The sequence below is a fragment of the Trachypithecus francoisi genome, unplaced genomic scaffold (assembly GCF_009764315.1).
Source record: "Trachypithecus francoisi isolate TF-2019V2 unplaced genomic scaffold, Tfra_2.0 Lachesis_group3, whole genome shotgun sequence".
NCBI lineage: Eukaryota > Metazoa > Chordata > Mammalia > Primates > Cercopithecidae > Trachypithecus > Trachypithecus francoisi.
In genome coordinates, this window is record NW_022681468.1 from 50,426,205 (window position 1) to 50,498,293 (window position 72,089).

The 72,089-nt window shown below is 42.5% G+C and overlaps 1 protein-coding gene and 2 pseudogenes across 2 annotated transcripts; 2 read left to right on the plus strand and 1 right to left on the minus strand.

Moving 5' to 3' along the window:
• Positions 1-5,685: 5,685 nt before the first annotated feature.
• Positions 5,686-57,653, plus strand: GCH1 (GTP cyclohydrolase 1). Of its 2 annotated transcripts, none has more exons than XM_033187978.1 (6): positions 5,686-6,406; positions 36,731-36,840; positions 43,924-43,979; positions 52,908-52,939; positions 54,183-54,267; positions 56,157-57,653. In XM_033187978.1, the coding sequence occupies exons 1-6, from the start codon at positions 6,064-6,066 to the stop codon at positions 56,230-56,232; spliced, it is 702 nt and encodes a 233-aa protein (XP_033043869.1). In that variant the 5' UTR covers positions 5,686-6,063; the 3' UTR covers positions 56,233-57,653. The 2 variants fall into 2 exon arrangements, with proteins under 2 accessions (XP_033043869.1, XP_033043868.1); XM_033187977.1 differs by having other exon boundaries at positions 55,886-56,185.
• Positions 22,411-34,868, plus strand: LOC117069527 (annotated as a pseudogene).
• On the minus strand, positions 44,352-44,466 carry LOC117071913 (annotated as a pseudogene).
• Positions 57,654-72,089: the final 14,436 nt, after the last annotated feature.

A 72,089-nucleotide genomic window follows, 5' to 3' on the forward strand; every position in this document is an offset into this window, starting at 1 on the left:
CCTGCCTCAGCCTCCCAAGTAGCTGAGATTACAGGTGCCCACCACCACGCTGGCTAATTTTTGTATTTTTAATAGAGACAGGGTTTCACCATGTTTGTCAGGCTGGTCTCAAACTCCTGACCTCAGGTGATCTTTCTGCCTCAGCCTCCCAAAGTGCTGGGATTACAGGCATGAGCCACTGCACCCAGCCTGAATTTATACTTTTATTGAGTGAGTCTCTGGCATCAAACATTTGTGAGGAATTTTCTTCTGTTCCATGAGCTTTGCTTTCTTCTTAGTTGCATTCTTTGCCTTTATGTCTCCTGCATGCCATATGATGTTCCCCCTTGGTTTTCTTTTGTTTTGTTTGGCTGGTGTATGTTTGCATGGTTGCCATGCTGCTTCTCTGCCCCCTGCCCATGCTTGGGTGGCTGTTTCCTGACACTGTGTATCTCTAATATTGTTGAGACATCTTCAGATTTTCCATGATAACAGAAGCCCATTTGTTTTCCTTACTCTGCTGCCGTCTGGGGCTTGAGGAGCTGTGTTGCATCACTTCTTCTGAGGTAATCTGGAGGTAGGGACAGAGTTCAGCTGCGCTGAGGTGCACTCTCTATTAGCATCTCTCTTAGCATGTGCCTGTTCTTCTGAGATGCTATTGCAGATTCTCTACCAGGGACACATGTCTGTTAGGGTATCCTTTATGGGTACCATTAGGCTTTGGATGGCTTATTTTACTCAATATGAGGCTCTTGAGCCTTCTCTTTTTTTTTTTTTTTTTTTTGAGACAGAGTCTCGCTCTGTCACCCAGGCTGGAGTACAGTGGCTTGATCTCAGCTCACTGGAACCTCCGCCTCCTGGATTCAAATGATTCTTCTGCCTCAGCCTCCTTAGTAGCTGGGACTACAGGCATGCGTCACCACACCCAGCTGATCTTTGTGTGTGTATATATATATATATATATATATTTTTTTTTTTTTTTTAATAGAGAAGGGGTTTTACCATATTGGCCAGGCTGGTCTTGAACTCCTGACCTCATGATCCACCCATCTTGGCCTCCTAAAGTGCTGGGATTACAGGCGTGAGCCACCGCACCCAGGCGAGTCTTCTCTTTTATCTCAGAGAATCAGCTTAGTGTTCATATTCTTCCATTTTGTCTCCAAAAGTTGTTCCATTCCTCCTCAGGCAGAAGGTAAGAACCCCTTTCAGTTTGCTTCTGCCTATATCTGGTGAATTTAGTGAGACATCTCAGGATTCTCCCACAGTCCTGCTTCTGGGAGGCTGGGATGGGATAAGTATACTTTTTTTTTTCTTGAGATAGAGCCTCAAGCTGTCGCCCAGGCTGGAGTGCAGTGACATGATCTTGGCTCCCTGCAACCTCCGCTTCCCAGGTTCAAGCAATTCTCCTGCCTCAGCCTCCTAAGTAGCTGGGACTACAGGTGCCTACCATCATGCCTGGCTAATTTTTGTATGTTTTGGTAGAGATGGGTTTCACCACGTTGGCCAGGCTAGTCTCAAACTACTGACCTCAAATGATTTGCCTGCCTTGGCCTGCCAAAGTGCTGGGATTACGGGCTTGAGCCACCGCGCCCGGCCACCTTGTCTTTGTACCTTTCTACCTGGATCCAAAATCTCCTCCAGAGTTTGGATTTCAAGTATAGAGCCTCCATCAAGTTCACTTAAATTTGCTTTTTTCCAATCACTGTTGCCAAATACCCAATATTAGTTTGTCTGTTACCCTTGGTGTTTGGAAAAGTTGAAACTGGTTTTCTTCTGCTGTGACACCACAACAACAATCAACAACATTTGGTCACAGAAGACTCTGTGACCAAATGGGTGGAGGTTTTCTCCCACACACCAAGCAGGGGACACCAGCTAGGTGTCTTCCCTCTTATTCAATTCAATTCTGATGCTGCCTACCTGGAGATAGCTGTAGATCCCACAAGTTGAAGGTTCAGTCCCTAACACTGGCCCCTCCTTTCCACCACTCACAAGTCTGGGCCTCGGGAACTTTTGACTGACTGGCTTCAAGTTGGGGTTTCCAAAACTCCGTCTTTGGGTTCAATTAATCTGCTAGAGTGACTCAAAGAACTCAGGAAACACTGATGTGGACCAGTTTATTATGAAGAATATTACAAAAGATACAGATGAAAAGATGCATAGGGTGAGGTATGGGGTAAGAGGTACGGAGTTTCCATGCCCTCCCTGGGCACACCACCCTCCAGGAACCTTCACATATTCTGCTGTCCAAAAGCTCCCTGAGCCCTGTCATCTGGGCCTTTTATGTTCATTGTGTAGGCATGATTGAAGCATGGACAGCTATGTCAAGGTGTGATTGACTTCTCTGTGCAGCTGTCCTTCCTCCAGGGGATGAGGCAGGACCCTGTTTGCAATGAGGGTTAATGATCCATAATCAGAAAGGCAGGGGATGATTAGAGTCCTGCCTTTGATGAGTGGAAGGAGAGCAGAAGGTAAGTGAGAGAGAGAGAAAGAGAGAGAGAGAGAGAGACTGATTTTATTTTCTGAGGCCTAAAGTGCCCCAACATTATAACAAAAGACTGTGAGTTATGAACCAGGTACCATGGCTGAAAACCTACATATACATGTATCATCATATCACACTTGGCAAGCAACTCTTTGTACATTTCTGTAGCCCATTTCTGTAGCCCTGCAGTGTTCATTCTCTGACTTGGTGTGTCTCCCTCATCTGCCTCTTTGTTCTGCTGCTGTCCTAGAAATTAGAGAATTAAAAAAAAATTCCTTGGCTTTTTGGTAGAAAGAAACTCCCAGACTGGGTCCAAGCTGAAAATGAATCCCTTACTGGGTGAAAAACATGGATGCGGTTACAGTTCCTGGGTGTAAATGCTCATAGTATTACTGTTGAACCATTTTATGCTAATACATTCTCTGGACATACTTCCCTTTTGGTTTATTCCTCTTTTTTCTCCTGTTGCTACTTATAACCATCCTTGTCAACTATCTACATTTTACTATTAAATTATTCATATAATGTTGGTGATTTCAAAGTTTTCTTGTATTATTTTTGGTCATTTGGTCAAAAGGCACTGCCTCCATTTTACAAGTTAGCACGTATCCAGAGGCTCTGTTCTGCAACAAAAGTGCAGGTGACTCAGTGGCAATACGTCTAAGAAAATGTTAATTTTTAGGGTAAACATTTTATTAGAAACTGTCTTGGGGAATACAATATTAGTTAATGTTTACACATGTTTTTAAAGGAAGGCAAAAGATTGCCACTAAAAATAAATTCTTACTGAAAGCATCTCTATCTACTCTCTCCATTTTTAAAGTACCTCACATGTTATCTTTGTTTTCATTTGTTAAATGCAAGGTCATCCTTTGACTGTTGTCTTCAACTATGCTTGAAATAGTTTGAGACCCAGCAGATAATTCTGACCAGGTGGTATCAGCAGACAGTGGGCAGCACAGTTAGAGGAAAAAAATGTTGCAGGGCTCCATTCCCAAAAAAAAAAACCTACAATAAAAAATTTTAAAATTTCAATAAAGAGGAAAATGACAAAGAGGTTTTCCAAAGGATATTCACATTCTCTATTTAAAAATCCCACTGGGCCGGGTATGGTGGCTCAGGCCTTATGATCCCAGCATTTTGGGAGGCGAGGGTGGGTGGATCTCTTGAGCCCTGGAGTTCAAGACCAGCTTTGGCACCATGGTGAAATGCTATCTCTACCAAAAATACAAAAATTAGCCAGTCTCATAACCTGCTGTTAAATACATATATTAAAATTTAAAAATAAATAAATAAATAAAAAACCCCACTGATATGAACATTTCTTCCATTTTAGAGTAAAGGTGCCTACAAGGTTAGGCAATGTCCATATTTCTTTCCTGAATGTTTCCAACGGGCCTGCGCCTGGAGTAGACATATCATAAATACTAATTTCTTATTATAATGACCAAGCTACATTGTTAATATAGGATAATTCCACAGGCTTCCCTTTTGGTTTGTCTGATCCTAAGCCTATTAATACCTGCTTATATGTCAGAAAATCTACATTAGGCCAGGCGGACACCTGTAATCCCAGCACTTTGGGAGGCCAAGGCAGGCGGATCACCTGAGGTCAGGAGTTCGAGACCAGCCTGGCCAACATGGCAAAACCCCACCTCTCCTACTCAGGAGGCTGAGGCAGAAGAATCGCTTGAACCCAGGAGGCAGAGGTTGCAGTGAGCCGAGATCGTGCCACTACACTCCAGCCTGGGTAACAAGAGTGAAACTCTGTCTCAGAAAAGAAAAAAAAAAAGAGGAAAAAAAGAAACAGAAAATCAACATTAGACTCTGAAATAGGCCAGGCGTGGTGGCTCACGCCTGTAATCCCAGCATTTTGGGAGGCTGAGGCAGGTGGATTTCCTGAGATCAGGAGTTCCAGACCAGCCTGACCAACATGGCGAAACCCTGTCTCTACAAAAAATACAAAAAAATTAGCCGGGCATGGTGGCAGGCGCCTGTAATCCCAGTAATTTGGGAAGCTGAGGCAGAAGAAAAGCTTGAACCCGGGAGGCAGAGGTTGCGGTGAGCCGAGATCGCGCCATTGCACTTCAGCCTGAGCAGCAAGGGCAAAACTCCATCTCAAAAAAAGTAAAAAACAAAACAAAAAACTCTGAAACAAAATATTAATGGCCGGTGAGGTGGCTCACGCCTGTAATCCTAGCACTTTGGGAGGCCGAGGCGGTTGGATCACCAGAGGTCAGGAGTTCAAGACCAACCTGACCAACATGGTGAAACCCCATCTCTACTAAAAATACAATAATCAGCCTGGTGTGGTGGCATGTGCCTGTAATACCAGCTACTTGGGAGGCTGAGGCAGGAGAATCATCTGAACCCAGAAGGTGGAGGCTGAAGTGAGCCTAATATATATATATATTATTTTGATACATGTTTTAAAGCTCACCTTTGGCATTATGAGATAATCCCTCAAGTGAGGAAAAAGGCCCATTTTTTAATCTCAAAGAAAACAGTTACAGCAGATGTCACTGGTTAAGAGTTCAGGTGGTGAATAGCATTTCACAATTTGTACTAACATCTAGGGAAAGCTTTGCATGGAACTGTAAAACAACTGAGCACTAAATTTGCACAACTGCGTTTCTAGAAAATGCAATGGGTTTTATAGAAATGAAGTCTTGCTATGTTTTCCAGGATGAACTCAACTCCTGGCCTCAAGCGATCCTCCAGCCTCGGTCTCCCGAAGCGCTGGGTTTACAGGCGTGAGCCACCACCCGAAATGGATTTGAAGTGAAAGTCCTATCTTCGTTTGCAAATCAATTTTTCCAGGATCAAAGTTCTAGCAACCATAAATACTATCCTTCTAGACATAGGGACCCACATAAGGGCCACTTGATGTGACACTGGTCCCGACAGCGGTGCCACCTGGCCCCTAGGTGGCAGGTGCGTTTTTAACTAAACCCAAGAGTCTAAAGTCACATTATTCTCTTGCCTTGAAAGCTTAAGAGCTGGTTCCTAATCGGTGGCTAAACTCGGTCTCTCCAGGCAAGGCCACCTGTTTGCTGATCTTTCACTGGGCGAGGGGACCGGAGCCCTTCAATGCAGCGCCCTCTTGGCCTGAAGAGGGGGCCACTGGGAGCCCAGACAGTCTCTCCCACCGAGGTCCCAGCTGCTGGGCGCCTGCCTCTTTTCGGATTCGGCTCATTCCGCAATAAGCGGAGGGGTCCCGCCGGTTCCTAGGGGCCGGCGCCCTTTTCCTGCCCTCCCTGAGCTTCCGAACCCCTGTGGGCCTCTCCAGAGCCGCGACCCAGGCTGGGGACCCCGGGGGCGGGCGGCCGAGGGGCGGGGCGAGAGCCATGACGCGAGGCGGCGCCGGCCAATGGGAGCGCCTCGCGGCGCCGGCCGAGCCGCCGGGCCATAAAAAGGAGGCGCGGCCGGGCTTTCCAGCCTGTGGCTGTCCCCGGCTCGGAGTGTGACCTAAACAGGTCGCGTACCTTCCTCAGGTGACTCCGGCCACAGCCCATTGTCCGCGGCCACCGGCAGAGTTTAGTCGCAGACCTCGAAGCGCCCCGGGGTACTTCCCGAACGGCAGCGGCTGCGGCGGGTCCATGGAGAAGGGCCCTGTGCGGGTCCCGGCGGAGAAGCCGCGGGGCGCCAGGTGCAGCAATGGGTTCTCCGAGCGGGATCCGCCGCGGCCCGGGCCCAGCAGGCCGGCGGAGAAGTCCCCGCGGCCCGAGGCCAAGAGCGCGCAGCCCGCGGACGGCTGGAAGGGCGAGCGACCCCGCAGCGAGGAGGATAACGAGCTGAACCTCCCCAACCTGGCAGCCGCCTACTCGTCCATCCTGAGCTCACTAGGCGAGAACCCCCAGCGGCAAGGGCTGCTCAAGACGCCCTGGAGGGCGGCCTCGGCCATGCAATTCTTCACCAAGGGCTACCAGGAGACCATCTCAGGTCAGTGCGCCCGCGGGCTGCTCTGGCGTGCGGGCGGCGGGGGCGGTGCTTACAGGAAACGCACGCCGGCTCCAGGAAGTTTCCGGAGTTGCCTCACTCTTGGCGCAGGGAGCCGGGCGCTGTCACCTCCGAACCCGCCCTAGCCCGCCGCCCTGCTGAGGCCCTGCGTGGGGCACAGTCGGGGCGCCCTGGGTGGCAGCGACCTCTCAGCCCCAGGATTCGCTGCAGCCGCCTTTCAGGGGCCCTTCCCGCTTCCAGCGCGCAGCCCTCCTAGAGCGCCCCGGGTGGGCGTGGACGAGAGCCTGGAGCCCTCTAGCCTGAGCGCCCAGCGCGGGATTCTCGGGGCACCTGCGGTTCCAAACTTGCCCACAATAAGGATCACCTGGGCACTTGCTGGGGCGACGGCTTCCTGGGTAGTTCCTTATTGAGAGCCCATTGTCGGGTGTATATCTGGATTGAAGCCTTGGCGCGATCCTTCCCCGCAGCCTCGGGGACCTCCACTCTCACTGATTTGCCAGGGGATCGGAGTCTTAGAGTTGTACTTTTCTTTTGTCCACCTCAAGTTTACTCCAGTTTAGGACATTTACAAAATTCGGCACAATTTTGGGCACGGGCTTCCCCGGAGTTTGAGGTGTGAGATTGATTGGGTGAGTTTGCTGCTGAAATCTGTTTCCTCCCCCCACCCCCAACCCGGCATTTTGCAGTGAAGCTACTCCCGGGTTCGGAGGGCTCCCTGGGTTCCAGGACTCAGTCTCATCCCCGCACCCTCCCACCCTAAAATAAAGCCGGATTGACCCGGTGCTGTTAGCATCTGAGGCGTGTCGGCTTTTCACCCAGAGGGTGGGGATGCAATCAGTGTGGGTAGGATGCAAGGTGGGGTGATGGAGAGTGGAAAATGGGGACTTTGCTGCCTGTTGGCTGGAGAAGCAGTGTTGGTCTATATTTAAAACAAATAAAGCTTCTGGCTTCTACAGCTGGGACCAAAGACATTATTTTCCAGTCTACACCTTCCGTGTATCTTGGTGACATTTAGTTCTTTGGCCTAAGAAGCATTCTGTCGTTCACTGTTTTCTGAAATAAAAACAGTGCGCTGGAAAGGCAATTTCCCTGCCCCAGTTGTTTCTCTGAAGGAGTGTGGAGCGATTCCACCCAATAGACCCTGGGAAAAAGAAAGTTATTTTTTGCCCAGTCTTCCACACTCCGAAGGAAGGGTGGGAAATCAGAAGGCGAAAGAGGCGGGGCCCCAAAAGGAAATGATGCTGCACTCTAAAACCGGGAATGACTTCCAGTTCTGTGTCCAAGTTCACTTTTTTTACCCCTCGATTGCAAAAGTTTGGAATCTCAGAAGCAATTTCAAAATACAAAGACTGACGAATAAACTTTCAGTTTTCTGTGGGTTCAGCTCTTTGGAGGTCTAGGGCTTTAAATGTGTGTGTGTGTGTGTGTGTGTGTGTGTGTGTGTGATATTCCACAATGTAATGAAATGTCTTAAGGCCTTGCTCATTTTACCCCTTGCAGACGCAGAAAGTGGTTTACTCCACAGCATCGGCCAGGCTTTGGGAACCCTCCCCTAAGAGAATTCATAGGACAGTGTTCTGTAATCTAGCATGGATCTAATTACCCAAAGAGAGAGGGATTTCTGACCCTGAGATAGGTCACAGAATTACCTAAAGTGACTCACAGATTTACTTGAGAAATGGTTAGCAGAAATATCTCCTGAGTGAAGATTCATCTAAAGAGGATTAATGACTGCAAAGAACACATCATTCCACATTAGAAAACTGTTCTGGTTGGCCCAGCTCGGTGCTCACGCCTGTAATCCCAGCACTTTGGGAAGCCGAGGTGGGCGAATCACCTGAGGTCAGGAGTTCAAGACCAGCCAGGCCAACATGGTGAAACCCAGTCTCTACTAAAAATACAAAAAAATTAGCTGGGCGTGGTAGCGGGCGCCTGTAATCCCAGCTACTTGGGAGGCTGAGGCAGGAGAATCACTTGAACCTAGGAGGAGGAGGTTGCAGTGAGCCGAGATTGCACCACTGCATTCCAGCCTGGGCGACAGAGGGAGACTCTGTCTCAAAAAAAAAAAAAACCAAAAAAAAAAAAAACCCCGTTCTGGTCAAGTGTTAGTGTTTAAAAAGTCCATGGGCCTGGCGCAGTGGCTCACACCTGTAATCCCAGCACTTTGGGAGGCCAAGGTGGGCAGATCACCTGAGGTCAGGAGTTCGAGACCAGCCTGGCCAACATGGGAAAACCCAGTCTCTACTAAAAATACAAAAATTAGTCGGGCATGGTGGCAGGTCCCTGTAATCCCAGCTACTCAGGAATTTGAGGCAGGAGAATCATTTGAACCCGGGAGGCAGAGGTTGCAGTGGGCCAAGATCGCACCATTGCACTCCAGCCTGAGCAACACGAGCAAAACTCCATTTCTTTTTTTTTTTTTTTTTTTTTTTTGAGACGGAGTCTTGCTCTGCCACCCAGGCTGGAGTGCAGTGGCCGGATCTCGGCTCACTGCAAGCTCCGCCTCCCGGGTTTTCGCCATTCTCCTGCCTCAGCCTCCCGAGTACCTGGGACTACAGGCGTCCGCCTCGTCGCCCGGCTAGTTTTTTGTATTTTAAAGTAGAGACGGGGTTTCACCGTATTAGCCAGGATGGTCTCCATCTCCTGACCTCGTGATCCGCCCGTCTCGGCCTCCCAAAGTGCTGGGATTACAGGCTTGAGCCACCGCGCCCGGCTCAAAACTCCATTTCAAAAAAAAAAAAAAAAGTCCATGGATGTAGAGACAGAAAGCAGATTAGTAGTTGTGAGGGACTGGCGAGAAGAGGGAGATGGGTAGTGACTGTTTAATGAGTATGGAGCTTCCTTTTGGAGTCATGAAAATGTTCTGGAACTAGAGAGTGGTGATAGTTGCACAACATTGTGAATGCCACTAGATTGTAACTTCAAGATGGCTAAAAATGACCAATTTTATGTATATTTTACCACAATATAAAGACAGGTTTTGTGGCGTGCCTGCAGTCCCAGCTACTAGGGAGGCTGAGGCAGGAGGATAGTTGTTGCTCAGGAGAACAGCCTGGGCAACATGGGGAGACCCTGTCTCAGAAAAAAAAAGTCCATGGAGAGGACCATTTAAGATTATTATTATTTTTTTTGTTTTCATGTTTTTGAGACAGGGTTTGGCTCTGCTGCCCAGGCTGGAGTGCAGTGGCGCAATCTCGGCTCCCTGCAGCCTCAGCCTGCTGGACTCAAGTGATCCTCCCACCTTAGCCTCCTGAGTAGCTGGGACTACGGGCTTGTGCCACCATGCCTGGCTAATTTTTGTATTTTTGGTAGAGGTGGTTTTTTGCCATGTTGCCCAGGCTGGTCTCGAACTCCTGAGCTCAAGGGATCTCTGCCTGCCTTGACCTCCCAGTGTTAGGATTGCAGGTATGAGCCACCATGCCCGGCCCATTTAAGATTATTATAAGCCATTAATTGAATATAATCATGCATTACATCATGATGTTTCATTCAATGTGGTTTATAAGATTACAATGGAACTGAAAAATTTCCATTGTCTAGTGATGTCTTGATGATCCTCACCTGTGTAGGCCTAGACTAATGTGTTTATTTGTCTTAGTTTTTTCCTCTCCTCTCCCCCATGTCTTGGTTTTTAACAAAATTTAAAAATTAAGAAAATTGGGCCAGATGTGGTGGCTCACACCTGTGATCCCAGGGCTTTGGGAGACTGAGGTGGGCGGATTACTTGAGGTCAGGAGTTAGAGACCAGCCTGGTCAACATGTTGAAACCCCATCTCTACTAAATATATAAAAATTAGCTGGACATGGTGTCGTATACCTATAGTCACAGCTATTTAAGGCTGGAGAATCACTTGAACCCAGAAGGTGGAGGTTGCAGTGAGCTGAGATTGCACCACTGCACTGAAGCCTCAGTAAAAAGAAAAAAAATTAAGAAAATTAAAAATAGAAAAAGGTATATAATAAGGATATAAAATATTTTTCATAGCTGTGCAATGTGTTTTTGTTTTAAGCTGTTATTACAAAAGAGTCAAAGTTTTAAATACATTAAGCTGAAATTATTGAAGACAGAAGGTATGTTTAGTGTTGCCCAAGTGTACAGTGTTTATAAAGTTTACAGTAGTGTACAGTAATGTCCTAGGCCTTCACATTCACTTACCATGCATTCCTGACTCACCCAGAGCAACTTCCAGTTTTGCAAGCTCCTTTCATGGTAAGTGCCCTACACAGACATACCATCTTAAGTCTTTTCTACTATGTTTTTATTGTACCTTTTCTATGTTTAGTTGTCTTTCTAAAATTATTATTATTTGTATTTTAAAAATAGAGGCAGAGTCTAACTGTTTTGCCCAGACTGGTCTCGAATTCCTGGGCTCAAGTGATCCTCCCCTCTGCTCTCCTCATCTCCCAAAGTGCTGGGATTACAGGCGTGAGCTATCCCATCTGGCCTAGATCTCTTTAAATACACAAATATCATTGTGTTACAGTTGTCTGCAGCATTCATTACAGTAACATGCTGTACAGGTTTGTAGCCTAGGAATAATAGGCTATATACCATGTAGCCTAGGTGTGTAGTAGGCGATCCCATCTACGTTTGTGTAAGCACTCTCTTCCTTCAGTGTTTGTGATATGAAACTGCATTTTTCAAGTGTTTCTCAGAATGTATCCCCATTTATTAAGCAATGCATGACCATACTTTTTAATGGGTTAAAAGTTTTACGTGGATGGTCTTGGTTCATCTTCCAATTTTCAAGTAAACATTTATCTTATCCCTATGACAAGGCAACTGAGGCAGAGAGGTTGGCACAAGCAGTAGAGCTGGTATTTGAATCCAGAGAGTCTGATGCAGAACTCGTAGCCACTTGCTTATAGTGCTACACAAAGAACTGAATCAGTGTACCTTTTCTATGTATTTCAAACTGTGAATTGGGTCAACAGCATTAAAAAAAAAAAGTGGAGTAGCCAGGCGCGGTGACTCACGCCTGTAATCCCAGCACTTTGGGAGGCCGCGGTGGGAGGCCGAAATCGGGAGTTCGAGACCAGCCTGACCAACATGGAGAAACCCTGTCTCTACTAAAAATACAAAAATTAGTTGGGCGTGGTGGTGCATGCCTGTAATCCCCGCTACTTGGGAGCTGAGGCAGGAGAATCGCTTGAACCCAAGAGGCAGAAATTGCAGTGAGCCAAGATTGCGCCATTGCACTCCAACCTGGGCAATGAGCAAAACTCATTCTCAAAAATAAATAAATAAATACAAATTTTAAAAAAGTGGAGTAGAGGTTGGGCGCAGTGGCTCAAGCCTATAATCCCAGCACTTTGGGAGGCTGAGGCAGGCATCACAAGATCAAGAGATCGAGACCATCCTGGCCAACATGGTGAAACCCCATCTCTACTAAAAATACAAACATTAGCTGGGTGTGGTGGTGCGTGCCTGTAGTCCCAGCTACTTGGGAGGCTGAGGCAGGAGAATCACTTGAACCCGGGAGCCGAGATTGTGCCACTGCACTCTAGCCTGGGTGACAGAGCAAGACTCCATCTCAACAAGAAGAACAACAACAACAATAAAAAGAAAGTAGAATGGATAAGATCAGTCTATCACATATAGTAAGGATAAATGTTTTGATAAACTTCTATGTAGGTTTTATAGGTATAATATTGTGTGTGTGCACTGACTCCAGATGTAAAATGCATTTCTTACTATAGGTTGTAGTCAAAAGTTTGAAAGCCTGTATCTAGGGGATCTAAGGATTTAATATTTCTATTTTTTAAAGAGATATATAATTAAAGAGAAGACAGAGTAGTGAGAACAAGGATGATGCTGAAGTTAAAGAAATGAATCTGAAATGTGATGGTCTGGGTCTTGGACCAACCTGGATGGCAGAGAGAAGGAATGATACTGGTGGGAGATAGGAGTGAGTGGGAACCCACATCTTTAGGTGCATAAACAATTCTACACAATCCCTTTTATTTCTTTAGAGAGTGTGAGTCAAGTGGCCACCATATATTGTTTTTGGATAGGAACATACTTCTCTGAAGGTTACTTTTCTGTGCTTGTAAACAAGATACAGGACTTTTAATCTTTTTATGTATCTGTATTCTGTATTTTAACTCCTGGTTAGTAATGTTAACTTAAGTGTTGTAAAATTTAGAATAAGTTGGCATTTCACATTCTTCAAAATCCTGTTTTCCCCCCAGTTCCTCTTGTGTGGATTGATCCAAACTCCTGGCGTTCTGGGGAATTTGTTCAGTTTTCCCTACATTGCAGCATCTCTCCATGACTGCCTCCTTTTGTACCTTTTCCCTACTTTCCAGTGTGTACCTTACCATGGGAACATCTGTGGTCATCTGTGACAGGGTTATACAGATTTCCTAGTACTGTTCACTACTGGACTGTAGCTCATGGGCTAGGAAGGAGGGCTGGAGGAGATGCTATCGTCTCTCCCAGGAGCTGGCTGTCCTTTGAATCTACATCACAAGCTGATCCTTGGACCAGCTCAGACCAGCTCATCTTGATCTATTTCTGTCCCATTTCAGTTTAGCTATATCCTAGTTCTCTTAAATATTCAAGGTTTTATCTTGGTGAGTTCTCTTTTGTATATAAGGTACCTTTCCTGAGTTTCCACTATTCTTTTATTCAGAACCTACACTTAGTTAAATTGGAGAGTCTGCTATTCTCTGAGGGCCTCGATCTTCATGCCCCTGTAACTGACCCTTCCAGGTATACATGGGGACAGCCTTTCAGACAGCATTATCTACCAAGGATTAAATGGGTATAAATTGTTCCATCAGTTGTTTTTTATGAGTTTATGGGAATATGCAAGAGTCTTGACTCTCACATTTCTAGTTTAAAGTAGGTTTTATCTTGTCTGCCAAGACAGTTTTCATAAATCATGTTAACAGTTCAAAATTTTGGGAAGCATGCATATAATCCAGCGTGAGAGATGGCATTGGAGCTGGCTGACTGCTTCCCTGTGAGGGCTGAGGAAGCACAGACACTGACAGTGAGTCATATCCCCACCTCAGCCATTTTCACTGGAAGATTATGTCTGTTCACTAAAGATAATGGGAGGCAATTAGATACTTTGTTTATACAAAAATGCATCTTAGACACTTCATACTGAAATGTAGCAGTCACAAAAGGTTTTTCTTTTTGAATCACAAACCTCTCTGATTTATTAAATTAGACTGCTGTGGTGAACTAAGAATTTTAACAACTTCTAAGATGTGAAGGGAAACAATAACGTAAATTATTTACTATTCTCCCCTGTATCATGGGTGAAAGGTGAGTTTATGTCCCAAGTTTTAAAGTATGCTATAAAAATGTTCATCTGATTAAGAGGTACTATTTTAGATGTGTAGCTCATTCAAATTTTGATCCATTAATAATTTTTGTGTTTGGTTTGTTAATGAACATTTATATAGGACTTAGTTGTGTTCATTGCCAGAAAGAGCACTGTGAATAAAGAAGAAAAAAATAACAAGGCACTTGACATATTATATAATTGGAATTTTGGACATGTCTAAGTGGAATAAAACAGGAAGTTACTGAGAAAGGGGGAGAAAAGCCAACCCTAATAGTTTCTTTTAAAATTGGTTATCTATAAACAATTTTTCTGACACAGGAGGAAAAATCAATATACATAACTTCACTATGGCAAGCAAAGCCATCAGGTTGATACTTGCACTAGATTTCCAGGGCTGCTATCACACGGTACCACAAACTAGGTGGTTTAAATGACAGAAATAAACAGTCTCATGGTTCTAGAGACTAAAGTTCCAAAATCAAGGGGTCAGCAGAACCATACTCATTCCAGAACCTGTAGTGGGGGAGGCTGTCCTTGCCTTTTCCCAGCTTCTGGTGGTGGCTGTCAGTTGATGGTGTTCCTTAGTTTGAGCTGCGTCACTCCAATTGCTGCCTCTGTCAGTGTCCACATTTTTGTTTTGTCTTATAAGGATGTCAGTCATATGAGGGAGGGTCCGCTTTACTCCAGTATGCGTGTGTTAGTTTAGCTAATTACATCTGCAACAACCCTGTTTCCAAATAAAGTCACATGCTAAGATACCTGGGGTTTAGGACTTCAACATATCTTTTTTGGTGGATGGCACAATTCAACTTGTATTAGTACTAAACACTATTATTTAAAAAATTACTAGGAATTTTACTATAATTTCATTGAACATCAAGTACCAGACACTTCACTGAATGCTGGGAATGCAGGATAAGCAAAACCAGGTATAGTTCCTGCCTTCATGGAACTTACAGTGTAGCAGATAGAATCACAAATAGATAGAAATGTGATTCTATCTGCTACACTGTAAGTTGAAATAGAAATGTGTTGTGAGATTGAGAAATGTGATGATAAACAAAAACACAGCTCAGTAAGAGCACTTGGCATACGAACTTGACCAATGCTGGGAGATGGGAGCACGAATGGGTGAAGCGATGCTTGAGCCGACTGATGTCTGAGTAACAAATACTGCTGATTGCTTACTTTGTGCTAAACAGTGAGTTTTTACACGTATTACCTCATTTGATCTTCACAGTAGCACGATGGGGTAGGCAATATTATTCCCATTTTATACGTAAGGAAATTGGGGGACAGAGAGAACTTTCCCAAGACTGTGTCTTGAAAGTAGCGGAGCTGAGAGGATGATATAGAATGAGAATCATTGTAATCTCTGACAGTCGATTTAATTTTGATATAATATTTTACTAATTTATTTGAATCCTTTCTCCCTTCTTCCCTACCTATCCCTGCTTTTGTATTTTCTCTGCTGTTTGCTTTGTCCACCTCTAGAAACCCTTCTATGCCTGGGCATTCCGCACCTGACTCATTTGCCAGTGATTTCTATGTGGGGACTAATTTCAGTCTAGTATTTGGTTGAGTAGACGGCAGTGTTAAAACTCACCAGGAGAGGGCAACTGTCTAATCATTGGATCCCAGATTATGAATCCTGGATTATGTGAACAATTCTCAGTTCCAGGTTATGCAAAAATTAGCTAGAGTCTATAGTAATTAGATTGGGAGATAATTTGTGTTGGGTTATGCAAAGAGTATCTGAACCAAGTTAAATCTGTTACACTCAAGGCCAAGAGGACATTCATTTACTAGAATTTTATTCTATTGGAGCCCATTAGTAGCAATATTGATTTATTTGGAGGCAGGGTCTTGCTCTGTCACCCAGGCTGGAGTGCAGTGGCATGATCTCAGCTCACTGAAACCTCTGCCTCCCAGGTTCAAGCGATTCCCCTGCCTCAGCCTCCCGAGTAGCTGGGATTACAGGTGCCCACCACCATGCCTGGCTAATTTTTGTATTTTTAGCAGAGACAGAGTTTCACCATGTTAGCCAGGCTGGTCTCGAAGTCCTGACCTCAAGTGATTGGCCTGCCTCCACCTCCTAGGGTGCTGGGATTACAGGCATGAGCCACCGCAACTGGCTGGAAGCATACAGTATTTGTCCTTCATGTCTGGCTTATTTTACTTTGCAAAATGTCTTCATCCACATTAAAAACATCAATTTTTTTTTTTTTTTTTTGAAATGGAGTCTTGCTCTTCCGCCCAGACTGGGGTGAAGTGGCGCAATATCAGCTCACTGCAACCTCTGTCCCCTGGGTTCAAGTGATTCTCCTGCCTCAGCCTCCTGAGTAGCTGGGATTACAGATGCCCACCACCATGCCTGGCTAATTTTTGTGTTTTTAGTAGAGACTGGGTTTCACCATGTTGGCCAGACTAGTCTTGAACTCCTGACTTCAGGTGATTCGCCCGTCTCTGCCTCTCAAAGTGTTGGGATTACAGGTGTGAGCCACCGCGTCAGTAACTCATTCTGTACAATGTTGTATATTCTCAACACATATAATATTTTAATTTCCTTATTTCAAGAAATCCTTAGAATTGAAGATACAGTAGTCCCCCTTATCCTTGGGGATCTATTCCAAGACCCCCAGTGGATGCCTGAAACTGAGGATAGTACCAAACCAGATTGCCATTATTCAGAGTAAATTTCTGTTTGTGTCTTCTACCCACAAATTTCATGTCTTTTGCATCTTAACTAAACACTCACCATGCACTGCGGCCATAGCTTTTGCAGTTTGAAGTACAACAACAATACTAGCATGAATTTTTTTTTTCCTCCTTCACAGTTTCACAGATAGAAGATTTGTTCTTAATATAGGTATAGCAACCTCAGCATAGGGAATGATTTTGTTCATTAATAAACTGAGAACTTTAATTTTTTTCACTTGAAGGAAACATGGCTTCTCTTTGGCATATCTGAATTGCCAGCATCACTGCTCTTGTGGTTTGGGGCCATTGTTAAGTAAAATAAGGGTTAGTTGAAAACAAGCACTGCAAAACTGAAGGTTGATTTGATCACTGAGATGGATACTAAGTGACTATCAGGTAGATAGCATAGACAATGTGGATGCGCTGGACAAAGGATTAATTCATGTTCTGGGCAGAGGGGCTGGAGATTTCATCACAATACTTAGAGTAGTGTGCATTTTAAAACTTAAGAATTGTTGGTTGGATGCGGTGGCTCACGCCTGCAGTTCCAGCACTTTGGGAGGCCGAGGCAGGCCACTAACTTGAGCTCAGGAGTTGGAGACCAGTCTGACCAACATGGCCAAACCTCATCTCTACAAAATATACAAAAATTAAGCGGGCATGGTGGCACATGCCTGTAATCCCAGGTACTTGGGAGGCTGAGGCATGAGAATCACTTGAACCCGGGGAGATGGAGGTTGCAGTGAACTGAGATTGCACTACTGCATTCCAGCCTGGGTGACAGAGCGAGACTCTGTTTTTAAAAAAAAAAAAAAAAGTACCAAGCACTATGGCTTATGCCTGTAATCCCAGCACTTTGGGAGGCCAAGGCAGGCATATCATTTGAGGTCAGGAGTTCGAGACCAGGCTGGCCAACATGGTGAAACCCCCATCTCTACTAAAAATACAAAAAAATTTGCTGGGCATGGTGGCACACACCTGTAATCCCAGGTACTAGGGAGGCTGAGGTAGGAGAAACACTTGAACTTGGGAGACAGAGGTTGCAGTGAGCCGAGATTGTGCTGCTACACTCCAGCCTGGATGACAGAGTGAGACTCTGTCTCAAAAAGAAAACAAAAACAAACAAAAAACCTTATGAATTGTCTATTTCTGGAATTTTTCATTTAATATTTTCAGACCATGTTTGACCAAGGGTAACTGAAACTGTGAAAAGTGGAACTGTAGATGGTCTCTATGAGTGGTCACTGTTAAAGGGGAAACAAAAATGATTGGCCTGATCTTGGCCTTCCAGGAGTAAAGGGGTTCTATATAGTCAGAGGGAGGCTGGGTGCTTCTGGTAGAGAGACAGGAAAGTCCAGCTGTTATGGAGAAAGTAGCTTTTGAGTTGAACTTAGAAAGAAATTCATTTTGAGTTTTTTTGGGTTGTTTGTTTTTTGCAGAACGTGCCCATGCTGGTTTAGAGATTATGGTCTCAGTGTTTTCCAGTAAAAGGAATACACTAACATTCATAGTTATCTATACCAGAGTTAAAATTCAATGGAGTTTTCAAGGCAATTAGATTTATTTTAAACTTTTAAAAGATCAATATTAATGGTATTAGGGCCAGCTCCTTTATCTGATATCTTTAAATTTCATTCTGGCCTTAGTCAACCCTTCTAATGAATTTTAACCTGACACATATTGTTACTTTGTCTAGTCTTTATAACCTGGTTATTTGTTTTATCTGCAATTATTCCTTCTCGTGAATCCCCTTGGCTACTCATGCTCACAAAGTCCTGACCCGTGTACCACCTGAATATTTCTAGAATCTCAGTTGGTCATCTTTCACTTAAATTACAATAACCTCTTAACTGGCCACCTTGCCTCCTTGCTTGTCCTGCTCTGATCCATTCATGCCAAAGTGATTTTTCTAAAATCGAATAAATTTTTTGCTTGCAAAATCACTTGGCTGATTTTCTGTTGTCTTTTCTCACCATTGCTGTAAGGTTTTGTTGTGTTGTAGCCTCTTGCTACATTTTTTGGCATTTTTTTCTTATCTTCCATTGCATTTCCTCACATGGGGCAGTTTAGTATTGTAGTTTAGTGCACAGTTAATCTGAGAAACCGCTCTGTCTCATTTCCTTACTGGAGCTGGAGACCCAGGTGAAGGTCCTGAGGTTTGTTCTTTTGCAATGTTTGGTCTTTATTATCTCCCTCCTCTAATTTATTTTACTGTCCTTTTTATTTTTGGTTTGCAACCATGGGGAGGTGGCTGCTGCCTCTTGCTTATCAATAACTATTGCTTATGGAGATTTCTGTGAACAAGCAGCCAGGGTTAGGTGAGGAAATTGACCGTGACTGAGTTGTGGGTGAATTTTTCGAGGTCCACTTGGTCCACATGTTTGTGATATGCAGTCCCAAGAGGCCATGACTCTTCCTGTGAAGTGTGATATGTTTTATGTATCACACATTAGTTTTTATTTGTCCTAAGTAGGAATCAGAACTCAGTTCAATAGAGGCCATTGGCAAACATCCCAAACAAGGAATCTCTCACTAAAATAGCGTAAAATATAATTATACCTGTGTGGTCTAGGCATTTGTGGTACAGTGTTCATTAGCAGCGATGAAAGGCTGTGCATGCCTGGAGTTCAGACGAGAGGCTTTAACTCAGTGAGGATGGTGCTCCTCTCCTAGTTGACTTTAAGGGATAGCTGCTGTGGATCATACCCCTCTAACTGACCCCACCGTTTATCACATGGGCAGCCCTGGAGGTATGCCTCTCTGATGGCCCATCAAAAACAATCTGCCCTTCAGCTTCAAGGAGCAGTTTGCTGACAGCCTCCAGCTGTTAGTGCTGTCAGGCTTTGCCTCCATAGAGGCCATACTTATCCCATGCTGCGTGTCCTTTCATTTTGGTATCATCTCTTTCTCCCTTTCTATCCCTTCTCCACCACAGTAAACAGCTTTTTGAGGGCTGGGGCTATTTACAAGTGAAGTCATTTATAAAAAGGAGATGCACATCTTTCAGCTTCATATTTAGCGTGTTGGAAATTCTGTTCACTGATCTAATTCTGAAATCTCCTTGATATTTCTTAAACTAGTTTAGTATAGGCCAGGCGCAGTGGCTCATGCCTGTAATCCCAGCACTTTGGGAGGCCAAGGAGGGTGGATCACGAGGTCAGGAGATCGAGACCATTCTGGCTAACACGGTGAAACCCTGTCTCTACTAAAAATACAAAAAAAAAAAAAAAAAAAAAATTAGCTGGGCGTGGTGGCGGGCACCTGTAGTCCCAGCTACTCAGGAGGCAGAGGCAAGAGAATGGCGTGAAGCCAGGAGGCAGAGCTTGCAGTGAGCGGAGATCATGCCACTGCACTCCAGCCTGGGCGACAGAGTGAGACTCTGTCTCAGAAAAAAAAAAAAGAAAACTAGTTTAGTATGTCAACAAAACTTTGTCCTGCTGTAATGGGAAGAACAGCTAGCCTGGGCTAGTCATAGCATCCACATCCGTGCTAACTGGTTTATGAACTCAGGTAGGTGAGTCACTTGACTATTCTGGGTCTGATCTGAAGGGAGAGGCAGTAGGACTAGGAGTTAAATTGTCATGCCCAGGTCTCTGAGCATGGGTGGGCCTGTCAGAATTGTCATTGCTCATTCTGTTGACTTCCAGCAGCTGATAGGCAAGGCCCTAGGAAGCTCTTCAGCCTCCTTTCCTTGCTCGAGGTGCTGTTTTCCCTTGAAATGTTCAAGCCCTGCAAATCGTTTCTATAGTAACAGGTCTCTTTTTTCTTATGATGCAGATTTTTGAAAAGGTTTCGTATCTAAATGTTCTTGGGATCTGTGGTCTTCCTACCTGTATGTAGCTCCTTTGATTAGATAGAGCCTTTATTTAAAGACTTTTTCCCTCAAGAATGTTATTGCTTCTACCAAAAATACAAAGTACCTATCTACTAAAAATACAAAAAAAAAAAAAAAAAAAAAATTAGCTGAGCGTGGTGGTGGGCACCTGTAGTCCCAGCTACTCAGGTTAGTTTTACTAGTGCTTGAAGTTTTAGTTTATTATTAAAGCTTCATATAAACTAGAAAAGGAGTGGTTAGGTAGAATAGTAATACCAAAAAAACTAATATTCCCTGTTAGTATCATGTATTTGTAAACTTTAATTTTTTATTATGTAAAACCTTCAAACATAAAAGTAGCCAAAATTATATAGTGGACATCTATATACTTACCACCTAGATTGAAAACTAACATTCTGCCATATTGGTGTAGTTTATTCTTTTACTGATAGTAAATCAGAGACATGTATTTAGAGGTGAAACGTCACCCTAAAAAGTGTTCTTCTTAATGATTTACACCATCCTTAGTAAAATTAACTATTAATTCCTTCATATCATCTAATACCTAATATAGATTCACATTTCCCCAGGTGTCTCAAATGTCTTTTACTAATGATTTTTTCCAACAAGGACCCACTAAGGTCCATACATTTGCATTTGATTATTATGTTTTAATCTGGAATAGCGCCTACTAACCCCAACCCCTGCCACTGCTTTATCAGAGAGGTCAGTTGTCCTGTAAGATATTCCACCTTTGTGATTTGTATGATTTTTTGTTTGTTTTCATTTAACTTCTGTATTTCTCATATTCCTGGTAACTGCAAGTCAGGTCTAAAGACCTCACTAAATTCCTGGAAAACATTTTTAGCAGGAATGCTGTGTACTTCATGCACTGTCACAACTGGGAGGCATAAGTATTTGGATCTTGAAGATTTAAAGACTTCTAATTGGATTTTTTCTTTTTCTTTTTCTTTCTTTTTTTTTGAGATAGAGTCTCGCTCTGTCACCCAGGCTGGAGTGCAGTGGCGCAATCTTGGCTCACTGCAAGCTCCACCTCCCAGGTTCACGCCATTCTCCTGCCTCAGTCTCCCAAGTAGCTGGGACTACAGGCACCCGCCACCATGCCTGGCTAATTTTTTGTATTTTTTAGTAGAGATGGTGTTTCACCGTGTTAGCCAGGATGGTCTCAATCTCCTGACCTCGTGATCCACCCGCCTCAGCCTCCCAAAGTGCTGGGATTACAGGTGTGAGCCACCGCGCCTGGCCCTAATTGGTTTTTAAAAGCACTGTTTCACTGGTTTTCTAGGATAAGCTTCTCTAGAGAAGTTTCTTTTTTAAAAATGCTTTATTAGTTTGAAGATTTAATGGGATTTTCCTTTCCCCTGAAATTCTTCCAGTTTGATTTCAAAAAGTAAAGGTCAGCATAGCATTACATTTCTGAATTTTCCCTCATATAAGCCAAATAAATAGTTGGTGAAACAGTGTTTTGTGACCCATGTGCACTCCCTTGGTTCTGGCAGTGTCTGGGCATTAGACCACTCTTTCTGATCTGCTCTCTTGGCTGACAGTTAGGTTTGGCCCTTTCCTCTCCTTCAACCCCTGTGTTTATAATGGATTTTACTTTTCTTTTAAAAAATCAGATTTGCTGTCTTTTGCTGTCATCACCTCTGGGCTTTGTCACCACATGGCTGACTTCAACCTACAGTAACCCCTGATGCATGTTTACTGAAGGGGACCTCTCCTCTTCAGTCCACACTTCTAGTAGGTTGAGTTCAGCCCAAGATTAAGGCGCTCTAGTCTGGAGTCAGAAGATGGGTCAAAATCTAGCTCTCCCACCAGCTGGTTGGCTCTTCTTCAGGAGTCAGCTGGTGTTTCCAAATGATAGTATCCATGTCTTCATCTGTAAAGTGGGGAAAATAACTGGTTTTGTTTGTTTGTTTGTTTGTTTTTTTAGACAGAGTTTCACTCTGTCACCCAGGCTGGAGTGCAGTGGCACGATCTTGGCTCACTGCAAGCTCTGCCTCCCAGGTTCACACCATTCCCCTGCCTCAGCCTCCTGAGTAGCTGGGACTACAGGCGCCTGCACTGCACCCAGCTAAATTTTTGTATTTTTAGTAGAGACAGGGTTTCACCATGTTAGCCAGGATGGTCTCAATCTCCTGACCTCGTGATCCACCCGCCTCAGCCTCCCAAAGTACTGGGATTACAGGCGTGAGCCTCCACACCCGGCCTATAACCGGTTTTGACTAATGCAAGCTGTGGTAGGGCTTGAAAGAAATCACAAATTAAATGTAAAATTTAATTTGAAAAATACTGTCCAAGCAGGAACTCACATCCAGTAACAAAATGGATGGAGACCAGAAATCCAGATGTTTATGCCCAGGAAAAGCAGAATTTTATCGAGCACTTCTCCCAGATTGTCAGGGTGCTGACTGAGGATGAGATGGGGCACCCAGAGACAGGAGATTCTATTACCTGGCTCAAAGAGATCCTGGAGTACACTGCCACTGGAGACAAGTACCACTAGGGTTTGACGATGCTACTAGCATTCCAGGAGCTGGCAGAGCCCAGGAAACAGGATGGTGATAGTCTCCAGCAGGTCCTGCCTGGGCTGTTTTGTGAACTGCTGCAAGCTTGCCCTTTTTTTTTTTTAGATGGAGCCTTGCTCTGTCACCCAGGATGGAGTGCAGTGGCACTATCTCAGCTCATTGCAACTTCCACCTCCTGGGTTCAAGTGATTCTTGTGCCTCAGCCTCCTGAGTAGCCAGGACTACAGGCGCATTCCACCATACCTAGCTAAGTTTTGTATTTTTGGTAGCAATGGTGTTTCGCCATGTTGGCCAGGCTGACCTCGAACTCCTGACCTCAGGTGATCCCCCCCGCCTTGGCCTCCCAAAGTGCTGGGATTACAGGTGTGAGCCACCGCGTCTTGTGCTGCAAGCTTTCTTCCTGGTGGCAGATGACATCATGGATTCATCCCTCACCTGCTGGGGGTGGATCTGCTTGTATCAGAAGCCAGCTGTAGGTTTGGATGCCATCAATGATGCTATGCTTCCGGAAGCATGTATCTATCACCTGTTGAAGCTCTGTTGCTGAGAGCAGCCCCATTACCTGAATCTGATAAAGCACTCCTTGCAGAGTTCCTGTTAGACAGAGATTAGGCAGACCCTGGACCTCATTACAGCCCCCCAGGGCAATGTGGATCTTGACTGATTCACCGAAAAGAGGTACAAATCTACTGTCAAGTATAAGACAGCTTTCTACTTCTTCTACCATCCTGAAGCTGCAGCCATGTCTATGGCAGTTGTCAGTGAGGGGAAGGAACAGGCCAGTGGAAGATCCTGCTGGAGTTGGGAGTTCTTTCAGATTCAGGATGATTACCTTGACCTTTTTGGGGACCCTCCTGTCACCACTGGCAGAATTTGTACTGACATCCAGGACAACAAATGACAACAAATGCAGCTGACTGGTGGTTTAGTGTCTGCAATGGGCCACTCCGGAACAGCACCAGATCCTGCAGAAGAATTACGGGGAGGAGGCACTATATGAGGAGCTGGATCTGCTGGCCATGTTCTTGCAGTATGTGGAAGATGGTTAAAACCACCTTATGGGTCTCATCGAGCAGTGTGTTGCACCACTGCCCCCAGCCACCTTCCTGGGGAAGCAACTGCAAGGCAGAGAGAGGAGGCTGTGGATAAATTACTGTGTAATCTTTTTTTTTTTTTTTTTTTTTTTTTTTTAAACAGAGTTTCACTCTCGTTGCCCAGGCTGGAGTGCAATGGCACGGTCTCAGCTCACTGCCATCTCTGCCTTCTGGGTTCAAGCGATTCTCCTGCCTCAGCCTCCCAAGTAGCTGGGATTACAGGTGCCCACCACTATGCCCGGCTAATTTTTGTATTTTTAGTAGAGATGGAGTTTCACCATGTTGGCCAGGCTGGTCTTGAATTCCTGACCTCAAATGATATGTCCACTTTGGCGTCCCAAAGTGCTGGGATTACAGGCGTGAGCCACTGCGCCTGGCCTACTGTGTAATCTTACAAAAAAAGAAAAAAAGATAAAATGCTCTAAAACAGAAGGGAATCTGGTTTCTGTTCCACGCATAGACACACACAGGCTTTTTTCCTTTTGCTGTTTCCCGCTTCTGTATCTTATATGGTACTTCTCTTCCTTTCTCTTTCTAGGAAACTCCCTCCACCTTTCCTCCTACTCAACCTTTAGGCCTGGGTAAAATTTTAATCTTCAATACAATCATATTGTTTTCTCTCAGCCCACAAGTTTTCCTTTATGTGAACTATCAGTTTTACAATTTAACCTGTAGTCATTCTCCAAATATTTTTACACCTAGGCCTCTTATTTCTGCAGATCTCAAGTTGCTTGAAGTCATGGTTTCATAGATTTATTTTCAGCTCAGAACTATGAAAACTTTATTGTATTACCCTGGACATTGATTTCTAATGAGTTGACTGTAGGATGCAACTGGTTTCTTAAGTGGGGTATATTTTTCTAGGATGTGGATACAACTTTCTGATGTGAGGTCCTCACAAATTTTTAAAATTTGCTCCAGCAAAAAGTAAAGGTGAGTCCTCTACCTGCTTCCTTCCTGCCTCACCTTCTTTAGGTGGAGTTGGCTCCAGTTTCCTTCTCATCTCTGCCTCCACCCTACCCCTGCCCCAGGCCTCATAGTGTTCCACAGGAATGACGTGGTGACTATAGGGAGGGTTATAGTGAGGAATTGCCCACTCTTTGGCCTTGCCAAACAGCAAATTTGGGCTAGCAGTGGGTCTGTTTTCTTTCTTTTCTTTTCTTTTTAGTCGGAGTCTCAATCTGTCACCCAGGCTAGAGTGCAGTGGCGCAATCTTGGCTCGTTGCAAACTCCGCCTCTTGGGTTCAAGCGATTCACCTGCCTCAGCCTACCAAGTAACTGGGATTACAGGCGCGGGTGCGCCACCGCGCCCGGCTAATTTTTGGATTTTTAGTAGAGATGGGGTTTCACCATGTTGGCCAGGCTGGTCTCGAATTGCTGACCTCATGATCCACCTGCCTTGGCCTCCCAAAGTGCTGGGATTACAGGTGTGAGCCACCGCGCCCAGCCAGCAGTGGGTCTGTTTGCAACCCTCATGTACCCTCAGCTTTCAAGCCTGTGTGCTCCCACCCCAGCCAGTCATCAGAATCACTTAGATTTTAAAAAGGCTTATCCTGGGTCCATCCCTACGTAGTAAATCAGATTTTTCCTGGGTGGCTTGGGACGCTGTATTTTCCAAAGCTCCTTATGATTGGCTGTATTTGGGAACCCCTGTTCTGAAGGATGATCCTTTATCTCTTCATCTGTCACTAATGATAGTGGCTTGCACACTCTGATGGTACTTACTTGGATGGGATTACAGATGGTTCCATAACATCCATCTGTATGAAATCTCGTGGTACAAATGAATGTAGGATGATAAGGGATGAGCCTATTAGAGGCTTTTGAAGCAAATGGATAGTTTAATCAGATTGGTGTGTTTTTTTCTTTAGAACTGCTGTGAACCAGACCTTGTTATCACCATCTGTTTTGTAAATTCCATTTTCAGTTTAACAGCTGGATTGTGAAAGATATACAAAATTATCCAGTTAAAAAACTAAATTTGGCAAGTGTGTGTGGTGTTTTTAAAAATGACTCCTTGAATACACTGTTTTGATTCCTTAGACAGTTTCTAAGGCTCTAATTTTGGTCTACCAGAAATATTCAGAGTAGTAAACTGAGACCAGAAAGGCAAGTTATTTGGCTTGGATAACTTTGAGAGTTAATAATGTACATGATTGGCAGCTTTCAGTTTTATCCAGGAATAAATCTAAACAGTTTAAAACAGGTACTTTCCCCTTACCTCAGTACAGAGAGGCCCTGGCCACTGCCATGCACATCTCAGACGCTGAGCAGTGGGGCAGAAGGGTAACTTGTAATTTGGCATCAATGTCCAACACCCTTGAGCTATGCAAATCAGGAACCTGGGAGTCATGTTAAGCATCCTCTTAACTGAGGACACGGAAGCCCAGGTCACACAATCTGTGCAAAGCTTGCACTAGAACCTGGGTCTCTGGACTCTTATTCATTCCTTCTATTTACCATTCTACCTCTTGAACCACCGTGCCTGCGGTTCCCCTAAGAGCCAGTAAAGTAATTGCATCTGGGTGGACAGATTATATGTGCTTTCACTTTCTCATTTCATTATTTCTACATCTTACCAATAAACTTCCATGTATATTACCGTTGTAATGAGGAGCAAAATGTTAGTAAAGATAACTTTATATGTGAAAACTTGAACTCTTACCAAGAAACGTAGTGTTCGTGACAAGGCTGCCTGAGAGGATGAGAATAGCTCATCAGCACTGGGTTGGCTGAAGGAAACATGCATGTCAGTACTATTTTGAGGGCAGCTGAGAACATCTATTTCAATAGCTTTGGCTATATTTTAATAGCTAAGAGCAACATATGAATTTGTCTCTGCCAAAGATGAAGGGAGTGAAAATTTCCAAAATAACCAAACTTTTACTTTCTTTGCAATACATTAGGTCTTTCCTGCTGACAAACCTACAGTTTATGAAATGAGTTTGTGGAGCGTATCAAAGCTGTGCGGCAGCTCTGCGCACTCCAGCAGATGGTGTGACTGGTTGTCTGTAGTCGTCTTAGTTTCCGCCATTGTGTCAGTCTGTGGAGTGTTTGGGTTCATGCTTATTTTGGCCAAGTTTTCCAAATTCTGTCTTGGTAAGTGCAAAAAGCTGTGAGTGTCGGAAGCTCTAACAAGAGGTGTACTCATGATGAAAGTGAAAGCAGAGAGAGCGATTTTTTTTTTTTTCTCTTTGAATTTGTTTTAACATTGCTCTTACTTGTAGAACAACTTTTTCAAACAGGTGGTAGAAAGCAAAACATCTTAATGCCATCTTCAGGGCAGAAGACTTTGTTTGAGTTGCAGGATGTGATTTAGGGAGGGTTTTGAAGGAGTTTGCAGCACTGTATGAAGCTGGCTGGGTCTTTCTGCGTTTTCCTCCTCGCCCTCCTCCTTTAGCCCCTCCATGCAAAGGTAACCTGTTTTTTGATGTTTCTTTTTATTTTTATAGAAAAAAACAAAATGCTAACGTGTATGAAGACCTTAATTTAAAAAAATATATTTATTGGCCCGGGCACGATGGCTCACACCTGTAATCCCAACACTTTGAGAGGCTGAGGCGGGTGGATCACCTGAGGTCGGGAGTTCAAGACCAGCCTGACCAATATGGAGAAACCCTGTCTCTACTAAAAATACAAAAATTAGCCAGGCGTGGTGGCACATACCTGTAATCCCAGCTACTCGGGAGGCTGAGGCAGGGGAATCTGTTGAACCTGGGAGGTGGAGATTGTGGTGAGCTGAGATTGTAGCATTGTACTCCATATATATGTAATATATATATATATTATTAATGTCTCAAATATACAAGACTGTATGAAGAACAAGTTTAATCAAAATGCATTGGGTTTTAACAAATCTTAATATTTTGCTATAATTGCTTTTAAAAAATACAGATATAGTTTAAGCTTCTAGTTATCACTTCCTGATCCAGTTATCATCTCACTACAGAGGTAACCACTATCCTGAATTTGGTCCCTTACTTTCTTTTTTTTTTTTTTGAGATGGAGCCTTGCTCTGTCGCCCAGGCTGGAGTGCAGTGGCGTGATCTTGGCTCACTGCAACCTCCACCTCCTGGGTTCAAGTGATTCTTCTGTCTCAGCCTCCTGAATAGCTGAGATTGCTTTCATGTCTTTTTTTTTTTTTTTTTTGAGACAGAGCCTCACTCTGTCACCCAGGCTGGAGTGCTGTGGCGTAATCTTGGCTCACTGCAACCTCTGCCTCCCAGGTTCAAGCAATTCTCCCGCCTCAGCCTCCCGAGTACCTGGGATTACAGGTACGTGCCACCATGCCCTGCTAATTTTTGTAGTTTTAGTAGAGATGGGGTTGCACCATGTTGGCCGGGCTGGTCTTGTACTCCCGCCCTCCTCGACCTCCCAGAGTGCTAGGATTACAGGCGTGAGCCACTGATACCGGCCTCATGTCTATTTTTATACTTTAATTTTCTGTGTATGTTTACAAACAACATGTAACATTGTTTCTACTTAATTTAAATGGCTCATACTCTACATATTCTTCTGCTATATGCTTTTTACACTGAATATCCGTTCAAGGATTTATAAATACAGCCCATATTTACTCACTTTCATTGCTAGGTCATATTTTATTGTGAGTTTAGCCAAACTGTATAATTGTTCTTCTGATTCACACTTCTCTATTTTTGCTATTACCAACAAGACTGCAGTGACTTTTTTTTTTTTTTTTTTTTTTTTTTGAGACAGGGACTTGCTCTGTTGCCCAGGCTGGAGTGCAGTGGTATGATCTGAAGTCACTGCAAGCTTCGCCTCCCGGTTCAAGTGATTCTCATGCCTCAGCCTTCCAAGTAGCTGGGACTACGGGTGTGTGCTACCACATCCGGCTAATTTTTGTATTTTTAGAAGAGATGGGTTTTCACTGTGTTGGCCATGCTGGTTTCGAACTCCTGGCTTCAACTGATCCACCTGCGTTGGCCTCCCAAAGTGCTGGGATTACAGGTATGAACCACTGTGCCCAGCTGAAAATTCTGTGGTCCCTTGGCTGCATGAATTTCTTTGGAGTCCCTTCATGTAAAAATGTATTTTAAGGAAGTGAATTGGTCCAGTGTGGTGGCTCACACCTGTAATTCCAGGACTTTGGGAGGCTGAGGTAGGAGGAGTTTGAGCCCAGGAGTTCAAGATTAGCTTGTACAACACAATGAGACTCTGTCTCTACAAAAAAAAAAATTCACCTGGATGTGGTAGCACACCTGTAGTCCCAGCTACTGGGGAGGCCAAGGTGGGAGGATTGCTTGAGTCTGGGAGATGGAGTCTGCAATGAGCAGTGATTGCACTGCTGCACTCCAGCCTGGGTGACAGAACGAGACCTTGTCTCAAAAAGAAAAAGAGTGAATCATAGGGTAAAGAGAGACGTATTAATTGGATAAACACGGAAGATCTATGTTTAACTCCAGCTTTGTGCATGGCGTTACAGGGAACTGTGTAGAAGCTCCAAAGCCTTCAGATATAATGCTTAACTCAGAAACTTATAGCCCAGTGTGTTTGGGGGACATGGGCACAAATAACCATGGTACTACGAGGCATGATGAAATAAGCGCTGTATGCTGGTGGAGGCAGCTCTGATGTTAGATGGAACTATGAGGGTCTGGACCATTCTTCACCAAGTCAAGATAGGCTTATCTTTGTTAGCACCTTGAGTTGATTTAATTCCAGCCAAAAGCAAAGAGGTGTGATGCCCTAGGCACGTCTGTCTCTCTTCTCTTAATTTTAAAACCAGTAATCTGACTGCATTCGCTCTTTCCTATCCTTTAGGATGGATGCACACTCAAATGTTCCAAGTCCTCTTCCACTGTCTTAACACTGTCCTTCCAGGAGGGTGCCTTGGGTGTGCAGCTTCCTCAGAGAGCTAGAGTTGCTGGTGCTGATCACCAGATACCCCCGACAGCACTAATTCCTATACTGTGGGTTCAAAGGGAACTCCATTGGACAGAAATTTCCTTTTGAGGAAATCTTTCCCAGGAGTTTCTTCTTACCTTTCCCTCACTTTCTCCCCAGCAGAAACAGATCTGTTTGTCTTTAAATATATATCTATATATTTGAGTAGGAGCATTTTGAAGAGATGAAGTTTCTATGTAGCAGCACAAAACATGGAATAGTTTAAACCAGGGACACTCTGGTTCTCAGACCAGGAGCATGAGGATCTTGTTAGAAATGCAAATTCTCAGGTCTACTCAGACCACCTGAAACAGAAGCCATAGGGGTGGGGCCTAGAGATTTGTGTCTTAACAGGCCCACTGGAGGAGTCTGGGAACCCCTGTTTCGAGGGATGCTTAAATAAGCACTTGGGGGCCAGGCATGGTGGCTCATGCCTATAATCCCAACACTTTGGGAGAACAAGACAGGCAGATCCCTTGAGCTCAGGAATTTGAGACCAGCCTGGGCAACATGATGAAACCCCATCTCTACAAAAAATACAAAAATTAGCCAGGCATGGTGGCTTGCGCCTGTAATCCCAGCTACTCAGGAGGCTGAGGTGGGAGGATCACCTGAGCCTAGGAGGTGGAGGTTGCAGTGAGCTGAGATTGTGCCACTGCATTCCAGCCTGGGCAACAGAGGGAGACCCCGTCTCAAAAAAAAAAAAAAAAAAAAAAAAAACAGTTGGGTTGTATTGTGGGCCTGTCTTACTATACTTTCAGAAAAGGGTCTGGCAGACTAAATACTTGAGGGAGGTTACCCAGCAGTGTTATTTGTTGACACTGCTTAATAATGAATGACATGAGAGAGGTATACCCGAAAACTGACATTATGTGGTATTGTTGTGGGCAGACCTTTAATTTGTGGAGACTGCTTTGGTTTTGTTTGTGGTTATGACCAACAGTAGGAAACAGAATGCCATAAATCCCCGTTTCCAGGGTTACCTTCTTGCTGCTGATAACAGGCAGGAAATTAAAACAATATGTGATAGTGTTCTGTTCTTATTATCTACAGATGGTAGCTTTTAGATGTGTTGGTGCAAAACATAAGTAAATATAGCAGGGAAACTTTATTATTGAAGAAAAATGACTTGGCTAGGTCAAGGTTATAGTCTGAGTTCATTTTAATAAAATGGGGTATAGGCAACATATTAGTGTTCCATTATCACATCAAGCATTTAGCTGTATGAGGATCACTAGATGTTTTTTCTCTTTGATTTAATTTTATTTGAGTATGTAAAACATTTACATGATTCCAAGGTCAAAACTATATAACAAATTATATTCAAAGATGCTTCCCTTTTATCCATATCCCTTCTGTCCTTTTCTCTTACTACTTTACAGGTAATCATTTTTACTAGCTTTTAAATTTATCCTTCCAGTGTTTCTTTTTGCAGATAAGCATATACATGTATGTATAGGTTCATAACTTCTCTTTCCAGTTTCATTACACAAAAGGTTACATACTATGGTACAATTTTTAAAATTATTATTACTATTATGCTTTTTAGAGACAGGGTCTTCTGTCACCCAGGCTGGAATGCAATGGTATAATCATAGCCCACTGCAGCCTCAAACTCCTGTCCTGGCTTCAAGGGATCCTCCTGCTTCAGCCACCTGAATAGCTAGGACTGTAGGCACACACCACCGTGCAGTACTTTAATTTTTTTTTTTTTTGTAAAAATGGAGTCTGGCTAGGTTGGGCAGTCTGGTCTTGAACTCTTGGCCTCTAGCAATCTTCTCACCTTGGCCTCCCAAAGTGCCAGGATTACAGATGTGAGCCACCGCACCCAGCCTAAAAATTATGTTTGAAGTTAGCTTTATTAAGGTGTCACTTACCTTCTGTAAAATTTACCTACTTTACATGTACAATGTGAATTTTAACAAACATATACAGTTATATAGCTACCCATACAGTGAAGATAGGAACTGTTTCCATCACCCAAAAAAGTTTCTTTCTTTCCTTTTGCAGTGAAATCCTCTCTCCAACCTCTCCGGCCCTGGTAAACCACCTGCCTGCCTTCTATCACTATAGTTTGCCTTTCCTAGAACATAGTCTATTCTGTATATGGATGTCTTTCACATTGTAGTGTACTTTGGAGACTCAAACCATGTTACTACATGTATTAGTAATTCATTCTATCTTCTTGCTAAGTGTACTCCGTTGTTTATACATTCCAGTTGAGGGACATTGTCCTTTTGCTTTTCAGAAAACTTTTTATTGGTCCAGGCACAGTGGCTCACGCCTGTAATCCCAGCACTTTGGGAGGCCAAGACGGCTGGATCACCTGAGATCGGGAGTTCCAGACCAGCCTGACCAACGTGGAGAAACCTCGTCTCTACTGAAAATACAAAATTAGCCGGGAGTGGTGGCACATGCCTGTAATCCCAGCTACTCAGGAGGCTGAGGCAGAAGAATTACTTGAACCCAGGAGGCAGAGGTTGCAGTGAGCTGAGATTGCGCCACTGCACTCCAGCTTGGGCAACAAGAGCAAAACTCCGTTTCAAAAAAATAAAAAAAAAAAAAGAAAACTTTTTATTTTGGAACAATTTTAGACTGACTTACAGAATAATTACAAAGATAGTAGAGAGAGTTTTCATATACGCTTTCCCCAGTTTCTCCTAATGTTTAACATCTCACATGGCCATAGTACAATTATCAACATTTAAGAAATTAATATTGGCCGGGCATGGTGGCTCACACCTGTAGTCTCAGCCCTTTTGGGAGGCCAAGGCTGGCAGATCACGAGGTCAGGAGTGTGAGACCAGCCTGGCCTTTAGTGAAACCCTGTCTCTACTAAAAATACAAAAAAATTAGCTGGGTGTGGTGGCACATGCGTGTAGTCCCAGCTACTCGGGAGGCTGAGGCAGGAGAATTGCCTGAACCCGGGAGGTGGAGGTTGCAGTTAGCCGAGACCACGCCATTGCACTCCAGCCTGGGTGACAGAGTGAGACTCCATCTCAGAAAAAACAAAAAAAAAAAAAAAGAAATTAATATTGGAGCCAGGCAGTGGTGCATGCCTGTAGTCCCAGCTACTTGGGAGGCCAAGGTGGGAGGATGGCTTGAGCCACAGAGTTTAAGACTAGCGTTGCAACATAGCAAGACTTTGTAAAGATCTCTAAAATAATAATATTATTTTAGATATATATAATAATAAGATATAATGATAAAGATCTCTAAAATAATAATAATAATAAGGCTGGATACGGTGGCTCACACCTGTAATCCCAGCACTTTGGGAGGCCAAGACGGGCGGATCATGAGGTCAGGAGATCGAGACCATCCTGGCTGGCACGGTGAAATCCCATGTCTACTAAAAATACAAAAAACTAGCTGGGCGTGGTGGCAGGCACCTGTAGTCCCAGCTATTCGGGAGGCTGAGGCAGGAGAATGGCATGAACCCGGGAGGCAGAGCTTGCAGTGAGCCGAGATCGTGCCACTGCACTCCAGCCTGGGCAACAGAGTGAGACTCTGTCTCAAAATAATAATGATAATAATAATACACTTTATTTTAAAAAGTAATATTGGTACAATACTATTATTTAAACTATAGACTTTATTCAGATTTTCATTGTCATTTCTCTGGTCTCCTGCAATCTGACAATTCCTTAGTCTTTCTGTGTTTTTCATGACTTTGATGCCTTAATTTTTTTTTTTTAATTTTTAAACGTTTAAAAAATAGAGACAGGATCTTTCCCTGTCACTGTGGTTGGAGTGGAGTAGTGCAATCATAGCTCATTGCAGCCTTGAACTCCTGGGCTTAAGTGATCTTCCTGCCTTAGCCTCCTGAATAGCTGCAACTACAGGAGTGTGCTGCCATGCCTGGCTAATTTTCTTCTTATTTTTTGTAGAGATGGGATATTGCAGTGTTACCCAGGCTGGTCTCAGAATCCTAGGCTCAAGTGATCCTCCTGCCTTGCCCTACCAAAGTGCTGGGATTACAGGTGTAAGCCACTGTGCCTGGCCTGATGCTTTCTAAGGGTACTTGTTTAGGTATTTTGTATCCCTCAATTTGTCTGATGATTAGGCTGCGGTTACGGATTTTTGGGAAGAATACCGCAGAGGTGATGTGCTCTTCTCATGGTGTCCTATCAGGAGCTACCTGATGTCAGTATGTCCTGTTACTGGCAAAGTTAACCTTGATCACTTGGTTAAGGTAGCCTCTGCCAGGTTTCTCCACTAAGTTACTATTTTTCCTTTTCTGTACTCTGTTAAGGCAAATGATTGCTTTTTAAATTTTGATGTACCTCCATGTGTATGAGAGATACATAGCTTTGCAACTCCCTCAATCCTAATTGTAATAATAATAGTAATAACAATAACTAGCACTTGGTCCGCCTGCGTAGTTCTAAACACATGTGCCCATTTAATCCTCATGACACCCTGTGAAGTAGGCACTTTATGCTCATTTTATAGCCGAGAAGATTGAGGTAAGCGATGGAGTCAGATCTTTTTTTTTTTTTGAGATGGAGTCTTGCTCTCCCTTGCCTAGGCTCACTGCAGCCTCCGCATCCTGGGTTCAAGCAATTCTCCTGTCTCAGCCCCCTGAGTAGCTGGGACTACAGGCATGCACCACCACGCCCAGCTTATTTTTGTATTTTCTGTAGAGACAGGGTTTCACCATGTTGGCCAGGCTGGTCTCAAACACCTGACCTCAGGTGATCCACCTGCCTCTGCCTCCCAAAGTGCTGGGATTACAGGCATGAGCCACCGTGCCCAGCCTGGAGCCAAATCTTCACTTCGCCTGAGTTGAGGGGCTGACTTTAACATGGGCCATATGGTTGTCGTCAGAGCTTAAGATGGGGACGCTCTCATTCTTTGCCAGAGAAAACAAATGCTTCCTATATTTAATGATTCTCTCTTGTTTTTACTTTAAGACATTTTTTTTTGGCTTGTTTTTCCTTCCAGGAATATTCTTGTGTGACTAAAGATTTTAGTAAGCTATATGGCAGTAATACCATATTAAAATCTTGGGGAGAAATCCAAGAAACTTTTGGAAACATTAAGGATCTATTTTTGGTCTTCTTTTCAGAAATATGACTGAAGATGGGGCAGAATATTCAGAATAGAAAAGTGCTGTGGTAGAAGAAACACTCAGTGAGTGACACTGAGCCTTTTTCTCCTGGGATGTATCAGCCACTTCTACCAGGGGTGTCTGTGTTTGTCTGTGTGTGTCTAACCCTGCCATATTCGCCTTTCTTTCTTTTTTTTTTTTGAGACGGAGTCTGGCTCTGTCTCCCAGGCTGGAGTGCAGTGGCGCAATCTTGGCTCACTGCAAGCTCCGCCTCCCGGGTTCACACCATTCTCCTGCCTCAGCCTCTTGAGTAGCTGGGACTACAGGCGCCCGCCACCACGCCCGGGTATTTTTTTTGTATTTTTAGTAGAGACGGGTTTCACTGTGTTAGCCAGGATGGTCTTGATCTCCTGACCTCATGATCCACCCACCTCGGCCTCCCAAAGTGCTGGGATAACAGGTGTGAGCCACCGCGCCCAGCCCCATGTTCACCTTTCTTGACCACACTAATGACTTTTCTACGACACAGTCAAATGTATCTCTGAATAGCTTGACTCAGGGTGATAACTGTGGTTTACATGATGACCTGGTCTCTGTGAGCCCCCTATTCTAGTAGCAGTGGAGCCACTGAAGGTCAGGCAGTGTGGGTGGACATTTGTCCATCTTCCTGTGCCACCTGCCCTTCCGAGGGGAAAGAGCTGTAGGGGCAAAGCTCTAATACATCCCTTCCCTTCTCTTTCTAATTCTATGTATATTGCATATCCCCCAAATCCTTGAAATTACACAGTTAGGTGTCTTGTTATATGTAGTCTGCCAAACTGTCTAGGTATCAGTACAGTTTTTTTCTATGTATATATTTATTTTCCAAGAATGAAATCCTACTGTATTTCTTTGTAGCTTCTTTTCTCATTGACAATATAGCTGAAGAAGTTTCCATGTCATATGGCATGTGTCTACACTGTTGTTTGGGTACCTGCCTATTATCAATAGCTTGGCTATATTATGATTGGCGGGGATTGTGGCTTGTTTATCTCTATCCCTCTTCAGCATCCGGGACAGGATGTTCTTGCAGTCACAGAATGTTAGGAAGCTCAGAGCTCTCTCAGGCATCATCTAATTAATCTTTTCTCTTGCACATAGCATAGTTGAGGCTAAGTCAGTGCACTTTTTAAAAATAAAGCTTTTTTTAAAAAAGAGTCTATGTCTGGCTGGAAGTGCCAGGGTCCACAGCTTAAACAAGACACTGCTCATCTTCCAAAGCCTACCCAGAGAGGCATATACACACAAACTGTAGGATTTATTTCCTTAGGAAGGCGATTGTTTAGAATAAGTCTGATGCTGGCCTACAATATATAGAGCACTTTACAAATGTAGAAAATTACTTGGGGAATCGATAATAGAGGTCAAGTTTACAGGTGTCTGGATCTGGCCTCAGAAGTCAGAGGGCTAAGGATTAGTCTTTTTCTCAGATAAGTTTTTCTACATACTGATTATAGACAAAATATAAAGTAGAAGAAAATGTAAGGAAGAAAGTGAAAGTGGCCCATTTCTACTGCCAGAAATAGCCACTGTTTTATTTTGGTATAATTTTTCCTTTCCTCCCTCCCTTCTCCCTCCTCTTCCATACTGCAAATATGTTCATAATCCTGCATTTTTCATGTAACACTGTATCAAGGATTTTTAAATGTCACTTAAAGAAAAAGACTTTGCTACTTTGATAAGGAAAAATATGGAAAAACATCTAGTTTTAATTTGTATTCCCTTAATATTTTAGGGAAGATTAACATTTGTTTATGTTGACTGTCTATTCATGTTTATCCATAGTAGCTTTTCTATTCTACCTTTCCATAAAATTGGAAATGTTACTAAAGCAAGCCTCTGATTTCAGATGTCCTAAACGATGCTATATTTGATGAAGATCATGATGAGATGGTGATCGTGAAGGACATAGACATGTTTTCCATGTGTGAGCATCACTTGGTTCCATTTGTTGGAAAGGTAAGATACTCTTTGTTGTTTCCCAGCAATTTAAAACATAATGAAAGTTTTTCAATCAGAATAATTATATTAAAAAAATTTAGCTGCCAATTCCTGATATCCCAGGTATTTACAATTATACATATGTGATTATTCTTTATTAACCTGACTAACAACTTGAAACTTAAAAAACAAAAGCAAAGTAGCAGAAGACCTTCAGGGCAAGACTTTCATGTTAAATACCATTGACATAGGTTAAAATAATGAGGTTAAAGTAGCATCTCTTTTTTTTTTTTTTTTTTGTAGCTACTACAGGTTCTGAAAACCTTTACCCTTTTATTTATTTATTGTTAGAATCCCAATCTAGAGATGCCCTTTACTTTAACTTGAATAATGTTTGATCCAAGATATATATGTATGTATGGCATGTCATGAGCAACGATAATTGCAGAACTTCTTGTGCAGAGGTTATGGTATTTGTGGATTTGTTTCTATCCCTTCTATATTAGGAAAAGTGAGTCTAATGCATTAGGTTCCTCAGCACCTCTGAATTTCTTTTGTCAGAAATGTTCAGTCCTAGTCTTATGAAACTTTAGATCTAATCTAGTTTATAGGAAATCCAGAGGCTGAATGGAACAAATCCAGAAGATGGGACACTCTGCTGAACAGCTGGCCTATTCTCTTTTTAGTAGAGAATGTTATGGGTGGGAGCATTATTTTAGAACAAAAGAGACTTAAGAGGTATAACCAAATGCAATGTAAATACAAATGTGTGACTCTCCATTGGATTCCTGTTTAAACAAACCAAAAGTAAAACATTTGAGACAATTGGAGGAATTTAAATCTAAGTTAGTTATTAGATATTGTCTAGGAATGACTTTAACATACCTTTGAGAACATGTGGTTTAGAACAAAGAATTGTCTCATTCCCCTAACCCGCATCATAATTTTATTTAATTTTGACTCTTTATTAATAATCTTTAAACAGAAGACTTACAAGAAGTAGTGTTATGAATACTTATATACACATCAACTAAAGTTAAAGTGTTAACATTTGCTTCATTTTTTTCTTTGTTAAAGTATTGTATCTTTCCACTTTTTTATGGAAATAAAATATAGACAGAAAATGCACAAAACTTAAGGGTGTTCCTTACCACTTCAGAGATCAAGAACTAGAATAGGCTGGCACAGTGGTTCATGCCTGTAATCGCAGCGTTTTGGAAGACCAAGGTAGGTGGATTGCTTGAACCCAGGAGTTCAAGACCAGCCTGGGCAACATGGCAAAACCCCATCTCTACCAAAATAAAAATAAAAGACCCCTGGGCATGGTGGTGCGTGCCTGTACTGCCAGCTACTCGGGAGGCTGAGGTGGGAGGATGGCTTGAGCCCAAGAGGCAGAGGTTGCAGTGAGCCTAGATTGTGCCACTATATCCCAGCCTGGGCAACAGAGCCAGACTGCCAGACCCTGTCAAAAAAACAAAAAAGCAAACAAACAACAACAAAAACCCACAACTAGCATCCTGGAAGCTCACCTCATTTCTCTTCTCTTAATTCCTAATCCATCCTTTGTGCCAGTTTATCAATTTATAACCCTATCCTATCAATTTATAACCCTATGGATTAGTTTTTTTGTTTTTCAACTATATATGATGGAAAGATTCTATGATATGTACTCTATGTGTCTGGCCTCTGTTGTTCTACATTGTCAGATTGATTGAGGTCATTGCCTGTCATTGTAGTTTATTTTCATTTTTATATCTTATTCCATTGTACAAACATACCACAATTTATTCTGCTCTTGATTGACATTTGTATTGTTGCCTCTTTTTTTTTTTTTTTTTTTTTTTTTGCTATTACAAATAATACTGCTATCAATACTTTTTTGGTGTATATATGCATGCATTTTTTTTTTTTTTTTTTTGAGACAGAATCTTGCTCTGTTGCCCAGGCTAGAGTGGAGTGGCGTGATCTCGGCTCGCTGCAAGCTCCACCTCCTGGGTTCATGCCATTTTCTCACCTCAGCCTCCTGAGTAGCTGGGACTACAGGTGCTGGCCACCACACCTGGCTAATTTTGTTTTTGTATTTTTAGTAGAGATGGGGTTTCACTGTGTTGGCCAGGATGGTCTCGATCTCCCGACCTTGTGATCTGCCCACCTCGGCCTCCCAAAGTGCTGGGATTACAGGCGTGAGCCACCGCGCCCAGCATATGCATGCATTTCTATTAGAAATGTACCTAGGAGTGGAATTGCAGGATCATAGGGTATACCCATCTTCAACTTATTAGATGCTCACCTATAGTTTTCCAAAGTGGTTGTACCAGTTTGCACTCTCAATAGTATATGAGATTTCTAGTTGTTTCACATCCTTGCCAACACTTGGTACTTTGTCTTAAGTTTAGTATGCTGTTATGTGTTTAGTAGTATTACTCTTTTTTTGAAAAAAAACTTTTATGGAAAATTTCAAATACATAATAAGACTAACATAACAAAGTTTCATGTTCCCATCAAGTAGCTTCAACAGTTACCAGTACAGGACCAATCTTGTTCAATATAGGTCCACACTGAACTATTTTGAAGCAAATTTCAGGTTATTTCTTCTAGCATTTGTCTCTAAAAGATAAGAAAAAAATGTATTTTTATTTTTGAGACAGCCTTGCTCTGTTGCCCAGGCTGGAGTGCAGTTGCAAAATCTGAGCTCATTGCAACCTGCACCCTCTGGATTCAAATGATTCTCGTGCCTCAGCCTCCAGGGTAGCTGGGATTACAGGTGCGTACCACCACGCCCAGCTAGTTTTTTGTATTTTTAGTAGAGATTGGGTTTCACCATGTTGGCTAGGCTGGTCTTAAACTCCTGACCTCAAATGATCTGCCCACCTTGGCTTCCCAAATTGCTGGGATTACAGACGTGAGCCACTGCACCCAGCCTAGAAGATTAAAAAATTATTTTTAGGAACATAACCCCAGTTTGATGACCATATCCAGTAAGTTAGCAATAACTCCTTCAATATATTAAATAATATAAAGTATGTTACAGAGAGCATAACTTTTTATCACTACTTATTAACATGCATCCCTAAAATACTTACCCATACTAGCCATTAATATGCCTCTCTAAAATATTTTCCTTTTTTTTTTTTTTTTTTTGAGACAGAGTTTCACTATTGTCGCCCAGGCTACAGTGCAGTGGTGCGATCTTGGCTCACTGCAACCTTCGCCTCCCAGTGATTCTCCTGCCTCATCCTCCCGAGTAGCTGGGATTACAGGTGCGCACCACCATGCCCGGTTAATTTTTGTATTTTTAGTAAAAATGAGATTTCACCATGCTGGCCAGGCTGGTCTCAAACTCAGGTGATCCACGTGCCTCGGCCTCCCAAAGTGCTGGGATTACAGGCGTGAGCCACCGTGCCTGGCCCTAAAATATTTTCTTACTTATTCACAGTAGCACTGTCACAAAATTAACAATGATTCTTAAATAGTATCTAATAACTAACTCATATTTACATTTCTCCAGTTGTCTCAGAAGTTTACTCTTGGTTTGTTTAAAAAGGAATCCAACAGAAAGCCACACATTTGTATTTACATTGCATTTGGTTATACCTCTTAAGTCTCTTTTGTTCTAAAATAGTGCTCCTGGCCGGGTGCGGTGGCTCCAGCCTGTAATCCCAGCACTTTGGGAGGCCGAGACGGGTAGATCACGAGGTCAGGAGATCGAGACCATCCGGGCTAACACGGTGAAACCTCGTCTCTACTAACAAATACAAAAAACTAGCCGGGCGGAGTGATGGGCTCCTGTAGTCCCAGCTACTCGGGAGGCTGATGCAGGAGAATGGCGTGAATCCGGGAGGCGGAGCGTGCAGTGAGCTGAGATCCGGACACTGCACTCCAGCCTGGGCGACAGAGCGAGATTCCGTCTAAAAAAAAAAAATAGTACTCCCACCCATAACATTCTCTATTGAAAAGAGAATAGGCCAGCTGTTCAGCAGTGTCCCACCTTCCGGATTCGTTTCCTTCAGCCTCTGGATTTCCTATAAACTAGATTAGATCTAAAGTTTCATAAGACTAGCGCTAAACATTTCTGGTAAAAGTAGTTCATAAGGGCTGGGAACGGTGGCTTATGTCAGTAATCTCAGCACTTTGGGAGGCCAAGGCAGGTGGTGGATGGATCACTTTGAGCTCAGGAGTTTGAGACCAGCCTAGGCAACATAGTGAAACCCTGTCTCTACCAAAAAAAAAAAAACAAAAAAACAAAAAACAAAAAACCACAAACAAACCAAACAAACAAAAAAACAAGCAAAAAGTAGCTAGCATGGTGGCATGCAACTGTGGTCTCAGCTACTCAGGAGGATGAGGTTGGAGAATTGCTTGAACCCAGGAGGTCAAGGCTGCAGTGAGCTGAGATCACACCACTGCACTCCAGCCTGGCAAAAGAGTGAAACCCTGTCTCAAAAAAAAAAAAAAAAGAAAAGTAGTACTTCATAAGGGTGCTGAAGACTTTATGACTTCATATTATGTCCCATCAGGGCCAAGTGAGGTGGCTCATGCCTGTAATCCCAGTGACTTGGGAAGTCAAGGTGGGAGGATAGTTTCAGGTCAATAGTTCAAGACCAGCATGGGCAACATAGTGAGACTCTTGTCTCTACCACAAAAGAATTTTTTTTTTTTTAAATTAACTGGGCATGATGGTGCATATCTATAGTCCTAGCTACTTTTTGGGAGTCTGAGGCAGGAAGATTGATTGAGCTTAGGAGTTTGAGGTTACAGTGAGCTATGATCATGCCACTGTACCCCAACCTGGGTGACAGAACAAGACCTTGTCTCTAAAAAGAAAAGAAGAGAAAACAATCAGAAAACCCAGATATATCACATCAGGAGCCATACCGTATCTGGTAATCCTGCAATTAATAATGAAGGAATCTTTGAAAGGGAATCTATTGGTGAGCAAATTAGACACAGAAAGCCTATGGCTTGTTCAAGAAGATAGAGATAGTGGCTTGTCTGCAGCCAGATCTAAGGCACTGATTCTGTACTCAGCCTGCCACCATTTTATCCTGCTACTTTCTGCTATTACTTCCTCGTTGTTTGTATTTTTGCTACCTTTGTTTAAAAAATATATTATTTAGTGATTTTTTTTTTTTCAAGACAGTTTTGCTCTTGTTGCCCAGGCTGGAGTGCAATGGTGTGATCTTGGCTCACTGCAACCCTTGCCTCCTGGGTTCAGGCAATTCTCCTGCTTCAGCCTCCCAAATAACTGGGATTACAGGCACCCACCACCACACCTGACTAATTTTTGTATTTTTAGTAGAGATGGGGTCTCACCATGTTGGCCAGGCTACTTTTGAACTCCTGACCTCAGGCAATTCACCTGCCTTGGCCTCCCAAAGTGTTGGGATTACAGGCGTGAGCCACCGCTCCTGGCCTATTTAGTGATTTTGTGAAATGGACATTTAAATGACCTAGGATTTTAAGACCAAAAATAGTATAAACAATAAACAAATTCTATGTCTGCATAGAAATGTAAAAATTTCAGACAGCATAGGAGACGTTGGTTCATGGGAAAGTTTTAACTCTCTAATTTTTCTTTGAAATACCCAATGTTTAGGTGCTATTTTACTTTTTTCCTCCTGCCAACCAGGAAGGCAATGAGGTGGACTTCTCAAATTCCTCAAGCATAGTGCTAATGGATGGGGAAAAAATCACTAAGTACTACTAGATCAGTTATGTAAATAGTAAGTGAACAATGAAACTGTTGGCAAACCATGATGCTGTTGAGTCTCTAATTTTATATTTGGTTAATTGCCTACAAGTGACCATTTACTCTATTAGTCTTTTCAGGAAAGTAATGTTTTTCGTACATAGTATTTGGCTCAAAAAGAGGTAACTTTTATATTTGGTATTAATTGGTGCCATTTAAGATGACAGAAATGGCCTGGCTGTATAGTGGGTTCTATCAAACTTGGTTCTTAGGGTACAGGTTCTTGCCAAGCCATGGTGGTAGCAGTGCCCTTTTTCTCCTGTTAGGAAGATGGGGCCAGGCACGGTGGCTCACGCCTATAATCCCAACACTTTGGGATTCCGAGGTGGGTGGATCAGGAGGTCAGGAGATCGAGACCATCCTGGCTAACACGGTGAAACTCCCCCTCTACTAAAAATGCAAAAAATTAGCTGGGCATGGTGGCGGGCGCCTGTAGTCCCACCTACTCGGGAGGCTGAGGCAGGAGAATGGCGTGAACCCGGGAGGCGGAGCTTGCAGTGAGCCGAGATCGGGCCACTGTACTCCAGCCTGGGGGACAGAGCGAGAGTCCGTCTCTAAAAAAAAAAAAAAAAAGGAGGATGGTGCTCTCTAGCAGCTTAGAAACCAGGAAGCCAAGCACAAAAGGGCATGGAGACCTTCTGTGCTGCAGGGCTTTGCGGTGGAATCTTAAGACTGCTGTGATGTGTGGAATGGCAATACTTATGCTTACAGTTTTTGCCATTTAAAGGAGGCTTTCCTGTATACATTTTAATGTTGCTATGAGATCATTTCCCTTTTCTTGAGAATGTTTCTCCTCCATAAAGAAACTTTCAGATTTGTGTCAAGAGTTCAGCTTCACAGGTAAGTGTCAGGGCTGTGCAGTTGACTCCTGAACAACATGAATTTGAACTGCATGGGTCCATTAGACATGGCTTTTTTTTTCAACCAAACAGTGATCAAAAATTGTACAGTATTTGCAGGATACAAAACCTGTATAGATGGAGAGATGACTTTTCATATATGCAAGTTCTGCAGGGCCAACTGAGGGACTTGAGTGTGTAGGATTTGGGTACACACGGGGGTCCTGGAAGCAATCTCCTGCGTTTATCGACGGACAACTGTACTTCAAGTTTGTTATTTGATTAATAGACTCATACTTACACATTTTTCTTTTACTGCATTTATGTAATTTTAAAAATACATATATAAATGTTTCATTTTCTAAGTCTTAACAGTTCCAGATGTTTTCAAGGTAATACATTGTTGTGATAAATTACATATAAGTATGCTATATTCTTTTTGTATTTCCTTATTCTGTCACAAAGAAGGCACTGTATTTCACTCAGCTCATGATTTCCATCTCTTCTCTGAAGGTCCATATTGGTTATCTTCCTAACAAGCAAGTCCTTGGCCTCAGCAAACTTGCAAGGTAAGTGTGACTGTGCAATGAATAAGAATACAGGTTTATAGGACCTGCCCTTGTCTGCTGAGAATCTATCTCATCAGGCTTTCTGTCTTTACCTGTATGGATCTAACTTGGAAGTCACATTGCAACTTAAAGTTTATAGTTGCAGAGGCACAGACTCGGAGGGCCTGAAACACAGATGGCCCTTTCTTCTCGTCCGCTATTGCCTGCTCCCTCTTCCACTTCCCACCCTTTCTTCCACAGATACATACATCCTGGAAGTCTCAGTTCACCTCTTTCTCTGCAGAGCCTTCTCTGACTGGAGAGGTCCTGAACTTACCTTCAGTCTAGCACCATCCTTTAAGGGGGGTTTAGCTAACAGTGAGAGGTTGGGGGAGAAGCTGGGCAGGGGTCTAGCTACAGTGCCCTGCTGTCAGACTTGTTGTCAGGCTTGAGGACTCTTCTATCCTTGTCAAGGGGAGTGCTCAACTTCTTCCCTTTCATACAACACTGCTTTCAGACTTGTAATGAAACTTCCCTGTGGGATCCCCAGCCTCAACCCTGCCTTGCTCTGCACTGGATGCCTCCAGGCATATTTCAGGGGTCCTACAGGCCAGTCCGTTCACGTCTAGATACTTTGTTTCTGCAAACACAAGACTGCCTGCCTTGACTTTGCGCAGCTTTGTTCTTATACAGTGTTCACTCTCCCCGCTGTCATTTCTCTCTTTCCTGGTACAATCTTTTCTGTTCCTTATCCTGTGGGTTCATGCCTTAAAAAATTCCCTTACTGCCTTTTTTATTTGGGTTTTAGGAGAAGTGATGTACATATACATTCATCTGTGTTTAACTGGAAGTCAACATGGGGGTTTGTGTTCAGATATCTTGATAGGCCCCAGCCACCAATATTTTATTGCCCTTAAATATCCTTGTTACTTCTTTGTATAAAGTTACTGAATTTTGGGTGATGGAGGAAATACTGGGAGGTGTGTCTGTGTGTGTAGAGAGAAAGAGAGAATGAGTGAAGAATAAGCTGAAGGGTGGGGTAAAGTGTTCCTACTCTTTTTTTCAAAAACAATCAAGCTAAGTTTGAATAACTTGAGGTTATAGTGACCATATCATAATTGAAATAAATGAGTCTCAGCTGGGTGCCGTCTTTCACGCCTGTAATTCCGGCACTTTGGGAGGCCAAGGTGGGCAGATCACTTGAGGTCAGGAGTTTGAGACCAGCCTCACCAACATAGTGAAACCCCATCTCTACTAAAAATACAAAAATTAGCTGGGCGTGGTGGTGCACACGTGTAATCCCAGCTACTCGGGAGGCTGAGACAGGAGAATTGCTTGAACCTGGGAGGCGGAGGTTGCAGTGAGCCGAGATTGCGCCACTGCACTCCAGCCTGGGCGATGGAGTGAGACCCTATCTCAGAAAAATAAAAATAAAAGAAGAGGAATAAATGAGTCTCTGTGACCAGCTGACTGTGCTGTGGCTCTGATGTGTTCCTGTTTCTTTATGCAGGCCCTGGGATTTAACAGTTGTGAAATGGTGGTCCTGATATTTCTCAATTCTGTGCTGGAATCTGTAAAAACTACTCTAGCAATCTGACACCTACCCTCTACAGTTGTTCCTTTTACTTTGTTTTCATTTTCACTTTCTCATTCATTTCCTTTGGGGATCGATAAGAAAGTGGGTAGAAGAGACAAATTTAACTTCCTCAGTTTCTGACCTCATTCTTGCTCAGCTATTTTGCTATTAGACAGGGCTGCTTGGCACCATGAAAGGATATTATATCACAGCTGTAATTGCTTCACTGGAATAAGGCTCTTAGCACAAATCCAGAAACATTCTGGCTGCTTGCATGTAATCCGTCCCTGGTGGCAGTGCTGAAAAGTTGCTGAGAAAAAGTGTATTGGTAGTGACTGGGAGTAATTAGTCTTACCATACTTTTTATTAACAACTCCCTTCCCAGTAACTTACTCTCAACTAATAATGTATTAAACCAATTTCATGTCAACTGTGAGTAAAAGTATCTTTACTAAAATTGGTTATTCTTACCATTTTATAAATACAGTCTAAGTAAAATCAGCATGCTTACTGTGCAAACATAGCTGTAGGCCCAGTCCCCTGGGGCCCGCCCTCCCTGTCAGCAAGATTGCCAACCTTATACCTTGCCCATATAGAAATTCCGGCACTGCTGATGCCTATAACAGACTGTCCATATGTGAAAGGTGTAATGGATAGTTTCATAGTGTAAAAAAGCTTGGCAGATCACATTAGGCCTTGGTCTTGATGTAACAGCCTTCTCTAAAAAACCACCTGTTGATCATGATTAACACTTTATGGGAAACAGACTGAAGGGTGATTTACTGAGATCATACAATAAATGGCAACCTGGTGGTAGAAGGAAATAATCTTAGTTATTTCCTTTCCAAGTAGGAGGAAAAGATCTCAAATAATTAAGCTTTTATGAAGCAATACAAAGGAGTTGATTATTAGCATGGGAATTTGTCCTTAGACTAATGGGATTAAAATTTAAGAGTAAAATGGAACACTAAGCCAAAGAACCAAGTGTATGTTGCTTTCAGATATTTTGCAAAAAATTTGAATAAAGAGTCTATTAAACAGAAAAGAAGATTAAGATTTTATCCAACTGCTTATTCTTTTTAAGAAGTAAGAAGTAAGAATATTTAGGGAATGAAGAGGAATAAAAGCTGAATGTCTTAGCAAAACTTCACTGCTCATTTTAATCTTGTATGTGAAGTTTGTTATATGCTTGCCTTTAAATGAATGACCTTTCAGTGCCAGTGAAGTCAAATATCAAGCAGTAAAGCCTTAAGTAACAAGAAAATGCCAGAAGTGAGTTGATCTGGCTCAACTCTAGTAGAATTCTAGAATAAACTTAGTTTGAATAGAACTTTCTTTTGTTGCTGAAGTCATTGAACATGTATTCATTTTCTTCCCTTAGAAATAACTGAGCCTCGGCTGGGCGAGGTGGCTCATGCCGGTAATCCCAGCACTTTGGGAGGCCGAGGTGGGCGGATCACTTGAGGTCAAGAGTTTGAGACCAGCCTGGCCAACATGGTGAAACCCTGTCTCTACTAAAAATACCAAAATTAGCAGGGCATGATATCATGCGCCTGTAATCCCAGCTACTTGGGAGGCTGAGATGGGAGAATCGCTTGAGCCTGGGAGGCGGAGGTTGCAGTGAGCTAAGATTTTACCACTGCACTCCAGTCTCGTGACAGAGCAACACTCTGTGTCACCAAAAATAAATAAATAAATAAATAAATGTACGAAATCTTGAATTTAGAGTTGTAGTACCTCCAGTAGCCATGGCTGACCTGTTGGTGGGCACTGTGCCAGCTACTGTGGAGGCGAAAGAAGCAGGACATGGCAGCCATCCTCAAGGAGAGTGCACAGGGCAAGACTGCAGGTGCCATGGAAATGCCTACTGTAGCTCCAGGTTCAGAGGAGCCACGATGGCTGTGGTCTGGCAGGTGAATAGACCTAGAGGTGGAGGGATGAGCAGAATTCTAAATGGGGGAGAAGTTTCTCTAGGTATAGTTAATGCATGAGCAGAGACCAGTCAGAGGGTAGGAGCAAGGCCTGTTCCAGTGGATGGGAACCAGATTGACTGATGGAAGTAAGAGGTAGACAAGGGGGAAAGGTGAGGTGGGTATTAGATTACAGAGGGAGCAGTCTTTTTTTTTTTTTTTTCTGTTTTGATTATAAAAACAACATAGCATTTAAATACAAATGAGTGAATAAAGTAAAAACATTTTATTACCTATTTTCATTTCCCAGAGTTAGAACTAGAGATTTCTTTCATGATCCTTCTGGAAAAAATTTATGCAAACACAAACATAAGATCATATCTTATATTCTGTACTACAACTTGTTTCTTTACATTTAATTTTAATTTTTTTTTTTTGAGATGGAGTCTCTGTCTGTCGGCTAGGCTCGAGTGCAGTGGTGTGATCTCGGCTCACTGCAACCTCTGCCTCCTGAGTTCAAGTGATTCTCCTGCCTCAGCCTCCCCAGTAGCTGGGATTACTGACGTGCACCACCATGCCTGGCTAATTTTTGTATTTTCAGTAGAGACAGGGTTTTGCCATGTTGGCCAGGCTGGCCTCGAACTCCTGGCCTCAAGTGATCAGCCCACCTCGGCCTCCCAGAGTGCTGAGATTACAGGCATGAATTACTGCACCCAGCCAGGTTTTTTTTTTTTTTTTTTTTTGAGACAGGGTCTTTTTCTTTTGCCCAGGCTGGAGTGCAGTGGCACTATCTGGGCTCACTGCAGCCTCCACATCCTGGATTCAAGCAATTCTCCTGCGTCGGCCTCCTGAGTAGCTGGGATTACAGGCATGTGCCACCACGCCTGGCTAATTTTTGTATTTTCAGTAGAGATGGGGTTTCAATATGTTGGCAAGACTGGTCTTGAACTCCTAACCTCTGGTGATCTGCTCACCCCAGCCTCCCAAAGTGCCAGGATTACAGGAGTGAGCCACTGCGCCCGGCCCTGGCCAACTTTTTAAAAATTTAAAATACCTCAAAGTTCCTTGGACATCTTTTAGTCCAAAAAGTCCAAGTTTCTTTTCATAGCTATCTAATATTTCTTTGATTAATATAATTCATTTAACCAGTGTTTGTTATAGATAAGTACAGTTTGCAGTTTGAGACTTGCCAAAAAGTAAAAAAGAGCCCTGGTGAACAAATTTTATTATCTTTGTGTGCTTTGAATCTATCTGAAGTCTAAATTACTAGTATGGAACTTGATGGGTTAAGGGTAGCCGAATTTTTGATATGATGAAATTGCTCTCCAAAGAGACCATGCCAGTTTATACTCTAATAAACTGATAAAGTGTGGTGTATGTTTCTCCACACTTTGGCCAACACTAAGTTTCATCACACTTTTAAATCTTTGCCAAACTGATAAGTAAAACATAGTATCTATTTTAGTTTGCATTTCCTTAATAGAGCAAGGTTGAATCTATTCAGACACTTCCTGTTCTTAGCTCCAGTGTTAATTTTTCCACTGAATTACCTGTCTTTTTATTCTTGGTTTGGACAAGCTCTGAATGTTAAAGCAGTCAGGTCAGGTGCTACAGACAATGCTTGCCAGCTCGTCATTTGTCTTTTGATTTTGCTTTCTAGTATCGTATTTCCATAAAGAAGTTTAAAACTTTTCTGTAGTCACAAACTTTTTTTTTTTTTTTTGGTACTTGTATGGCTGCATTATTATATTTAAATCTTTGCTCCATCTGGAATGTATTTTGGGGTGAGGAGTGAGGCAGAACCCATCCACTGCTGTGTGTGCTCACTGCCCGGCGGCCGCAGCACCCCCACTTCCTTCCTTCCTGCCCTTCCTGCTGTGGGTCTTTGCTGGGCCTTTCTTATCTTCCTCCTGGAGGGAGTGTTAAGCTCCTGCCTCCTCCCTGCCTCTCATCTCTGAGGGTCCTTCAGTCCGCCCTCATGAGCTGCGGGGGTGTTCTTTCTGAAGTGTGGATTGGATCATGCTGCTCCTTTGGTGGCTCGCCACAGCTTTTCAGATAAAGTTTAAACTCCTTATTTAGAATAATTTAGAAAAACCCCAAAGAATAGAAATCACAAGTCTACAAGTTGAAAATCTTGTATTATAGGTTGCTGGAGAGTCTGATATCTAGGAAGGAGAGGATATGTAACTAAAAATATGCTTTATAAATCTTTACATCTTGATGAGTAAGTTTTTTAAAAAGATGGGGAGAGAAAGGAATGGACCAGGAGTTTGAAAGCCTGCATACGTTAGTAACCATTAGAAGAGATCAAATTAATGTTTTGGGGGAAAGTCAGTTTTATAAGTATTTTTTCATGCTTTCAAGTAACCACTAATTTTGCATGTGTATAAATAATTCAAGAGCATGGAAAAACCTGTGAAGTGTCAATTAATTTGATGAAGCTGCCTATTCTTGATAACGAAGCTTGGTAAGCATAGCGTTAAAAGAATGATAGGCAAATCTCACTGATGAATGTAGTTGTAAGAATCCCACAATGTCAGGTTAGTATAGAAGTACTGTTTTCAACATTACCCAGGGATGTTTAGTCCAAGAATGTAAGAATGGTTTAGATTAAAATTGACAACTACCGATGCTGAGTGTGGTGAACTAGATTGTAATAATGTCCCTCTTGGTACAGCATATCAAGATATGTACATATGTACATTTTATAGTTTGGGGGAAGCATGAGGCAATTCTAGTGATAATCCACTGGAATTAGCACTAAAGCCAAAGTCTGGATTCTGTCCTCCCTATTCTCATCCCAGATCGAGGATGATACTTACCTATTAGCATTATTCTAGGAAGAGCAGGAAAAAGACAAAAAAACTAATAGACACATTCATGAAGTTTGGGATCAGAATTTGTACTGTCTGTGTGGCCTTCAAAAAATCAAATGGAATAATTTAGTTTCAAACGACCCCATAAGGCTGGGCGCAGTGGATCATGCCTATAATCCCAGCACTTTGGGAGGCTGAGGCAGGTGGATCACTTGAGGTCAGGAGTTCGAGACCAGCCTGACCAGCATAGTGAAACCCCATCTCTACTAAAAATGCAAAAATTAGCTGGGCGTGGTGGCACACGCCTGTAGTCCCAGCTACTCGGGAGGCTGAGGCAGAATTGCTTGAACCCGGTAGGTGGAGGTTGCAGTGAGCCGAGATCACACTGTTGCACTCCAGCCTGGGCAACAGCAAAAACTGTGTCTCAAAAATAAATGAATAAATAAATAAATAAATAAAACGACTCCATAGAGGTATCCTTGTAGGCAGCTAGTAGAAACTAGTACATGTTCTCTGATGCACTTTTATCCAGGCTTCAAAGGATACCCAAAGATGAAGTTCCAAGAAGCGTAAACAAGCCATGAGTCGAGTCAGACAAACACGATGGAAGAGAGCAGATAGCAGAGTTATCAGAGATAGGATATAAAACAAGTACAGTAAGTCCTCACTTGACGTCGTCGATGGGTTCTTGGAGACTGCAACTTGAAGTGAAATGACTTAGGCAAATTGGCATATAGCAGTCCTGGAATAATGTTGTTTCATTCAATGTCATTTCATTATGATTGAGAAAAAAAAAATCCTAGCTGGGACCCACTGTCTGTGTGGAGTTTTCATGTTTTCTCCCACATCTGTGGGTTTTCTCCAGGTGCTTCAGTTTCCTCCCACATCCCAAAGATGCACACGTTAGGTGATTTGGTGTATCTGTGTGGTCCCAGGCTGAGTGAGAGTGGGTGGATGTGTGTGTCCTGCAATGGGATGGCGTCCTGTCCAGGGTCAGTTCCTGCCTTGCACCCTGAACTGCTAGGAGAAGCTCCAGCCACTTGAGACCTTGAACTGGAATAATTGGGGAAATCAATATCTTTTCATTAATCTTTCTTAAATGTATGTATCACTCACATTTATTTTAGTGTTTAATATTAGAAGTGTTTTTGTGTTTATTTAGAAGTTTGTTGACGTTTTTGTGACCAGAAATATGCTGTAGGAGCTTAACTCTTATTATATCAATTAGTCTAGGGTAAAATTGGTTTTGTTCTCAGTGTTTTAGTAAAGTCATAGATTCCAAGAACCTGTTGACTTTAAGCAGGGATTTACTATGTATTAAAAAATAGGCCGGGCACAGTGGCTCATGCCTGTAATCTCAGCACTTTGGGAAGCCGAGGCGGGCAGATCACCTGAGGTCAGTAGTTCAAGACCAGCCTGGCCAAAATGGTGAAACCCCATCTCTACTAAAAATACAAAAATTAGCCAAGTGTGGTGGTGGGCACCTGTCCCACTACTCAGCTACTCAGGAGGCTGCTCCCGGCTACTCAGGAGGCTGAGGCAGGAGAACCGCTTGAACCCAGGAGGAGGAGGTTGCAGTGAGCCAAGATCGTGCCAGTGCACTCCAGCCTAGACGACAAGAGCAAGACACTGTCTCAAAAAAAAGGAAAATTTATCACTTGACAGATTGTGCTATAAGCTAAGATCAGGAGGCTTTTATTTCTTGCGGGTTAATCATACTAAATGCTTAGATAAACCTGTCTTATGAAGAGGTGTCTGAAGAAGTCTAATCAGTTCTAATCTGCCCCCCAATAGGTTTAGTTGATATAGTAGTTGACCATGGTGTGCTATTAATTAACAAAGTCTTTTTATTTTTAACTTGAATTTTAAGCTCTGATAAAACAATATGATTAATCAGAGCACTTGAGACATGATCTAAAATTGATGATTTGGAGCTTTAAAATTTTGTTACTCATCTCTGTGTTTTTCCTAAGTGAATGTCACACTTGGAGACTCATTAATTCTCTTTCTGGGGACCTCAGGAAGCACCACTCTGTAGTGGTTGGTGGTCTTCTGTATTAGTCAGGGTTCCCTAGAGGGACAGAACTAATAGGATATATATATATATATCAAGGGGAGTTTATTATATATTAACTTACATGATCACAGGGTCCCACAATAGGCTGTCTGCAAGCTTGAGGAGCAAGGAGAGCCAGTCCAAGTGTCAAAACTGAAGAACTTGGAGTCCGATGTTTGAAGGCAGGAAGCATCCAGCGCTGGAAAAAGATGTAGGCTGGGAGGCTAGGCCACTCTTGCCTTTTCATGTATTTCTGCCTGCTTTATATTCGCTGGCAGCTGATTAGATTGTGTCCACCCAGATTGAGGGTGGGTCTGCCTTTCCCAGCCCACTGACTCAAATGTTAATCTCCTTTGGCAACACCCTCACAGACATACCCAGGACAATACTTTGTATCCTTCCATCCAATCAGGTTGACTTTAGACTACATCTCCCTGCGGTACTTGTATCTTTCTGTCATCTTCCCATAAGCTTTATCCCTTCCTGCAGCCCACTGTTGCTTCAACAGTGTCCTTTTTGTTTTATGAGGAAGCCTTATCAATTTTGCTTCAAATGATTTATGATTAACTAAAGCAATTCTTTCTGTTCTAGGATTGTAGAAATCTATAGTAGAAGACTACAAGGTAAGCTTTAAAAATCTTTATTAACAGAAAACATTTTACTTTTTCTTTTCTTTTTCTTTTCTTTTTTTTTTTTTTTGAGACAAAGTCTTTATCACCCAGGTTGGAGTGCAGAGGTGCAATCTTAGCTCACTGCAGCCTCAGCCTCCTAAGTAGCTGGGATTACAAGAGTGCACCACCATGCCTGGCTAATTTTTGTATTTCTAGTATAGACGGGGTTTCACGATATTGGTCAGGCTGGTCTCGAATTTCCAACCTCAGGTGATCCACCCACCTCAGCCTCCCAAAGTGCTAGGATTACAGGAGTGAGCCACTGTGCCTGGCTACAGAAAACATTTTTCCTATACAAGAAGTATTTTTTGTTTTATTACAAGTGTAGTAAGTATGACTTATAAAAATGTAAAACCTCATAGGACTATAAAAAATCTACTGTTTCAAGCCTCCAGAAGAAATCACTGTTGTATTTGCACATTCCTTCACATTTTCATGCATATACCTACATTTTCAAATCAATTTATTTGGATTATGTTTAAACAAAAATGGGCTCATTTTATATATAATCAGCCTTGCTTTTTGCCCTGCTTTTTTTCATTTAACAAATCTTAAACAATTTTACCACATCCATGTAAGTATCATTCATTCTGGTGGCTGTCTAGAATTCTGTATATGCTATGGCTTGTCATAACCTATACCCGCTCTGATAGACATTGGGGGGTTTCATCAGTTTTCAAATAGATGCAGTGCTGCAATGGATACTCTTGTATGAATTAAAAGACAAGTCATTTTATTCAGGACAGGAACTATATTATTTAGGTTAAATTGTTGGTTTTCAACATTGCTCTAAGTACAGCTCAATAATCGGACTGCAGCCCCTTTGTTAACCCTGTTGCAAGCTATTTATTTGCTGCACTACTTTACCTCCATGGAGGTGCTTGGTAACCAGTACTGTGTTGTTCTTACTGCACAGGTTTGAGATAATTACTATTCTAATTCCTTCCCCTAGTGATGCTGGAGGGCTTCAGGGGGTTCTGAGATCTCTTTAGCCCTGTATTTCAGGTGAGGGAGTTGAATCCGGGCCTCTCTGTGGCCCAGTCAGCAGACAAAGCAGACTGGTAAAAGCTGGTGTGTCTTGGCTCTTAAATCTCACAGAAGTCTGCTTTCTAAGATTTCAAATGTTCTAGAGACAGAAAAAGCTTCCAGCTGTTTGTATCAGACTCTCAAACTGAGCTCCTTGTCACATCCACAGTTCAGGAGCGCCTTACGAAACAAATTGCTGTAGCAATCACGGAAGCCTTGCGGCCTGCTGGAGTCGGGGTAGTGGTTGAAGCAACGTAAGTCTGCATCTGCCTTTAGTAACATCATAATGGTGCACTAGAAGTGATCTTGCTATTTAATGCTTCTCATATTTTGTAGCACCAGGTGATGCCACACAACTGACATAACTGTAGATATCCATCCCTGAGCCTAAAACTCTTTTACCACTTTCATTTACTGTGTTACTGATATAGGAACAGAGTACGGAAGAAATATTTTTCTGAGGGTAGGATGGGGCTTGTGGAGGCATAGGGAGTTATAAGCACAGGTGTAGAGATTTACGCAATGAATAGCCCTTTTTTTTTTTTTTTGAGATGGAGTCTTGCTCTGTTGTCCAGGCTGGAGTGCAGTGGCGTGATCTCGGCTCACTGCAACCTCCACCTCCTGGGTTCAAATGATTCTCCTGCCTCAGCCTCCTGTGTAGCTGGGACCATGGGTGCGTGTCACCACGCCTGGCTAATTTTTGTATATTTAGTAGAGATGGGATTTCACCATGTCGGCCAGGCTGGTCTCGAACTCCTGACCTCGTGATCCACCCACCACGGCCTCCCAAAGTGCTAGGATTATAGGCAAGAGCCACTGCGCCCAGCTCAGTTGCCATTTTTTTTTAAATGTTCAAGACAGGGTTATGCTCTGTCACCCAGGCTGGAATGCAGTGGCACAATCTCGGCTCACTGCAATCTCTGCCTCCCAGGTTCAAGCAATTCTCCTGCCTCAGCCTCCCAAATAGCTGGAATTACGGGTACCCACCACCACACCCAATTAATTTTTGTGTTTTTAGTGGAGATGGAATTTCACCATGTTGACCAGGCTGGGAATCTCAAACTCCTGACCTCAGGTGATCTGTCCGCCTCAGCCTCCCAAAATACTGAGATTACAGGCGTGAGCTACTGCGCCCAGCCCCAGTAGCCATTTTTATGTCTTCTCTTGATTTCTTCTTTAGCTCTCTGTTGCTCCAAGCCGAGTTTTTCTAATATTTTGTCACACATTTAAAAAATAAAGCCAAGAATTGGTACATTTCTTTAAGTTAGGATGAGTTAAGAGAATTGCAGCCATTGTGTGGACAGAGTTCATATGTGTTCTGTGACATGGTGTGAACTCTGTTCTATGTCTGGTATCTAATGTCACCAGGTTGCTCAGACAGGATCCCTGGTCACCATTACCTGAATTCTGCCTGGTAACACCAGTATACCTGAGCATTTATCTCAACACCTAGGCTTGCATAGTGCTGTCTTGGTCCTAAAGGCAGAGCAAGTGAGAATTCTGACCTTCTTTTGATCTAGAAGTTAAGTATCTTTGTATGCCTCTTATATTTCTTTCACCCCAGAAGAAAATTCCATTTTTTCCCTTTTTGGATGCTTTAAGGATCAACTACTGATAAGAATAAAAGTTGCAAGACAACTTGAAGAAAAAAAAAATTAGGTTGCTGCAAAGATAATTGCAGTTTTTGCCATTACTTTCAATGGCAAGAACCACAGTTACTTTTGCACGAACCTAATAGATAATATTTGTGTAAGAAGGGATATTTTGATATACTTGGTAACTGAACTGAGATTTAATCTTTAGGCCTGCTTTTAAAAACCAAACCAGCAGCTGTCTACTCCTTTAAACAACCTGTGTTGCCTTATTTTGTAGACACATGTGTATGGTAATGCGAGGTGTACAGAAAATGAACAGCAAAACTGTGACCAGCACGATGTTGGGTGTGTTCCGGGAGGATCCAAAGACTCGGGAAGAGTTCCTGACTCTGATTAGGAGCTGAGCTTCAGTGTGCGTGCGTGGGGGTTGCCGATTGTACTGCCGGTAGCATTGTCTGTCTGTCTGGTCTTGTTTGTACATTCCATTTTCAATTGTTACACATGTGAACTTTTTCCTTGTCACTAATTATATTTAAAATTATTTCTAGAAAATTAAATAAATATAATAAAGGGTTGAGCCCTCTACTTTCTTCTTGCCACCTTTTTGTGGCAATATTAAAGTGAACTGCTAATAGTGTAAGTATGTGCGCAAAACTACTGCCAGATAACCAGAGGGGCCTGGGAAGGGAGAAGAATTCGTGTATTTTGTTCAAATAGTTTAGTAATTTGACTCATAAGCATAGGAGCATTGGGAATGGGAGGGAACTGTGCCCAGTATACTGTTTTTTTTTTTTTTCTTCCTCCAATAAAAATGGTATAGTGCTGAAAGTGCTAAAATATTTAATGCGGTATTGCTCTGTGAATTCAAGTTCAACAGACTCCACTTTGGTCATGTTTATTAAACCACCAGTGACATTTAAAAATATATTTTTAGCAGTTGTAATGTTAGTCACCAAGGGAAGGTGGTGGAATGTCTATGTTTTTGATTTTACTGTGAGTTAAAAAGGCACATTTCTACCTTCTATTGTTTTTAAATGCAAGAATAGGGAATTAGTTCCTGGTGTTGTTTACGAGTATATTCTCATGTCAACATACAGGGATTTAGATATTTAACTCTCTGTGCCTTGATGAGAATATCATTTAGAGTGTAGATACTTTTGCCTTTTTTAAAAAGCCATTATTTTATAAGACTTGGTACACACACTGCAAATAACTAGTCATCTCAGTTTTAACTTTATAGGTTTATTGGGAGTTTCCTTTGTGTGTTCCATGTAGATGCCTCAAAATGTTTCTTCTTCTTTTTTTTTAATCTTATAAGATATTTTTCTAAGTATTTCCAGAAACATTTGAGAGTGACCATCATTTTCAGGTCTGCAAAACCATAGCTTCCACGTACCTGAAAGAGCACAGAATGAACTGATGGTGGAAGACATTATGAGCTGTGTCCAGTGTTCTAACTAGAGGTTATCATACCAACGGTCTGTGAAAATGCACTGGAAACTTCTGGTCCCGGTTTCCTTTGTGGTCTACGTGGGTCCTGTCCTCAATGTAACTCCGTATAGGTGGTATAGGTATTTTAATCCTGGAAGCTGTTGCCTTATTAATGATTATCTTAGAATTTCCTCCATTGGGGCAGTGTGGGCCAAATTAAAACAAACAAAACCACAACTCCTCCACAGAAACACAAACACAGTTATTCTATGAAGTTTATTATTTGGTTGACATAGTGCTCTTCAAATTCATCCCATTACCCTAAAAGTAATTAACTTTGATGCTTGCTTTAACTTTAGTCCCATCTCTGCCACTTTGATGCTATTTGGGTTATGATGGGGCAAGATGGCAGAGGTATTGGGTTTTTTTGTTTTTTTGTTTTTTTCCATTCCTCTCTACTTCTGTCTGTTTCCTAGCTTTTTCTTTCTGGAGTTTAACTACATTGATGGTTGGCTTGAGTTCCTTTTTAAATCTAACCCAGTATAAACATTAGCCTGCTTAATATGTAGACATTCATAGGTAGAATTCTAAGCACTCATGTTTGGTATTTTAAAGTAAAAACAAGGCCGGGCGCGGTGGCTCAAGCCTGTAATCCCAGCACTTTGGGAGGCTGAGACGGGCGGATCACGAGGTCAGGAGATCGAGACCATCCTGGCTAACACGGTGAAACCCCGTCTCTACTAAAAATACAAAAACTAGCCGGGCGAGGTGGCGGGCGCCTGTAGTCCCAGCTACTCGGGAGGCTGAGGCAGGAGAATGGCGTAAACCCGGGAGGCGGAGCTTGCAGTGAGCTGAGATCCAGCCACTGCACTCCAGTCTGGGCGACAGAGCGAGACTCCTCCTCAAAAAAAAATAAAAAAATAAAAAAAATAAAGTAAAAACAAATGTGACTTCGAGGACCAAAGAAATTGATAGCTATACATTTATCTTTATGAGGTCATTTATATTCCTTTTTAATGACTTTAAATGTTCTAACATTTCCTAGAAGTGTTCTTATAAAGGTCTAATGTATCCACAGACTGTTGTCTTATTAGTAAATGTGAAGTAATGACTTTGTCTGTTTTACTCTAGTCTCTAGTACTTCAAAATTACCTTTTCATATCCATGATCTTGAGTCCATTTGGGGGCTTTTTAAGAATTTGATGTATTTCAATACACTGTTCTAAATTAAATTGTTTAATTTTATGTATGTGTATGTATGTTCCTGAAGTTGGTCCTGTTTAAATTATTAAAGTATTGTAACTTTGTTCTTGTGAAAGTTGTTTCTTTTTCAACTACCACTATAAATATTTAACTAACTTGATTATTTTGGCTGTATTCTGTTTCAGCAAAGACGTCATAAGGGCTTCTCCCAGCCATCACGCTATTTGAATACTAATCTCAATTATTGTATGAAGTAACCCCAAGTTCTGACAGTTTCTCCTTGGTATTTGGTTGAAGTCTTCCCGTCCTCACTGTCTTGAGGTGATGGGAGGAGGAGGTCTGAGATAAGAGTCGGGAATCTGAGTTGCCCTCCTGTCCCTGTTGTCTTAATGCTCAGTAGGTAACTTCAGCCCTCTGGGAACTGGCACTGCTTCCTATGTGGGAGCTGTTGGGGAAGGAAGAGGAGGCTGGGGCAGGGAGTGGAAGAGGGTTTCCTTCCCTCTTCTAAGAAGAGCCTGCCCAGGGCAAAACTTCCAGTTAGTGCAAAGGATTTTGTGCTGTTCTTCTGTCCCATGCCCAACAACCTCCTTTCCTTCTTGCTGGTGGTCTGCTCCCCATTCCACGCTACTCATAGGCAGAGGCCCTTGCCCTCACCGGTGGCCAACATGTCCAAGTACTGGGGCCTGCTGCCCCTTGCAGGATCCTGTAGACCATTGGGTAGCAAATCTTATCAAAGTAGGAATGCTTACTGGCATAAAACACTCCTAGAATCACCATTCATAGGTGTCAATAAAATGATGAGCTGCTTAGCTAAGCCCAAGTTGCTGCTCCTGAGTTTTGTCACTGAAGATTGATTGGCCAAGTTCCTTTTCACTTAGTAGAAGAGCAGTTGCAGACATGAAAGGTTTTCAAGAAGACTGTCTGTCAAAACACCACCTGGATTCACCATCACAGGCATGGGTCCTCCTGCTGATGGAAAGAAGAGGAAGTCTCAAGAGATGAATTCAAGGGGAAATGTGAGTACCTGACTGCCCACCCTCCCAGAAGCCCTTGCCTTCTTTTATTTTGATTTTTGTTACAGAAAATAAAACATGCACATGAGTAGAGAGAGGAGCACATGAACCGCTGTGTACTAATCACCCAGCTTCAAGAAGTCTCAACTCAATGCCGCCATCTTGTTTTCCTCTATACCCATCTGACCAGATTATTGCAAAGCAAATCCCAGGCATCATTTCATCCATAAATATTTCAGATTATCTAAATAAGGTGGAATCAGGTAAAGAAATATATGAACAAATACCATCCAATTATCACACTAAAAATTAATGTCAATTCAAATATCTAGATTTTCCCCTGCTGTTTTGTAATTTTTAGTAGTTTATTTGAATCAAGGTACAAATGAGATCCACACATTGCAACAGGTTGATTTAAGTCTCTTAAGAATCTTATACGTTCTCGGCCGGGCGCGGTGGCTCAAGCCTGTAATCCCAGCACTTTGGGAGGCCGAGACGGGTGGATCACGAGGTCAGGAGATCGAGACCATCCTGGCTAACATGGTGAAACCCCGTCTCTACTAAAAAATACAAAAAACTAGCCGGGCGAGGTGGCGGGCGCCTGTAGTCCCAGCTGCTTGGGAGGCTGAGGCAGGAGAATGGCGTAAACCCGGGAGGCGGAGCTTGCAGTGAGCTGAGACCCGGCCACTGCACTCCAGCCTGGGCGGCAGAGCGAGACTCCGTCTCAAAAAAAAAAAAAAAAAAGAATCTTATACGTTCTCTTCCCACTCCCTCCTCTGTTTTCCTTAAAAGGTATCTGGTCACTTGTTTTGGAGAAGCCCCGTGTTTATTCCAGGAACTGTCTGGTTGCTGGAATGTCTGTGGTTGTCCAAATGAGGTCAAACTCCAGCTAAAGAGGGAAAAGAAGAGTTGTTCTTTGCCATAACACTTCTCCACATCCCTAAACCCGTACTCCTGGGCAGCCCAGCTTGGTCTGGTTCTGGTTGGCTTTTAACTGGAACATAGGTCTCCTTGGCTTTGTAACTTAGAGCCATTCCCCAGGTACAGAATAGAGTTCATTGCTTTTTTCTGAGTGTGTCCTTTTTGGGCAAGGATTCCATTTTAAAACATGCTGCCTTTGGCTTCAGCTTGGTGGATTCCTTGGCTGCCAAGATTTTGGTTAAGGTGGAAAGGTTATTACAGAAGTGAAAACAATGAATCTCACAGTAATTGGCATCACTTTGAGGGCCTACCCATAGGGAATTCCATTGGGTTGGACAGTAGAAGTGCTTGGGTTTCTTCCCCCCAACTCCCTGACCTCATCAGTTACATTTTCATGACATCCTGAGTATGAATGTCAGACTCCGACCGACAAAGGATGGGGAGGAAAGACACACCGCGTCTTGCATTTAAGCAGCTCCTTTTATTCCCTCCCTAGCAGTGCAGCTATGACATGCTCGTAGGTCCTGGTAGTGTAACTCCTGGCACCTGCATTACACAGCCCTAATGCACCTATCCATCTTTCCTCTTATTTCTACATTCTCCTGTTTGTTTTGAGCAATATGTCCACAACTCTGACCTTTTGAGAAATCCTTTCAATCTGGAACTGACTGTGCTGCCCAGAGAAACGTGGGTTGCCTGCTGGTGAGCAGTGGGAAGGCTGTGTGGAGGGAGTCCTGTGATGAAATGCCTGGGCATGTGTATGTACAACTTCTTCTCAGGCTGTTGATTTTCCCTGATTTTAGAATGTGGATTTTTGATTCTTCCTCCTTTTCATGGATCCTTTCACATTCAAAAATGTAGTAAACAAATAGATTTTTTTTCTAATTCTTTTTTTGTGAAGTTTCCCATTATATGTGTAGTGATAATTTTTACAGTCATTCTATCTAGACTGATAAAATTCTTTACGGAAATTTTCCTCTTTGCAAGGACATTTTACTTCTAACCAAGGGGGATAAACTGAATTTAAAAAAAAAGAAAAGCTAGTAAATAAAAATCAGTTTAAAACCATTCTGGTTTTAGCAGGGACCACAGAATTATTGGTCCATATTGGTCATCTGGTCATTGGTCTCCCAGCAGCTGCTCAACCATTTTTGGCTGGAGGTGGATTTTGGTCTCTGTCTCTCTTTGGCTTCACTGCTGCCGGCCTCAACTGCGTTCCTGATTGCTTGGGAAGAACAGCCTTTGACATCTGTCCGCATAGATGACAATCTCTTATGGACCCACACAGTGGCTTCCGCTCCTCTCAATTTGGGAAATTTTAAAGGAATTTCCATTTGCATATTGAACAAGTCCAACTAGAGAGAGGAAGTACCCTGACTGTTTCAGTTTGTACCTGTAAACTTTCAAATACCTTTAACCAATCAGAGACAACTAATCTTTCTTTCTCCCCCCCTTTTTTTTTTCCGGATACAAGAGTCTCTTGCCCAGGCTGGAGTGCGGTGGCATGCTCTTGGCTCACTGCAACCTTCACCTCCTGGTTCAAGCAATTCTCCTGCCTCAGCCTCCCAAGTAACATTAAAGACACCCTCCACCACGCCCAGCTAATTTTTGTATTTTTAGTAGAGACAGGGTTTCACCATGTTGGTCAGGCTGGTCTTGAACTCCCGACCTCAAGTGATCCGCCCACCTTGGCCTCCCAAAGTGCTGAGACTACACTCAGCTCAAAGTGCTGAGCCACTGCACCCAGTCCAAGACAACTAATCTCAGAGCAAAATTTCTTGCCTGAAGTCTCATTTCTGAGTATTTCTGAAGTTGATTTGCATATAATCAAGGAGTATTTGAAGTCTTATCCAAATCTTAGCTGACCTTCTCTTGCTTAACAGTTGCCAGAATCACCTCTTAATCAAGAGGCTGGGGGAGTCAATACTTGAATATAACATAATTTCCATATAAATTTAATATATTTAAAAAATAATTATGAATAAAAAATATGTGCACTTGAAGTATAGACAAACCAACAATGAATTCTCATTGGCTTTTTAACTAGAACACACACAAAACAGGACATTAAAATCAACATGAAACCCTGAGTTCTGAGAACTCATAATTTGTTTCCTGCATTTTAGTTTTTGGGGGATGGAAAACAAATCTTCCAGATTGTGTGTATGTGTGTATGTATGTGTGTGTGTGTACCCAATACCGAATCTGGAAGACTCATTATAAGGAAGAATATATATTTTCTTTCTTTCTTTCTTTCTTTTTTTTTTTGAGAGAGGATCTCTCTCTGTTGTTGCTCAGCCTGGAGTGCAGTGGTACGATCACAGCTCACTGCAGCCTCTACCTGCCTGGCTCAAGCAATCCTCCTGCTTCAGCCCCCCAAGTAGCTGGGACTATAGGCACATGCCAGCCTGCCTGGCTAATTGAATATTTCCATTTTATAAGTGAGTTGGGTGTCAGGGAGGGTCAAATGATGTGCATCACCCACACTGGGATAAAGAGCTGATGTTGCTGCCTGGACTCTGCTTCTGTTGACCTTTCTGTTAACCAGTGGGCCCAGCCCCTTAGGTTACCTCTGGCTCCCCATTGCAGCTAGTTAATCTTTTCCAGATGCCGTCTGTCACTCTGTGCCCCCACATATTTTTGAAGACGTATACTGTCACCTTTGCCCTTTGAACTCACAGGTGCTGCTGGGAGTAATTATAGGAGTGTGAGATGGTCACCTTGTAGTTCCATCTAGTCACACTGTCTTAAATGCTCAGATTAAAAAATTTAATAAATAAAAACTGGTAATTCTGTGGTTAGCACAAAATTCAAACATCATAAAATAATTAAGGAAACATTTACCTTCACCTCTGCTCCCAAGTAAGCCAGGCAGCTGCTATCATCAGAGATATTTAATGAAATTCTTTACTTTTATTGCAGAATGAAAATCTTTGTCTCCTGCATGTAGGCTGACTTTATGTACTTCCTAATGGTAGAAGGTGTAACTCTAAACTGGTGAGGAGTTTGTGTAACTATCAATGTAAAATCTGTTTGTTTATTTCTGGTGTTCTTTCAAAGTCATTAGATGCTTTCTCTGAATTTTTTTTTTTTTTTTTTTTTAGCAAAATCATCTGCACAAGAAAAATGTGTCCTCTTTACAGAACTTTGACCATCTTAGCAAAAGAAAAGCAGATTCTGGCAAGCTGGCTCTTTTAAAATTTGTTTTTTCTTTCGCTTTTTACATTATTTGAATAGGTAATATATGCCCTTGCATAAAATTTGAAAAGTACAAAAGGATATGCCGTGAAAAGTCTCCCTTTCCATCCCCAGCCGCCCAGTTCTTTTCCCCAAAGCCACCACTTTACCACTTTTTTTTTTTTGAGACGGAGTTTTTGCTCTTGTTGCTCAGGCTGGAGTGCAATGGTGTGATCTCGGCTCACCACAACCTCCACCTCCCAGGTTCAAGTGATTCTCCTGCCTCAGCCTCCCAAGTAGCTGGGATTACAGGCATGCGCCACCACACCCAGCTAATTTTGTATTTTCAGTAGAAACTGGGTTTTGCCATGTTGGCCAGGCTGGTCTCGAACTCCCAACCTCAGGTGATCTGCCTGCCTCGGCCTCCCAAATGCTGGGATTACAGGCATGAGCCACTGTGCCCGGCCCACTTTACCACTTTCTTACATATACTTCCCCAAATATTTAAGGCATATTTACACACACACACACACACACACACACACACCCCTTTATTTAAATGAGGGACTACTGGCCATGTGTGCCTATGCAAATCTCCTAGGGAACTTTTAGACAATGTTTCTATACCCTGTGAGGAACTATTCAGTATTTGTAATTATAGTTTGAAAAAGAAAATTGCTCTTGGTTATTCTGGTGGGCTCCCTCAGTTGAGAATGACTAGCCTAAGATACAAAAATTCAGACCCACGGAACCCATCAGGAAGCCAGTAGCTCCTTCCCAGGCAATTTGGGCAGGAGAACAGCTGTGTGGATCACTCTGCAAACAATCGTTTCTACCATCCTTGGTTAAGGGCATCTGCAACCACTCAGCTGATAAGTCTAAAGGTAAATTGTCCCTTAAAAGGGGCTGTCTCCAGATTAACATAATTAGTGCTGCAATTGCCTGTGTATAAATAACTTATTTCTCTGGTCTGATATCTCTAAATGTATCCTACTTTTTTCCTCCTCCATCTCCTTTTTTATACTTGTTAATCATAGAACACTTAGAAAATGGCCAGGCACAGTGGGTTACACTTGTAATCACAGCACTTTGGGAGGTTGAGGCCGGCAGATCACCTGAGGTCAGGAGTTCGAGACCAGCCTGGCCAACATGGTGAAACCCCATCTCTACTAAAAATACAAAAATTATCTGGGTGTGGTGGCGTGTGCCTGTAGTCCCAGCTACTCAGGAGGCTGAGGCAGGAGAATCGCTTGAACCTGGGAGGTGGAGGTTGTAGTGAGCCGAAATTGTGCCACTGCACTCCAGCCTGGGTGACAAAAAAAGACTCCATCCCCAAAAAAGAAAAAAAAAAAAAAACTTAGAAAACAGTGAAACATAAAGACCAGTTACCCAATTGCATAGTTCAATAAATAACCACTGTTGACATCTGTTTTATTTTACCTGCTTTTAAAATTGTGCAAATAATATCTGGATGCTTCTGGAGTATTTAAAGCAAATCCATCCTGATAGTCTATCATTTCATCTGTATTTATTTCACTATGTATCACTAATGGATAAGGGGTAAGGACTTAAACAAAATCCCTGCACATTATCACATCCTCCACAAAGTTACAACCATTACTTGATATCATATCATATTCTGCATTGACCTTTTCCCAGATTTCCTCACATTTCTTCCTAGAGTTCACTTGGATGTGTTTTCTTCCATTTGCCCCTTCTTATTCTGTGTAACTATCTGTAATAAGTCTCATAGTCATTCTCTCCCTTATCTTGTATCTTTGTCTAAATGGCTACATGATATTCCATGGTATAAATCTCACATGTATTGATTATTTTCATAATGATTAGTTGTCATGTTGTTTCCAGTTTTTTCTTTATTATAAATAACACTGCAGTGGACATCTCTATTTCCAAAAGATAGGCTTTTAGGTATAGATTTATTGGGACAAAAAAGTCACCTGCCTTTCTATCTTCCCCTCTCTAAATAACAATGGACAGACTCAGGTGGGCTAATTACCACCCCCTGCCCTGGCCCTGCGCTGTACAACTGTCCTCATATTGTAACTGTCTTACACCTAAAATTTTGTAGCACACAAATTAATTTTTTCTCTTACCTACGGATAACTTTGCACCTCACTTATCCTGGCAGATTCAGTTTTACACGGAAAGTTTTATTGTGATAATTGTAGATTCACATACAGTTGTAAGAAAGACTACACAGAGTTCACTTCTGTACTTCGCTGGGTTTTTCCCAGTGCTAACATTTAGCCAGATGAGTACAGTATCACAGCCAGGATACTGACATTGATATATTACACCTGTCTCATTCTGATTTGTCCAATTTTGCTTGTACTCATTTGCATGTGTGATAATTTCTCTGCAACGTTATCACCTGTACAGGTCTGTGTATCCCCCACCAGTCAAGATGCTGACAGTTCCAACACCGCAGGATCTCTCGCTTTGCCTTACTATAACCACACCACTCACCTCAGCCCCTTCACATTTTAAAAAGACTCTTTTTTTTTTTTGAGGAAGGCTGAAGTGCAGTGGTGCGATCTTGGCTTACTGCAACTTCTACCTCCTGAGGTCAAGTGATTCTTGTGCCTCAGCCTCCCCGAGTAGCTGGGACTACTGACATGCACCACCACACCTGGCTAATTTTTGTATTTTTAGTAGAGATGGAGTTTCACCATGTTGGCCAGGCTGGTCTCAAACCTCTGGCCTCAAGTGATCTGCCTGCCTCCAGCCTCCCAAAGTGCTGGGATTACAGGTAAGAGCCACTGCACCCAGCCAAAAAGACTCTCAATACTTATTCCAAATTTCTTTCTAACAAGATATAACTAATTCATACTACCCTGCCAGCATTGAATATCATTTAAAAAAATATATTACTAGGTGGCCAATATTTTCACTGTCTAGCTTTCTGTTAAAGTCTGTTAATACATGTATTTTCAAACTTGGCCTCAAAATGTATTGCAAATATTCTCCTAGAAGAAACGAGGCAGATGTTTCTTTCATTTCTCTGCTTGTCCAATACTTCAAAACATTGTTTTCAGTGAAAATCAAATCACGAACCCTGCCAAATGCAAGAAGCATACAGCGTTCTATCTTTAACAAAGCTGGTACTAACTTTCAGGAACACTACTTGGGGGGTTGAGGCCATTGTATTTTGCTTAGTAGCGTTTTCTGGCTAAGAGCAGACTGGAAGATTTTGCTGAAGTTATTTCTAAAAGGGATTTTATCTAACTCAAAGGATACTTACCTTTTCTAAGTACAGTTCAATGAAAAATAATTTTATTTTCTTCAGGTAGAGGTGATCTCTGAGAGAAAGGGCCCTCTCAATATCTGTCTCTGAGAAATGAGCATATTCCTTCTGCTTGGGACTGGTCCCGGTAACCCACGTCACCCTGGCATTCAGGCTGGCTCCCTTTGTCAGAATTCTTCCTGTCTAAAGTGAAGTCACTGTGGACCTGCTTTTCGTAATAAACCATCATTTCTGCTAAAGGTAGAGCATTACTGAAGTTGGAGTTGAGGCGATTATAAACAGCAGTATGGAGGATGAAGCTTGAATAGAGCGGATAGAAACAGTGTTGGGGTAGAGTGGTAGATGACAGGTGGAATTAGAAGGCTCTGTCCTCAGGCAAACATAGCATGGGAGGTACTTCAGTCAGAAATACAGTTTATGATAAATCAATTCTCATTTAGCCTGGAAAAGTTAACACACATGATACATGGAAGATGCAATTGAATTTTAGCCATGTAGTTGTGTACATTTTAGATCTAGAAGTCAGAGAGAGTATAAACAAAGAAGATCAGATTATAGAAGACCCTGTGTATATATATTTGCTATTTAAAACAATGATAAATGCCTATATCCTTTGCCGCAATAATTCTGCTTTGGGGAATTTATCCTTTAGATGTGTTTATATATGTATGTGTGAAGGTGACATTTGTGTACATGGTTATTCATTGCAGCATTGTTTGTCATAAGAAAGCTCTTGTTTATAAGTTAGCTCTAAACCCAAAGTATGTAAAATGATCACATAAAGTTTTGGTTGCAATTTTTAGGGTCCTGGAAGTCCTAGTTAGAGCAATCAAGCAAGAGAAAGAAATAAAAGACATGCAAGTAGGAAAAGAAGAAGTCAATTTATCTCTTCACTGACAGTATTATTCTATACCTAGAAAACCGTAAGGACTCCACTAAACGGCTCCTGGAACTGACAAATGACTTCAGTAAAGTTTCAGGTACAAAATCGATGAACACAAATTGGTAGGATTTCTGTACACCAGTAATGTTCAAGCTGAGAGCCAAATCAAGAATGCAATTGTATTTACAACAGCCACAAAAAATAAAATACCTAGGAATACATTCAACCAAGGAGATGAAAGATCTGTGCAAGGAGAACTGCAAAACACTGATGAAAGAAATCATAGATGACACAAACAAATGGAAAAACATCCCATGCCCATGGTTTGGAAGAATCAATATTGTTAAAATGGCCATACTGCCCAAAGCAATCTACAGAGTCAACACTATTCTTATCAAGCTACCAATGCCATTTTTCACAGAACTAGAAAAAACTACATCAAAATTTATATGGAACCAAAAAAGAGTCCAAATAGCCAAAGCAATCCTAAGCAAAAAGAACAAGACCAGAGGCATTACTTGACTTCAAACTATGTTATAAGATTACAGTAGCCAAAACAGTATGGTATGGTACAAAAACAGACACATAGCCAGGCGCAGTGGCTCATGTCTCTAATCCCAGCACTTTGGGAGGTTGAAGCGGGGAGATCACGTGAGTCCAGGCTGGGCAACATGGCGAAACCCTGTCATTATGAAAAATACAAAAAATTAGCTGGGTGTGGTGGTGCACGCCTGTGATCCCAGCTACTTGGGAGGCTGAGGTGGGAGAATCACCTGAGCTTGGGAAGTCAAGGTTGCAGTGAGCTGTGATCACACCGCTGCACTCCAGCCTAGGCAACGGGAGTGAGGCTGTCTCTCAAAAAAACAAAATGAAACAAACAAAACAGACACATAGACTGAAAAAAACAGAATAGAGAACCCAGAAATAAAGCTGCACACCTACAGCCATCTGATCTTTAACAAAGTCAACCAAAATAAGCAACAAGGAACAGAATCTCTGTACAATAAATTATGCAGGGATAGCTGTCTAGCCATAAATAGAATGAAACCCGACCCCTATCTTTTACCACACATAAAAATTAGCTCAACTGGCCGCGTGCCGTGGCTCACGCCTGTAATCCCAACACTTTGGGAGGCCAAGGCAGGCAGATCACCTGAGGTCAGGAGTTCGAGACCAGCCTGACCAACATAGAGAAACCCTGTCTCTACTGAAAATACAAAATTAGCTGGGTGTGGTGGCGCATGCCTGTAATCCCAGCTACTTGGGAAGCTGAGGCAGGAGAATCACTTGAACCTGGGAGGTAGAGGTTGCAGTGAGCAGAGATTGCACCATTGCACTCCAGCCTGAGCAACAAGAGCAAAACCTCCGTCTCAAAAAAAAAAAAAAAAATTAGTTCAAGATGTATTAATGATTTAGATGTAAGACCTCAAACTAAGAATCCTGGAAGAAAACCTAGGAAACCCCATTCTGGACATCAGCCTTGGAAAAGAATTTATGACTAAGTTCTCAAAAGCAATTGCAACAAAAACAAAAATGGACAAGTAGGAGCTAATTAAAGAGCTTCTGCACAGCAAACAAAAACAAAAACAAAAACACACACACACACAAAAACTATCAACAGAGTAAACAGACAACCTACAGGATGGAAGAAAATATTTGCAAACTCTGCATTGAGCAAAGGTCTAATATCCAGATTCTATAAGGAACTTAAACAACGGAACAAGCAAAAAACAACCCCATTAAAAATGTGTGAAGAGGCCGGGCGCAGTGGCTCAAGCCTGTAATCCCAGCACTTTGGGAGGCCGAGACGGGTGGATCACGAGGTCAGGAGATCGAGACCATCCTGGCTAACACGGTGAAACCCCGTCTCTACTAAAAAATACAAAAAACTAGCCGGGCGAGGTGGCGGGCGCCTGTAGTCCCAGCTACTCGGGAGGCTGAGGCAGGAGAATGGCGTAAACCCGGGAGGCAGAGCTTGCAGTGAGCTGAGATCCCGCCACTGCACTCCAGCCTGGGCAACAGAGCGAGACTCCGTCTCCAAAAAAAAAAAAAAAAAAAAAAAAGTGTGAAGAACATGAATGGACACTGCTCAAAAGATGACATACAAGCAGCCAACAAACATATGAAAAAACACTCCACATCACTAATCATCAGAAAAATGAAAATCAAAACCAATGAAATACCATCTAACACCAGTTGGAATGGCTATTATTAAAAAGTCAAAAAACAACAGATGCTGACTAGGCTGTGAAGAAAAGGAACACTTATACACTGCTGGTGGGAATGTAAATTAGTTCAGCCACTATGGAAAGCAGTTTGGAGATTTCTCAAAGAACGTAAAACAGAACTAATTCAACCCAGCTATCCCATTACTGGTATATATCCAAAAGAAAAGAAATCATTTTACCAAAAAGACACATGTGCTAATATGTTCACCACAGTACTATTCATGATAACAAAGACATGGAATCAACCTAGATGCCCATCAATGGTGGATTGGATAAAGAAAATGTGGCACATATACATCATGGAATACTACACAGCCATAAAAAAGAATGAATGAAATTATGTCCTTTGAAGCAACATGAGTGCAGCTGGAGGCCATTCTCTTAAGGTAATTAACACAGGAAAAGAAAAACAAATACTCTGTGTTCTCACTTACAAGTGGGAGCTAAACATTGAATACTCGTGGATATAAAGATGGCAACAATAGACACTGCAGACTACTAAGGGGGGCAAAGGTTGAAAAACTAACGATGGGTACTATGCTCAGTGCCTGGGTGACAGGATCAATTAAAGCCCAAACCTCAGTATCACACAATATACCCGAAACAAACCTGCATGTGTACACCGTGAATCTAAAATAGAAGTTGAAATTATAAAAATAAATAATAAATAAATAAATAGATAAATGTGTAGAGTCCACCAAGAGTAGACCGGATTCACTTTTTTTTTTTTTTTTTTTTAGAGATGGGGTCTTGCTAGGTTGACCAGGCTGGTCTTAAACTCCTGAGCTCAAACAATCCTTCCACTTCAGTCTCCCAAGTAGCTGTCACTACAGGCATGCACCACTGCACCCAACTTAGGTAGATCAGATTCTGATCCACTGTCCACTTTAATCTCTTGGGCTCACACTGAACAAAGTTCTGAGGTTAGGCAGGAGCAGTTGATTGGTTCTTGTTGAGAATCCTTCAAAGCATTAGTTAGCATCAAATCTAGGGATACCTGTGGTCTGGGAGTCACGGCGTTCATTACTGTCTTACTTTTAGAGACTGGATAATGGACATTTGGGGGAATTTGTTCTTGATAAAGTGTTGTGTAAGCAGACGAAGTGAGGGATGCAGAACTGCCTGCCTCACCTTTTTCATTTTACTCTTTCCCTCAGGAGTGGAAGTAAAAACTCCAGGCTCTGCCTTCTGTAAAAGCCACACTGAGGCATTATGACTTGGAAGGAAAGTTCAGACTCATGTTCCTATAATTCTGAACTGACCTTTTATTTTTAAAGCAATATCTGTGCTGCATAATCTGTTTTCTAAATATGTAATTGTTCTGATAATGTACTGAATTTGGGGAAGATCATTATTTGGAGACCTAGAACTTCCGATGGTACCAGGACAGCATTCCCCTACTAAAGCTTTCAAATACATGGAACAAAACAAAAAGGAGTACAAGTTAGACAGATAACCATGACACTTTGGGAGGCTGAGAATGCAGGATTGCTTGAGGCCAGGAGTTCCAGACCAGCCTCGGCAACATAATGAGATTTCATCTCCACAAAAAAGTTTTAAAAATTAGCTAGGTGTGATGGCATGTGCCTGTAGTCCCAGCTATGTGGAGGCTGAGGCAGGAGGATCACTTGACCAGGAGTGAAACCCTCTCTCTCAAAAAAAAAAAAGAAAGTCACCATGAGCTACCACTTGCCCCTGTGGTAAGAAGTATTTGCGTAATCATAATGTAAGTACTGATTACTCAGTTAATGAAAAATTGTGAGATAACCTTTATCTTGGGAGGAAGGAGTATGAGTTAAATCTTCATCTGTCATAACACAGCTTAGATAACATCGAAATTCATCAATCAAGAAGGAACAATTTAAGCACGATTTTTTGTTAAGTAACTACCAAAGAAACAGCAAAAAGACTTATAAGTGATTGTCTCTTTAAGAGAGGAGGTGGGAGGGAGAAAGACAAAGAACTCTCGCTTAGATTATAAAACTTCTGTTTGTCACTATTTGATTTTTTAAAATTAGGTGCCTGTATTTACTTTGTTAAAAGAAAAAATATATATCTACATCTACATATATGGAGCCCAGAGAATAAGGGTAAGTAGGATGTCTGTAATGATTATTTGAAATATCCTTGACTGTTACAACTAAAGTGATGTTTTGGGAGAAAAGGAGAAAAGTGAAGTACAGTTATGTGTTGCTTAATGACAGGGATTCCTTCTGAGAAATGCATCGTTAGTTGATTTCATCATTTTGTGAACATCATAGATTGTACTTCCACAAACCTAGATGGTATAGCTCACTACACCTAAGCTGTACAGTATGGCCTATTGTTCCTAGGCTACAAACCTGCACTGAATACTGTAG

What these genes read in the sequence shown, in the direction of transcription:
- GCH1 (XM_033187977.1), top strand. Translation starts at nt 6,064, where the DNA reads ATGGAGAAGGGCCCTGTGCGGGTCCCGGCGGAGAAGCCGCGGGGCGCC. An exon ending in GGCCTCAGCAAACTTGCAAG is followed by an intron (nt 43,980 to 52,907) that starts GTAAGTGTGACT and finishes TTTCTGTTCTAG; the next exon opens with GATTGTAGAAATCTATAGTA. An exon ending in GGGGTAGTGGTTGAAGCAAC is followed by an intron (nt 54,268 to 55,885) that starts GTAAGTCTGCAT and finishes CTTATTTTGTAG; the next exon opens with ACACATGTGTATGGTAATGC.